A 72,089-nucleotide genomic window follows, 5' to 3' on the forward strand; every position below is an offset into this window, starting at 1 on the left:
AGTCCCGCTTGTGATCCTTCTGAGATTTCCCTGCAGGAGGCTCAAACCACCGGGATGGAATGAAGGAGAGCAGAGGCAAGGGTACTAAGAACTAAAGGAAGGCTTTCGGGGACCTTCCCAGGTAGCCCTTGGAAAAAGAATCCTCGGGGGAGCTGAAGAGCTTGGGCTCGATGTTGCTTTTTTCTCCCTGGGACCTTGAAGCAGGATCCCCACCATCCAAGCTTTGGTTTCTCCATCTATAAAATGCAATGTAATAATTCCTGATGCATACATAATAATCACTCCACATCAGACCTTATTTTCAATGTTAACACCTTGTTTTAGCTATTGCTGCCATGAATATCATAGCTACCCATGCTAGTCATGTGCATTGGGTAGGAGACAAACTTAGATTCCTAATCTTGGTTCCGTGACTCTCTGCTAATACTTAAATTCTCTTAAGTTTCAGTGGGTTCTCCTGATCTCTGGGCTTCCTAGAGCTTGCTCCTGTATGCTGTTGCAGGGCTCAGTTGTTAGAAGGAGCAGATGGGGGTTTAGAGAGGGCAGAGAGGGTGGTACACATGGAAAAGTCTGTCGTTTCACTAAAGTTGGTATGAGAGGGGGAGAAGGCAAGAGAAGGCAGAGCCTGGAAGCCCTGGGCCATAGAAGACGTGCCCTTGGCCACATCAAGACCTACCAAGACCTGTAGCGGTTGGGAAGGTGTAGGTAATGGTCCCGTGCAGGAACATCCACGTGAGGGGCGTGGCTTTCATTTTTTGATCATCGTAGAGCCAGCTGGTTCTGAGAGGCTGCCTGCCAGACATAGATTACTTGTGGTGTGGCGGGGCCCGGGCCCAGTTTGATAAGGCAAACAACCAATGAGCCTTTGGACAAATTCCGAAAGAGCTTCTCGTTGGGAAGATGCCATGGAGTACAGCCCACGCCAATGGTGTGGAATTTTTTCTGTAACGTCCAGTGTACCTCATGTTCAAAATAGTAATTGAAATGTATGCTGTTTATTACACTGACATATGTTTGTAATCAAGGTACAACTCTGGTGGATGAGAAGCAAAAAGCTGTAATTTGCTGCTTACCATCATAGCTGTCGTGCATTCATTTATATTGCTTTATTTATCTTCTTCTCCATACAGAACCTTCCATATTGCAAATTTATTGAATGGTTAATGGCCTAAAAGTATGGGGTTCATTACAGAGCGATGTATTTATTGCAGTGTTAATTAAATAAAAGCATTGTAATCTTTCCAAATTGAACAATTATGTTCATTTAAACATCTTAAACAGAAAAATCTTTTATATACTAATTGAGTTGCATAATGAAAAGCATGTGTAATGGAAATTTAAATCAAAACAAATACTGAAATAATTTGAACAATTTTTTGAAAAAAGAATAGAAAATGCCTACCTCCGTCTTTATTGGAGATCCTCTTAACGGCCAGCTCACTCTCAGAACTCATGACCTCCAAGCGGAGCATATGGCTTCAGAGAACCCATCAGCCAGGCTCCCATACCAGCTGGCCAACCCTTAGACATCAAAGTTCTGGTTGGCTACCAGCCGCAGACCCTGACACTCTGGCTGTTAGCCTAGATCCTGACAGGCTGGCTTGAGGCCTGTAGGCCGAGCTGACAGCCTTTTCTACAGAGTCTGATGAATGGTTTCTGGCAACGGATGGCTCTGCTCTGACTGCCTGTGAGGGCAGTACCCCGTCTGAAAAATGTACACTGTCTCTCCCAGTTTGCCTGGGGTTGGGGCTTCAGAAGTGCCTGGGGATGCTGATTTTTTACACCCAAGAGGGGTCTTTATTTGCTCTGGGAGTTCCCACTCCCTCCCCATCTCTGTCAGGCTTTGAGAGGCTGGCAACAAAAAGGGGGCCATCGTCAGCATTAAAGAGATTAGCTTTGTTGGGGCACTCCAGTAAAGACTTTTTTGCTGCCTATATTTTGTGGCTCTAGCCCATGCTTCACTTATTTAGGGCTAAATCTTAAAGTAACATTAAGATGGTAGGAAGGGGTGTGGAGGGAGAAAAACAGGCACATTTTTCAACTAGATGCTCATTTCCTGGTTCCACAGAAGGATTTATGTGGGATCCTTAGTTTGCCCCGTCTTATTCTCCTGTTTTGAAATGGTCTTTAGTCTAGCTAGACTCTATGAAAGCTATGTCTTGGATACAGGGCAAAATGAGGGAGGGTTGCCTTCTGTTTTCTGACACCTAGAGGTTGCTGGGATTATCAAAGGCTTAAGGATAAACCACCACACTAAAACCTTCAGTTATTAAAAGGTAGCAACAGTAAGTTGCTTTGGAAGCAAATTCCTGCCTGCCTTATCCTTAGGATGAAGACTTAGACACATGAATATCTAATAAAAATCCCCAAATTGACTAAATACATTAATAAAAAGGGCTTATGGTGGCATAAGCCAAAAAAAAAAAAAAAACCAAAAAAAAAAAAAAAACCCCAAACATATATACTCTGATTAGTCAGGTGATTCGGGCACAGTTTTCCTCTGTCTCATTCATGAAAACCTGACGAGTGTCACTCAAGCCAAAGGGATTTAAAGGGATCCCAAAAGAATGGAGAAAAACCTCATAAGGTCAACTCACCTTGTCTGAGATTATAGGGGTGAGGTTGGCTGAGGAGAGGTGAACGTACAACATGGAAAGTATATCTTTAGCTCAGTCAGAATTTGGATAAGAGAGTCTCAAGCCTCTTTTCTCTTTCTCAAGAGACTCCGGTCACTGGCCTTTACTTACCAGAGAAAAAGGAAAAGGCCACTCAAAGGAGAGCCCCTCCAATCCAGATACATTTTCTCCCTTTCACACTCAGTGTTTCCATCTTGAAAATAGGAAGAGTAATTCCTGCTTCGTTTTAGTGTTGTGTGCAGTCTTTGTGTCCAGCGATGTGCCGGGTGTTAGAGATAAGAAGGCAAGAGCCTGCCTACTGGGACTGACAGATGTTGAGAAAATAATAAATAAATAGAGAGAAAATAATTATATGTTAAATCTATGGACAAGGGGTCAGCAAACTTCCACCAAGAACTTTTACTGAACTTTTATCAAGAATTTTTACCAAACTTTTACCAAGAACTAGGTAGTAAGTATTTTTGGCTCACAGGCCCTGTGGTCTCTGTCACAGCTGCCCGGCTCTGTCATTGTGGCATGAAACCAGCCACAGACTCTGTGTAAAGGAATGTGTGGCTAGGTACCAAGAAAACTTTAAGAAAAAAGGTGGCCCACTAGATTGGACACTCAGGCCATCCTTGGATGACTCTGCTCTAGAAGATGACAGGGTTGGAACTACTCAAGAGGGTCTCCACAGAACTGTTCTCCGTGGAGGTTGACTTACCAATGTAGAGCTGAGAGAAGAGTTGGTTATGCAAAACAACATGCCAGGCGGGGAACAGCAAACACAAAGAGGTCAAGGCGGATAAAGAGAGTAAGGTCTGGGAAGTGGTAGAAGGCTGAGCGACAGGTATACCAGAGATGTCAGAGGAAGAGGCGTGTAAAGTCGGCTGAGGAGATATGCAAGGACCCAAGGACAAGGAGCCTTGTAGGTTCTACATCAAAGACAGAGGCCACTTGCTTGTCTACTTAAGTTGGGATATGGGCTGTAAGCATTTCCTTCTAGAATAGGGCTCCCATTTGACTCAAAGAAGCCAATCTGTCCATGGTTGGAATGGGCATCTTCTCTTTCTCTCTCTCTCTCTTTTTGCGAGAGTGATGATGGGGAAGAATATGCCCAGGGCCAACTGACTGAAGCTGATTTCACCATTGGGGTTGCAAAACCCCTGTCAGTGTCTTGGCCTCATTCCCTTTTACGATGGCTGCTATTTCGAGCTGATAATTGAGCACAGCTATTATTACCCAGGATGGGCAAACCTCAGCAGTTCACAAGTTCAGCTCAGATAAGCAGTTTAAGAATTGGTTGCTTAACCTTCCTTCACAAGCCAACATAATACTCCTACCTTCCCATTTTCCCTACTGGCCAAGTCCTGAGCTGCAAATCCTCCAGCCTTTGGGTATGTATGCGGCCATCTGGTTTTACAGTGTAGCTACAGTATGTTTTGCACCACACTACTTACCTGGAGGATTTCTCTAAGACCCTCTCATGGTTGGGTCCTCCTCCTGCCACCTTCACACACAAGCCTCCCTCTGACCTTGCCCTTCTGCAGATAGCTTTATGCTGGTAGGGAAATATTTCTAATCACTGGATCACTGGGAGGAAGTTATCAGAGCAACACAAAAGGTTTGGGACCCTCTATGAACTTTATTCTACGTCCCCCACCCCAACCACCACTGCCCCCAGGCACTCCTGGGATCTCACCTTCCTGCCCTTTATGGGATTTCAGGGGATACTGAAAATGTGCCCTGCAAAAATTTTCCAACCTCATGTGTCCCATGTTCGTGACATGTCTTCTGTTGCCTGGGTATATTTTTTCTGGATTGGGTGAAATTTTGAACAAAGACTCCTGCTTTGATTTCCGGAAATTTTGTGCGTCACTGTAAATCATATGTAATTATGTGTATAAGAACCAAAAAAAGAAATATTTGGGTTGGAACTCTGAAGCTTTGATTTGGCTACTTTAACCAGTTAGATCCAATTGAATGGAGTCATTTTCAATATCCCCCTAAAGGTAGTGAAGTAATAGTAATGGGGCTTTCCCAAGGGGATTGAGTGAGAAGGTCAGGTTCATTACGGAAAGAAACTAATTATCTCTAGTGAATAGATTGGCCCATGACAACACGATGTGAAAACCACATCTTTGACAAAACAGAAGTAGGTGGTGTGTGTGTGAGTCGGTGGGGTATTTTCATTTGAGTCAACCTTTCAACTGTTTGCAAGGAGACACCCCACAAAACAGGCAAGCGATGTTGAGGGACAGCTAGATCCAGGCTGGCCTGTGGGCACGTTTACACGGAAAGTACCTCTCGTCACCTGCAGAAATTGTTTTTTGTGACTCACAAGACTAGTGAACTGCCTGATGTTCTTGCCTGCAGTGGTGGCAGCTGGTGTGTGGAACCAGAGCATGTACAGAACATTACTTCCTGAAGCACCTTCTTAGTTGGAAGTAATGGTTGCTAGCAATGGAAACAGATTTTGGTGCTTTGAAGCCTTGGGGAATTTATTAGGGAGTACCAGGGGAGCACGATGAGAAGCTGGAAAGGTGGACAGATGCCAAGGACTGGTGGAAGTGCCAGAAAGATAGGAGCAAGAAGGAAAGCAAAACCAGGTCAGCCTGATCAAACAGGGTTCTATTCCACTGTGTGACGTTTTGCCCTTGAGTTCTGAGGCCAAGTTTGAAGGTGTCAGGGGAGAACCTTGCCCTGTCTATGATGGATCTGTGAAAGGTGGGTCTGACTCTGGCTCTTTGACTTCCATTATGGATGGTGGAACCAGAATTATACTCCCTCCATGGCACCACAGTGGGGCCATGGGATGAAGTTATTTCCTGATAAGATAGTAGAATAGTTAGGAAATTAGTAAGTTAGGGAGAAACTAGATGGTGAGGAAGTGGGCAGAGAGGAAGACAGAGAAAGTAGGACATTTAGTATAGGCTTTTCTCTTAAGAGAAAAACTCATAGGTAGATGATGTCTTGACTCAACACCTCCCATCTCTCTGTCAAGATAGATCCCTAATTCCAAGTTCCCTAATTCCTTTGTCATTCAGTGGTTTTCTATTCTACCTTTCCTTCCGATAGTGGCAGCTGGGGTTAGGAGATTAGAAAGAGAGACTGGGGGACACAGATAAGAGTGGTTTGGTCTCATTAAAGCTTCAGGAGGTCATATGCTAATATAATCGATGTTTTCACACTTAAATTCATTCTTTTTGCCATGGTTCTCTCTGGTCCATATACATAAATGGAACCATTCATTAATATTTTATTGGCTAAGAAAGACTTATTGAACACTGACTTTGTAAAAGGCCACCCTCTAATGGTCTTGGAAAAGGGGTAGCTAAGGATCCATGAGCTCATCTAGATGGGATATCAGATCTCTAATTACCTATTATACAAGATGGAGTGGAAGAAATGGCAAAAGGATAGAAGTAAAAGGAAGGAGAGATAGTGCCCAGTTGGAGAGAAGCAAGGAAGCCTGCCTTAAAGCTAGGGAGTACCAGACATAAGGTCTAGGCCTTAGGGATGGAGATGCAAGGTCATGGAGGTACACGTGAATGTGTGGGGACATATATACTTTAAGAGAGGGTGAGTCGAAACTTCAAACTGGTAGAGCAAGGCACCCTAGGCACTGACCAGTTGGAACTTCCACCGGCCAGGCCAGCACACCAGTGTGTAATGTATAAGCACCAGCCTTGCCTATGAAGCTATCAGAGGAATCTCTCCTATACATGCTTCATTTAGTCGAATGAAACCATGCCCACCCAAATCAATTCTGGGGCTTGTCCCCTTCAGTTGGGCTATGCCTTAGGTGGGCATGAGTTAGGAAATAAGAATCTGATGTTTCCTTTTTCTGTCTTGGTTCCATAGTACACCTTTTCATGTAAGCATCAGCCTATGATGAGGGTAATTCTGCTACTTAAAAATCTATATTGTTGGAACAACATGGCCCTTAAATTCAAGCCATTAAATTACTTTCTGGGGTGCTTCAAGGAAGGGTCACAAACCACTTTCCTTACTGGTGGATAAACTGGCCACGTTGCCCTCATCGACAGAGCTATCTCTGTGTTCTACTCCATGAACAGTTTGAAGGATGCACAGGGAGAGGTCAACTCTCTGTGAGTTTTGCTTTGCTGACTATAGAAACAAGTCCCCCCTAATGTAAGCTTTACTGTACACAGTATGACACAGGCATGCAGACAGAATAACAATAGGTCATAAGTATGTACACAGGGACAGTCTCCAACTTGTTCCCCAGTGAACTGTAGACATGGGGTGTGAGCTATGCTGGATTTTTGGCTACAGCTCAGTGGAATCACGTGGCATTTCCCTTTCATCTTCTTGCTCTTATCCTTTGGAACTACCCCCTTGACTTCCAAGCAGACCCTCCTCCTTATGTGACTCTGCAACTCCTTGCTAGGCTGGTGCTAGACAAAGAAGAGAGGTTGACTTTCCATGGCTTTCCTTCATAGCCAAGTCCATCACACCTTCTCACTCTCCTCACCCCTACACCTCATAGCTTTCTTCTCAGACTCCATGTCCCATCACCTGAATGGGGTATGCCCAGTCTTCCTGACTACATGTTCACATCAGTAAAAAATAAATAAATAAAAACATTGGTCAATAACCCTCATATATGTATGTTTATTTGTAAATGTGCACGTTTTCTTTCCTCATCGCTAAGTAGAGTCAAGTGGTCAGAACTTGGACCAAGAGCTGAGATTTGAGTCCTGGTTCCAACATTTCCTGGCTTTGATCATAAACAGACTAGAAAAGCCCTCTCTGCACCCAGGTTCCCCAGTGGTAAAAGTTGGAGGGTCATAGCACTTACCTAATAGGATTGTTGTGAGGATGAGCTAACTCAATATGTGTCAAGTGCCTGGCACAAAGTCAGTACTAATCGTTAGCTCTTCTTTTTATTATTTTAAGTCATGGTGGGGTTCATTGTCAATGACAGGGAAATGGGGGAGTTACTCACTCCAGAGGTGTGGGACAGTGTGTTTCTGGTGTTACCATGGCAAGAAGAGATTCACACCCAAAGGAGTCACGGTGAATTGTCTCATGGAGTTTTTGGGATGTGTGGAGGTAAAGGACTAACACTCTTGACCCACTAGGCATTGTGGAGTTATAAACTGGGAACCTAAACAACCCTATTTCCTCTTAGAAAAATAAAAGTATTTTACACTCTGCCCAATCAGCCCCCCAAACAAAACATAGTGCAGCCTTAACTATGGTCTTAGCTGGGGAGGTGAGGCTAGAGACCCAAAGTTAGCAGAGAAAGTAAGACCCTCTGGACTAGTTGGCAATAGTCAGTTCTGGATTCTCAGTCCCCTCCACAGACTCTCTTTGAGGTACACATGACCTGGGCTTGAGGGATAAGATCCTCCAAGGACTGTTATTTGAATCAAGTGAGAGAGACTGTAAATGAAGGTGCAAAGTGCAGAGCTGGGGTGGGACCTGGACTCCATAGCCTTGCTCAGTGTCCAGCACTGGCATCAGTGCCTGGTCCATGGATCCCTACTGGGCAAGCAAGTATCAGAAAAAACAGAGCTAGGGTGGTAATTTAACTCCATAGCCTTGTACTGTGTCTAGCACTGGGCTTTAAATAGTCCATAGATGGGGGTGCCTGGGTCAGTCGGGTAAGCAACCAACTCTTGATTTCAGCTCAGGTCACCATCTCAGGGTCATGGGATTGAGTGTGGAGCCTGCATCAGATTCTCTCTCTCCCTCTCCCTCGGCTCCCCGTCTTGGGCATACGCCTCTCTCTAAAACAAACATATAACGTGGTCTATAGATGTAAGCAATTATTTGTAGGTTTGGGTTGTGGCTCTCAAAAATGGTTAGGATCCATTGTTATGAAGAGCTGTGAAAATTTAAGGTCCGGCTCTCTTTCAAGGCATGCTTTTTTAAAAGACAGGGAATAAAATTGTTAATTTGTTTTTAAGTTGTTAAATAACCTTGGACTATTCTTACCAAACAGTGGGATTTTAATCAAAACTTTAGCTTCAGGGTGCCTGGGTGGCTCAGTGGGTGAAAGCCTCTGCCTTCGACTCAGGTCATGATCCCAGGGTCCTGGGATGGAGCCCCGCATTGGGCTCTCTGCTCAGTGGGGAACCTGCTTCCTCCTTTCTTTCTGCCTGCCTCTCTGGCTACTTGTGATTTCTATCAAATAAATACATAAAATCTTTAAAAAAAAAAAAAAAACCTTTAGCTTCAAAGTAAAACAAGAAGAAGTGTAATGTTCTAGAAATTAAATAGAGCATCATTCCAATATTGTTCAGGCTTTCATCTACCCCTCTCCAATCTGCAAGACAGTGTGTTTTTCTCTCATAAAAAAATGTTATGTGAGTTCCCATGTTGCAATTTCTTGTGGAATTCAGCTTTAAAAGACAAGCATTTATCTTATTGAACTATTAACACCATTTATCTCCAATTTATAAAATGTCTTCCTTTCTCTACCTCCCTTCGGCAGTCATAGCTATCCACCCCCCCCCCCCCCACGAACACACACACATCACAGGCTGAACTGCTGAATAAACTTCTACCAAAAATGTCTGGGAGTCAGAGTATTTTCTCTGAAAGCTTGCCCTGTTGCTTATTGAGCATTTTTTACTATCTGGTTATTATATTTAGCGGTCATTTTAAATGACAGATCACTAGAATTGTAGTAATTGCCTACACAAGAAAAGATCAGAAATCACTAGGAGGATTCAGATTTCATTTGTAGCCATGTAATTGAGTGAAGTCATACAAAAACAGGGACTAACTGTAAGTTCTTGGCCCCTCAGTATGGACACAGCTCTCATCTCCAAATAGAAATTTCTTGCTGCAGAAACCAGTCAACGGTTTGATCGATACTTGGTTCAGAAGCTCAGTTTGGACCTCAAGGGTTGGAGTGCACAGGATCATTTTGATCTATCCCAAAGGCCTCTGGGTCACCCCAGGGACAAGCCATGTCCCCTCCCAGGGACAGGCAGTGTCCTCTCCTGGGAAGCTGACCACCAGGCCTTCCAAGAGCGGCTCTCATTTCCCTTTGTGAAAAAATCTGGCTCGACTGTTTCCCAAATAGTATTCCCTTTCTGAAATGCAAATTCACACTCTCATTTCAAATCCAAGCAAATACTCAGCACGTCGAATCACTTGTTTCAAGGCCAGGCATAGAGTAGCGACCTATCAAGTGATGACATCTTGAGATGTATTGGGTCCTGAAAAGGTGTTTGAAACAAGAATCAAATTAAAAAATGAGTGGTTACATATGTGTAACTGACTCTGTTGCAAGCCATTAAAATGGAATGTGTTGAGGCCGCCATTTGCCTCCGTTCCAGGGACCCTTTTCTCGGCAAGTGCGGAGGGAGGCCGGGCCATTTTCTTGGCTGTTTGGGTAAGGGATTGCCCGTTCTGTTTGAATTGGGGGCAGGACTCAACTTGGGATCCTGGTCCAGGGTTCCCATTTGTGAGAAACATGATCGCAGAGGGAATTATTTCGCTCCTGAAATATTGCTTTTCAAACATGAGCCCTCCCTTTTTTCTTGTTTTTCTTTCTTTCTTCCTTCCTTTCTTCCTTTCTTTTTCTTTCTTTCTTTCTTTCTTTCTTTCTTTCTTTCTTTCTTTCTTTCTTTCTTTCTTCTTCCTCTCCTCTCTCTCTCTCTCTTTCTTTCTCTCCTTCTTTCCTTCTTTCTTTCTTCTTTTTTTTTCTTGAACAAGGTCTGTATCTATTTTATCTAACCCAGCAGTAGTGCTAGCAGCCATCTCTCTTTTAAGGGAGAAACGAGCCATCAGTTTTTCTCAGGCTTGAGCATTCTCCCACCTGTCCTCAATTTAATGCACAAATGAAAGCACATAAATCTTTGTGACATTTTGGCATAAAGCGCCTACTTCAGATGACTCCTTTAGGAAACTCTGAACCCAGGTGTTTGGTTTTTGCATAAACTTTGCAAAATGAGAATTGTAACGCGACTGTGTGTACACACACACACACACACACACACACGCACCTCCCCCCAAAAGGTGGTCGCATATGAAATGTGGGGAGCCAAAGGGATGTGGGCGGGTGTAGGGGAATAACATGTGTGCAACCTTAATATATCTTTTCCTCACCTTAGGTTGGACCCAGACAGTTAAATTATAATTACAGCCCCATCTGGAGGGGGAGAAAGTACAGCACTCGAGCACGCCAAGCCTTAGCTATGGGTACTTTGTCAGGTAAAATAAACACACATCCCATTTTCAGCCTGGGGTCAAACTCAACAAAAGCCATGAAAGACAGGACAGTCATCAAGGACCAGATTGTGAAATGGTCAGAATGACAGCAACAACAGGAAGAGAGAATAAAATGGTTGGTTACTTTTCTCAAGCCAGATGGCTCAGGAAGTCTGCTCCCGGCTTACCTGAAGGGGATATAAATCCTCAACAAGATGCATGGTGGGTCGGTACTGCTGTTGAGTCTGGTGGGTGGAATGGGAAGGAGGACTTGGTTCTTTTTTATTTTATTTTATTTTATTTTATTTTATTTTATTTTCGATTTTATTCATTTATTTGACAGAGATCACAAGTAGGCAGAGACGCAGGCAGAGAGAGAGGAGGAAGCAGGCTCCCCGCCAAGCAGAGATCCCGATGCGGGGCTCCATTCTAGGACCCTGGGATCATGACCTGAGCCGAAGGCAAAGGCTTTAACCCACTGGGCCACCCAGGTGCCCCAGGACTTGGTTCTGAGAAGGCTAATGACCCAGGCTGGGTCATGGTCATCCCTTTGGAGTGCTTGAGCCCGATCATCTCTGGTCACAAAATGGTGAGGCTAGGAAGCACTTGGTGACAGTGTTCCCTGCCCTGGGAAAGAAGGCGGTGTTGAGAAGGAAGGTGAGACACAGAGAAGCAGAGAGGGGAGGGAGACAGACAGGGTCCTGGCTGAATCGGGGTCCCCGGGTGCAGGCATCCTTGGGGCCAACTCATGCCACAGTTTCCATGACGTTCACAAACCAGTACATTCTCTCTTTTTGCCGAATCTAGCTCTGAGTTTCTATCCCCTGCTGTCCAAAGAGCTCAGTCTGATGCATCAATCAAAATGAGATTTACGCAAGGATCACTTTGGTTTGATCTAATAGTGTCAGCGCTCACCGTGACTACTAGCATTTACTGAGGACTTGCTTTGTGCTGAGCCCTATCCTAAGATACATAGTTTCTCATTTAATCCTCGCAACCCCATGCAATAGAAACAATTATTATCTGTGTTTTACAGGTAAGGACATGGAGGCACAGAAAGGCTAAGAGACGTCCCCAAGGTTTCACAACCAATAGGAGGAGGCGAATTTCAGGCCCCAGAGCCCCCCCAGTCTTGCAACCACCCCCTGTTCTCCCCATCTGCAGATCGTCACGGTGGACCCCGCTGTCCCTCACACCAACTTGCTATTCAGATACGTGCTCTTGAGTGAGAGAGGGATGGAATTAATGCCAGAGAGATCGTGCCTAAATCCATACACAATTTTATCTATGCCATCCCCAAAATGGCACAGTTACTGATCTCCTATCAACAGAGACATCAAGGTACTGTACGCTTTTTTCCCCCATGAACTTTTCCCTTTTGTTTCTTTGAAAAACAGTGTCTTGGGGAAGGTGTTGTGTATGAATAGGAAGATAGGAAGGGACAACTTAAAGAAGTTAATGACTCTGGGGTCCCCAGTGGTTCTCTTAGTGGTCCTCAGACTTAAGGACGTGTCAGAAGCTTGTTAGAGCCCGGATGGCTGTGTTTCTGATTTGGTTTCTGATTTAATGGGTTCGAGCTGAGTTGGAGAATTTGTATTTTAATGAGCTCCCACATGATGCTTGTGTGGCTGATGGGATACCATTGCCCTGTGGCCACCACAGCTGACGGGTTCATAAGCACGTATGAAACAGCTGGTCAAGTCAGTAGACTAAATCTGCTAATTTGGTTATTTAAGGACACCGCTGAAAGTTTAGCCTGACTGGTTCACCTCCAACACGGCTACATCAAGGGGAGCCTATTTCAGGGGTACCGAAAGTAATAAGATGGCATATGAAGATCTTCGGAATCTTTATAGGCAAGAAAACATTAAGCTATTATCTTTTCATCTACTAGTTTATTATACAGAAATGACTCGAGGTGGTTTGTTGCTCTATGTTGTCTAAGAAAAATCACAGCTCTTCCTCACTATGATTGGTGACAAGTTTACAAAAGCCTTTCCTATGTGAGTACTTCCCGGTATGTGATTAGGTGCTTGTTTTCAAATGCAACTCATCAGAAACACACATGGGGGAGTGGGGGGGGTGAGCTCACCTTTAGCATCCTTTGCTAGCAGGTATCTGTCATGCAAATGAGTTTGGGTGAGCTGACCTGATGTCATTTTACTCTCTTAATTTGAATTGTTTTCTTTTAAAAGGACCAAAAGACCGGTTCCATCTAGAAAGAGGAATTAGGATTCATTTTGTCCTAGGGACACAAATATATCTTTGGGGTTATCAGGTAAACTATAGGCACTTACTCTTTTTTTTTTTTTAATTTATTTATTTGACACAGAGAGAGAGAGAGAGAGAGAGAGAGAGAGAGAGATCACAAGTAGGCAGAGAGGCAGGCAGAGAGAGAGGGGAAGTAGGCTCCCAGCTGAGCAGAGAGCCCCATATGGGGCTTGATCCCAGGACCATGAGATCATGATCTGAGCCAAAGACAAGCTTAACCCACTGAGCCACCCAGGCACTTTAGGCACCTACTTTTTAAATGCAAAACTCCAGTCTAAAGTGGTTCCTAGAGCCATCAAAGGTGTCTCAAATGTACTTACAAGTTAGTCTAACTGAACAAAAAAAAATACATGAAACCAAGGAAGATGTTAAGAAAAATGTGCTTTTTAAAAGAAATTACTATTATTATTTGTTTATGAGAGAAATTGGTCTGTCCCTTTCTTTTGTAATGGCTTTGTCACGTCTTGGTGTCTGGGTTATGTTGACCTCATAAAATGAGTTTAAAAATGCTCCCTTTCTTGTAACTCTGAAAGGGTTTACACAAACTCGATATTATTTCTTCTTACGTGTTTGGAAGACTTCACCCATGCAAACATCTGAGCTGGGAGTTTTCTTCGTAGGACGGTTTTTAGTTAAAGCTTTGATTTCTTTAGCAGATTTCTTATTTCTTCTTGTGTTAGTTTCAATAAGTTGTTACAAGTGATTTATCCATTTCATTGCAGTTGTTTAATTGACTAACATGATCTTTTAATGTCTGCATAATCTGCAGTAATGTGGCCTTTTAAAATCCTGCTATTGGTAATGTGTGTTTTTTTCCTCTTTTCTTTACTTGAGCAGTTTTGCCAATGGAGCAAAGGCTTGTTTATCAAATTATCTTTTCAAAGGATACTGTTGGCTTTGTTAGTTTCCGTGTATCTTTGTCTGTTTCTTTGTGTTCTGCTCTCCCTTGAATTGTTTCCTTTCTTTTACTTTGAGTTTAAATTGTTAATCTCTTTATTGAGTGGAAGCTTAGACAATCTATTTTCACTGTTCTTTTCCAATATATATTTCTGAGGCTACAAATTTGCTTCTACACACTTCTTGAGCTCTATCCCATACACTTTTGATATGTCATATTTCATTATTCAGTTCAAAATGTTTTCTAATTTTCATTTTAATTGCTTCCTCAACTCCGAGGTTGTACAGAATTGCATTGTTTAATTTCCAAGCATTTGGAGTTTTTCTAGTTATCTTTCCATTTTTTATTTCTGGTTTAATTTCACCAAGGTGGAAAACATACTCCTTTGAAATTTTTGGAGATTTGCTTTTTGCTCCAGCATATGGTCTGTTTTGGTGAATGTTCTATACATCCTTTAAAAAGTATCTGTATTCAGTAGTTACGGACTGTATCATTTCTAGGTATATTCAATTAGTCAAGTCTGTAAGAAACTACTTCTTGAGAAAAAAAAAATGAAGTTATTTCCCAAAGGCTAAGGGGTGAGAAAGCCATATTTGCTGGGTTTTTATTCCAGGAATTTTAACACTGAACCCGTCAGCAACAAATCATGGAGATTTCTCTCCCCTCTGTATGACTGCTCAGTGTCTCTATCTCGACGTGTGAAGAGAATTTCAAATTCATATGTGCTAAGAGGAACTCCTGATTTCCTCTTCAGATCTCTCCTTTCCCTGGCTCCCCATCTCCATAAATGTACCCAGGTGCTCAGGCTGGAAACAACAGACATTGTCCCTGATAACTCTCTTTCCCTCATGCCCTTAGGTCTTTACTGGTAGGTTCTGTTCTCTCTGTTTTAAAAGAAATTTCAAAATCCCTAATAGGATTGCTCCTCATGACCCTCTAGTACTTCTCTGCCCTAAGTCCCTGATGTTTCTTTCTAGGGTACCAGAGCAGTAACTTCCTCATGGGTCACTCTGGGTTTTGTTTTTTCTCTTCTCCCTTCTCCCTTCAGCACTCCTCCAGACCCTGCCACCTTCTGCAACAGGACACACAGAACACAGACTGTGTGTCTCCCGTAGTGAAGAGAGGCATTTTCAAAAAGGAATTCTGATCAAATCCCTCCCTTATGAGAAAACAAAGGAACAAACATATAAAATCCAAAGGTTTCCGCTCCTACTGAGAATCAATTATGAGATCCTTAGCATGACCTATGAGACCCTCAGTGACACGGTCCTGCCTCCCTCTTGAATCTCATTCCCCACCCTTTCCCCTTGCCCAGGGCTTCAGCCTCAACGGCTCTGTTGTACTTGGAAAATGTCTAGTTCGTTCTCTCCTCAGAGCCTTGGCTCTTGCTACTCCCTCTGCCCAGAGTGAGCTTCCTCCAGATTTTTTTTTTTTTTAAGATTTTATTTATTTATTTGACACAGAGAGATAGACAGAGAGAGGGAACAAAAGAAGCTGAGGAAGTGGGAGAGGGAGAAGCAGGTTTCCCTCTGAGCACAGAGCTGGATGCAGGTCTTGATCCCAGGACCCTGGGATCATGACCCAAGTCGAAGGCAGATCCTTAACAACTGAGCCACCCAGGTGCCCAGCTTCCTCCAGATCTTCCCTCATTCCCTTATAGCTCCTGGGCCTTGCCTCCCAAGGCACCAGGTCTGATCCCAATCTACCTCCGCTGGGCTTTCTCTTGTTCTCTCTTCTCCCGGGTATGATTTCTTCATAACACTGATGAATACCTCAAATTGCTTGGAAATTTATTTCTTAATTGTGTTTATCTGTCTTCTGTGCTAGAACATTCTAGGCAGTCAGCAACAGAGAGATCTGGTTTATCACCAAAACCCAGCCATGTAAACCAGGGCCTGGCTCATGGCAAAACTTCAGGAAATACTGCTTGGTGGGATGGACATCGAGATGGACACATTGAGGATGAATGTTTTACTGAAAAAACACTTGTTTTACACCCATTTATATGTGCTTTTTAAGTGCATTCTCCTCTAGGTAGCATGAGGTTGGACTTGTTCTAAGGATGAGCTTGGTGTATAAAAGGTTAAACTTCTTAAAATAACCTGTGGATGTTGATGTTATTAATTCAGGTTGGAATCAGTCTCCGGTTGGTTTGAGTTGGTTTTCTCTGACAATCCAGAAGCTTGACAGTGTCCAGAGGTTACGTGCACAGACATTCATTTCTGAAATACAAGTAGAGAGGATATACCTAAAAGCAGCTGTACGATATACACCTAAGCCACAAGTAGACTGCATGGTGGGCGTCGTGTGGATGGATTAGGATTCAGAGATTGTAATTTGGGGCAGGGTAAAGGAAATGTTCCTCAGGTGCTATTTCTGGGATTTTAAGGGCAGTATTCTTGCTTTCTGATTTTCTGTATAATTTTGTGGGCATTGCTATCCGTCCACCACTACTAGCAGGATGGGCTAGGTCCTTATAAACAGGGCCACGACCCAAAAAACCAAGCGTGGCTGTGCCCATTTTCCAAGTGTGCAGATTGGCTCATGAAACAATGGGGGAAGGCATGGCTGGAAATTTACAGGATCACGGCTTTGCCTGTCATCTCTCTGCCCCGCCCAGTGTTGATGCTCTTCTCATTGAGACACCTAGTGTCTCTCTTTTTTATGTTGAGTATGAAAAATAACTCCAAAAATAATACTTAGGAGTTAAGGGTGGTAGAGACTTCCTGCAAATATATACTTGGGTCTCATGGAGTAACTTGTCCATCGCTTTTCATTATGACTAGGCAGGCACAGATCTGAGAATTTTCCTTACTTGTGTGTCCTCACGCCCTTCCCTTTTCTGGGTACCTCACTAAATTTCTGCCAGCCTGGTGGAAGAAACAAGATGTTTCCAATTATTTTCAGCACTCAAGCACGGTTGCACAATGGACGGTTCTCATCTGATTGTCATTGTGTGATGCTGCCTCAGACCAAAAAGCCCTCTGGGATCTTGTCAGATGTCCATGGCCCCTATTATCACATACCACATGCCTTTACTAAGTTCCAGAATTTGTTCAAATGCTCCCTTCCCAGAGAAGCCTTCCCTATCACCGGCACCTTTTCCTCATCTTACTGTGTTTTTCTTCATAGCTCCTGTCGCTAACTGGCTTTCTGTTATACTCTTCAAAAAAGACTATCTTTGTCTTCTACAAGAAAGAAATAATTTCCGTGAGGGCAGGGACTTGATCTCATCCCCGCTGTCTTCTCAGGGCCCAGGACAGAACCTGGCACACAGAAATGCCCTGAGAGACTATTTGTCAAATGAATGAATGATGCCTCCACCCTCTAAATACAAAGCTATGCCGAGCTCCATATGGAGACGGGGATGGATCATCTCTGGCTTTGGGGCATTGCGTAACTATGTGGAATCACTTCATGGGATGCTTTCGTTCTGTGGTTGGTCATTGACATGAATCAGTCAAGCTGGGGATCAGGTTTCCTAATCTGACCTGATAGATAAAATAACCCCATTCTTTTTTTTTTTTAATTTTCTAGAAATTTTAAAATTATTTTTTATTTTATTACATGATGTTAGTCATCATACAGTCCATCAGTAGTTTCTGATATAGTGTTCCATGATTCATTCTTTGCATATAATACTCAGTGCTCCATACAGACTGTACCCCCCTTAATATCCATTACTGGGCTCACCCATCCCCTCATACCCCTCCCCTCTAAAACTCTCAGTTTGCTTCCCAGAGTCCATAGTCTCTCATGGTTCATTTCCCCCTCTTCACTTCCCACTTCCTTTTCCTAATGTCCTCCATGCTATTCCTTATGTTCCACAAATACAAATTTCTTTGTTTGACTTATTTCCCTTAGCATAATCTCTTCCAGTTCTATCCATGTTGATGCAAATATTGGGTATTCATCCTTTCTGATGGCTGAGAAATATTCCATTGTATATATAAACCACATCTTTTTTATCCATTCTTCTGTTGAAGGGCATCTTGGCTCCTTCTACAGTTTGACTCTTGTGGACATTGCTGCTATGAACATCAGGGCGTATATGGCCCTTCTTTTCACTACATCTGTATCTTTGAGGTAAATACCCAGTAGGCAATTGCTGGATCATGGTAACTCTATTTAAACCACCAAGACTAAAACAGGAGGAAATTGACAACCTGAGGCTGCCTGAGTGGCTCAGTCATTAAGCAGCTGTCTTCAGCTCAGGTCATGATCCCAGAGTTCTGGGATTGAGCCCTGCATTGGGCTCCCTGCTCAGCGAGAAGCCTGCTTCTTCCTCTCCAACTCCCCCTACTTGTGTTCCCTCTCTTGCCGTTTCTCTCTCTGTCAAATAAATAAATATAATCTTAAAGAAAGAAAGAAAGAAAGAAAGAAAGAAATTGACAACCTGAATAGAACAAATAACCTCATTCTAAAAACCCATGTTCTTAGCAATGTCAGAGGCTGATGATTCTCAAACTTTGCTTCTACCAGCTGGTGTTCAATACAGGTGGGAATACCTAAGAAATTACCACCCCTAAATATTTTGTTGGTTGTCTTCTCACAATGCAGAGGAGAAGATGCAGAGAAATGATATTGCTAAATAGGCTTTTCTTAATTAGTAAACATTGTCCTCTCCCACAAGTTCCTCTTAAAATCTACGGAGCTATCTATCTCACCTACCAGTTCAATAGTAACAAATAAAATTTCTGAACAAACTCTGAGAGGAGTAGGTACCTACACACATTTTGACCATATGGTATTTCTGAGGATGGTTGTTCAGGCTCTGGGCAGTCAGAAATAAATGAGATCAGGTCCCTGCCCTCATAGAGATCCTTTCAATCTTCTTGGAGAGAGAGTCAATTTTTTAAAAAAAGTTTAATATTTAGGGTTTAGTTGTTAAATTGCATATCCATAATGTAGCCATAGTTTAAGCTAGAAAGATTGTTCCTAGGTCATGTGCTAGACAAAATGGTATCGGTGTTTCCTGAGGTTCTCTAGAGAGATCATAACTTCCAGATGTTCTTTTCCTGAGCATTTTGGGGGGAGCACCGTGTTAGAAAAGGGGTCACTTCATCCCTACACCCTGGTGTTCTAAGTCAGTTGGTTGGGATTCATGAGCTTGACCCCACTGTGGGTACTTTCGCTACAAATTCCACGAAGCCCCTGTTGCATATATGTCTTTACTCCGCCTGCAATAAAAAGCTTCATCTACAGAGATTTCATCTGAACACAAACAATCCCAGCCTTTAGAAGGCTCTCCAGCAAAGCTTTGGGAATGCGTGTGTATTTGGAGGTAATCATCTCCAGGCAACCCTGGTCGGTCCTAGAACTTGTCATTGCTGTCATCTTCCTGAGAAATTCTCCATCCTTTTGAATGCTCATAAATGGGCATTTTCATGCAGAGTACATCATTTTGAATTGGATTTCAGTGACTCTTCCAGTGGCCGCCTGCCAACCTGACAACGTCCGTCCTTGTGAAATGAACCTCAGTGAATCTGTTTGGAAGCATGTTGCCTTTGGTTTTAGCAACAGACGAGGCTGAGTCCAGAAAATATTTTGTGATATTTATTTTTGTAGCATGAATGAACAAAACATTCAAGAAAGTGCTGATGGGTCTTTAATTCTCAAAGTCCAGCTTAGAAAATAGAAATTCAGATTCTCTCTGTTACCTCCAGCCCCACCCCATTCTTCTTCTTCTTTTTCTTCTTTTTTCTTTCCAATGGGGGCTGATCCTGCTGGCTTTGGCAGAAGTAGGGATGTGTTGAAATGCTCTAAATTACAGTTAATGTGATATGATTCTGTTTATCCTTGTCCAACACTGTTGAACCTACCAATTTTTCCCTTCTTGGCGTCCCGTGAATTAAGGCAACCAGAGAATAGCCAGTTGGAAGACTGGGCCATTTTCTTTTTCAGTCAGAGTAAAAGACAAGCACAACTGATGAATGCTGGCCCTTAAAAAAAGGATTTTTTGCTTTGACAAGCCGTGCAGAAAAAGCCCTATTTACTTCTGAAGGGAAAGGATTATGTTCTGGGATGTAAGGAACTGAAAGCACGATTTAATTTCCAAGAGGGGATTCACACCAATAAAGTTTAAATGGAAAACGTTGATGGCTTCACGACTGTGAACTGAATACTAAAGAGACAGCTGCTGTTTTTGAATTTCTCACTCAGAACTAGAAGGATCACTCTGAGCAAATAGTCACTGATGGCTTCTCATTGCCTTATGCTTGACTCATTAAGGAGCATTGTACTGTCAAGGACAAGCATTTTGGACATAAGTGACTCAGGCACTGGCTGTCATGGTGCTAAATGGCCAGTGTGACAAACTTGTTCTACTGCCAGCCACTGGGTTTGTTGGTGATACGTGGAGTTTATCAGATTTTTATTAAAAGTCAGAGACTTAATAGAGTTTTGTTTTCACGTACATCGAGGTTTTGAGAAGGGGCTGTACTTAACGCTGTAGAATTCTTTTCAGAGAAGGCAAAAAAAAAAAAAAAATCCACTTACGTGGTTGAAACTAATAATCATAAATAACTGGGAGGAAAAGGTCCAAACAGAGTTTTCAGATGTGATTTGCTTTGATTTGCTTTGAATGTCTCACAGTTCAATTTAGGTTTGATTAAATGAACAGGAGTGAATGGCAATAGCTTTATAGAACAGTAGAAAACCAGGAAAAATTCATTCTATCCTAAAATTCATTCTATCTTAAAAATGTGTAAGAGAAAATGTGACGTGAGTTTAAGAAAAGAGGTCAAGGGATGAGCGTTTTAGGGTTTTCTTAAACAGAGACATACACTGTCTTATGTGTAGAGAGAGAAAAGTTCCCTCCTCAAACTCCCCTTTTCTCCACACAACTTTTCTGTGATGGGTCTGATAACTCAAAATCTTTGCATTTGGCTGGTGCCTTGTGTGTTCACATATATTCCATTAACAAGCAGAGAATTTTAAAATTTGCCAAATATTGTTCAAGTACTTTGCAGGTATCAACACAGCAAAATCCTCACGACTAACCCATGAGTTGGGTGCTTGTAGTTTCATCTTTCCCCATGGGAAAATAGAAGCATCTGGAGGTTAAACAACTTCATTCATCTATTTAACCTCTCACAGACTCACCACACGCTTAGGGAGCCCTTCCTAAGCATAGATGCTGAACCAGGGGCTGGAGACACAAGAGGACTATGACTCAGTCCCCACCTTCTAGGCATTTTGGAATGGAAGAAAAGAACAGGCATTGAAACAGGAACTCGGGCTAGAAAATGGTAAGACAACAGCTCAACGCACAGCCAACACTGAGTGTTTTTTGCATATGTGGCTCTGTGTTTCGGCTGTGCCACATGTTATTTCCCGGGGTATTCATTCTGTCAACAGATACCCATTGAGTGTCAATCTGAAGCGAGGCACAGTGCCTGTGATTATGAGATTTGATTCTAGTCAGGGAGATGAACATTCATCAAAAAATACCACAAAATATCAATGAGATGGGATAGCGGTGGTAAGTGCTGTGAAGAAAGTGACACAGAGCTAGAAGAGTGCACCCATGCGGGGAGTGGGGTGAGGTTTGACTTCTTGGAGAAGTCGAAGGAAGCTTCTCTGGTGATGTAACCATCTGAAGGGTGACGAGAACGAAGCGGGTGAGATGGGGAGAGTATTCCTGCAGAAGGGAGCAGGAGGAGATGCAGAGAGCTGCATGAGATCACTGAAAGCAAGTCAGGAGAAGGTGGAATGTGATGAGCCAAGGGAGGTCGCCCCAGAAGGCCCTTGCGAGCTGTGTGAAGTGATTGGAATGTGTAGCACCTGGAGGGGCACAGTGCCATTGGCTACATTGTAGAGAATGCATTATCCTAGAACGCATTATAATGGGAGATTAAATACCAATGTAGATACTGTTGAAAAGAAGTACTGGAATGGTGGCTGTGGAAATAAATGTACAGAAGGGCAAAGATCTGAGAGATACTTTAAAGGTCAAGCTGACAGGATTGCATATGGTGGATGTGGGAATGGTTCCAGGGTGACCCATTTTACAGATGGGAAAACAATGGACAGAGAGAAGTTGGTTAGCTCTCCCGAGGATATGGAGCTGTCAAAAGAATCCATTCTTCACTAGAGCCCTCTTGCTGCCAAGGGAGCACTTTTCTTCTCTGTTCTATGAGACCAAAGAAATGGGAATGAGGAATCTTCACTGGGGAAGCTGAACAAAATTCTAAGAAGAAAAGACTATTTGATCTGGGTTTTGCAGAAAGGGCAAAGGAGAGACAATGGGGCATTTGGGACAGAGGAAATTGTGTAAAAGCACGCAAGACAGGGGACTTTGAGGAGTAAAGGAAACTATATCTTGGTTTTGGTGGTAGGTATGAGAGTTCATACATTCATCACAGCTCACCAAACTGCACTTAAAATGGGTCTACTGTAATGAGTGTTCTTGGTACCCCGACCTTGGTCTCTAAGACCTTTGCCCACTCAAAGAAACCAGGGTTGTTCAAAGACATGGCTACTTCTGAGGCTGGAGCAGGTTTGTGCAAGATGAGCCTGGACCATTTTGTAGTGCTGGAAAGTAAAGGAACAACAACAACGAAGAAAAAGGCAGGCATATTGCAAGGGGATCATTGCCAACTTGAAGGGGTTCCATTGGCCAAATCTGGGAAAATTTGGGCACTAAAATAATTAAGGGCAGTAATGAATTATAAACCATTGAGAAAAACAGGAAACTGTGGGTCTGTACTACAAATAAATAAATAAACGGGGGAGGAGAGGAGATCTTATCTACAAAAGAAGGCTGAATGGGGGCTGGTGGGAGTTGGGAAACCATTACTTTGCATCCACTGTAATAAAGTTTTGTTCATTCAAGAGCCATCAAAGGACACCACTAAATCTACAGGGATATTTTGATGAGGAGCAGGATATTTGAACGATCTCAAAGAATCTTCCCAAGAATTGCTTATGTGTTAGTCACAAGGGACAAAGCAGTGACCATGCAGTGAAGACACCAGATTTGGGTGATTGGCACGAACATCCACAGTGAGGCAGATGTAACTGTGGGTCTCCAGATGTAATATTCATATCCCCAGTTCCAGTTGTTGAATTGAAATAGGATTAAAGCAAAGGATATCAAGATGTAAGTCTCAGAGGAAGGGGAAAACAATAGCCAATGAATTTATTAAAAAAAGATGCTCACCCTGACTAATAATCAGGAAAATGCAATCAAAGCAATGTAATACTGATTTTCTCGGACTGCTATTATTTAAACAATCAATGCTTTGTCAAGGGCATGCAGAGAAGTAGAGATGTTCATTCTGTTTGCTAAGTCTTTTTAGAAGCTAATTTAGTGCATTTGTCTGTGCTGGATATCTTTACCCTTGGAGCAACCTCAGGTCTAGGACTTGATCCTAGAATACGCCACTAATTATATGCAGAACATTTGTTCTAGTATTGTTTGTGATAGAAGGCAATTAAAAACCGTGCCAATTATCTATCTCCGGATATAAAATTTAGTGGCTCAAAACAGCACACATTCAGTATCTCACTTTCTGTGGATCTGGAGTCCAGGCATCGCTTAGCTGGCCCTCCGCTCAGGGGTCTCTCACAGGCTGCAATTAAGGTATTGGCCGGTACTGGAGACTTATCTGTGACTCCAGTAAGGAAGGATCCGCTTCCAAACTCACATGGTTGTTGGCAGGGTTCTGTTACTTGAGGGCTGGTGGCCAGAGGCTGCCCTTAGTTCCTTGCCATGCAGGCCTCTCTGTGAGCCAGCAAAAGAAAGAGTCTGCTAGCAAGAGTCAGCTGACAATCTCTTCTAATCACAGACGGGACATCGCTTCTCCTTTGCTTTATTCTATTGACTAGAGGCAAATCGATAGACCAGCCCACCGTCAAAGCAAGACAATTACAGAGGCATGAATACCAGATCACTGGGGACCATTTCAGAGTGCTTCCACTGTGAGGACCCAAATGTCCAACAAGGAAGACAAGGTCTGATAATTCATGGTGGGGCCACACCATGGGAAACTCTTCGATAGTTAGTGAGAACGATGTCGTTACATGTGTGCACAGACTCGGAGAGATTTCCCCAACCTATTGTTGAGGGAATAAAGCAAACAAAGTTATTTTGCAAACAAATGTAACACCATTTGTATAGAAAGAAAATATTTTTCCAAAATGAAACGTGGTTATGTGCACCTAGACATGCCTCCAAATACAAAGGGAAGAGCTTGAGAGGAGACCAACCAACCCATCCATGGCGGTTACCACTGAAAAGAGACGTGGGTTCGGAGTGGAGGTAGGGCACAATGAGCAAGTTTCTCATTTTATTCGTCACACTTATTTACTGTTTGAGGTTTTTCTCTTCTTTTACAGTGGCACTGGATTTGGGTGTTGTCTATTTGTTTCTAAAAAAGAATTTGCACTGGGGAACCGGGGCTGGTGTCCTAGAGGATTAACTTTTGAAAAAGTCCTGGGCATACCTGTGGCCCAACAGTGCCTTTTCATGGCACACATTCGAAAGGTTTATTCGGTTTTCCATCACAGCTTTTTCTCAGATGTTGGCGACTCTGCTCAGAACAAGGAGGCTAGTAAGGGCTCTGTCGTCCTAGGCCCAGGAGCTGCTCTGGATGCTCACAAGTCAGGGTGCGGTGAGCTGGCAGCTGGGTCCCATCGAGCTCTCTCTTCTTTCCCAGACACAAAGGAAGAACCGCAGTAGCCACCCAGAGAGTAGCCTGGTGCTGTGGGGCACTGCTGGGACGCCACAGGAAGGGATGTGGGACAAAGAGTCCCTTCTGTGGTTTGTCTTTTTGTCAGTTCCTTGACCCACGTTATCATCAGAAGAGGAGCCCAGGCTCCCGTGGTGGAGGCTGGCTGGTGACCTTGGGCCAGCTGCCTCCTTCCTTTGTACCCCGGTGACCTCATCTGTGAAATGCTGGTGGAGATCAGCCTGCCATCCTATATTTGCTGTGGGGGTGAAAGGGGCCGATGCCGCCGAGGCCCTTGGCTTGGTGCCCAGAATATGTTCGGCATCCCAGGAAGGTTGGCAGTTGCCTTTGCTGCCGTTGTTTGTTGTTGTCAACAAAACGTGGCTATTTGGGATGCCTGGGTGGCTCAGTTGGTTAGACGACTGCCTTCGGCTCAGGTCATGATCCTGGAGTCCCAGGATCGAGTCCCGCATCGGACTCCCAGCTCCATGGGGAGTCTGCTTCTCTCTCTGACCTTCTCCTCGTTCATGCTCTCTCTCACTGTCTCTCTCTCGAGTAAATAAATAAAATCTTAAAAAAAAAAAAAAAACACGTGGCCATTTACTAAAAACGTACCAGGTTCCTGTTCCCGGCTCAGAGCAAAGTGCTCTCCGGGCCTTATCCTCATGGGTCCTCCCCAGCTTTCCAGAACAGAAGCCACTTTAATCTCCCCATTTTATAGACACAAACCTGAGGCTCAGGGAGGTGAAGGTAGCTCCCCACGTTTACAAACTGGGAAGCACTGATGCTAAGATTTGAACTCGGATTCGTGGGTCTTGGAAGCATCCCTTCACAGCGGTCCTCCAATGCTTCCCGAGACCCACGTTATTTCGCTCTCAGCCTGTGAGGAAAGTCCAGAGAATGCGCCAGAGCACTTAGGAGAGGGCTAGACAGGAATCTCTGCCGTGAAGATACGAGAGATACGTGAGGAGAAATGGATGAGTGAACACTTGGTGTGGGAAGCGTTTCACCACGTCTTCAGAAACTAATCAGGGAGATCAAAAAGTGAAAAAGATCAATTGAATTTGATTTGTACATTGAACATGCTTAATGTATGTGTATCTGATATCTTTGTCCTCAATAGAGAACACCCATTCTTGTCATGCAGATGGAATATTTACCAAAATTAATCATGATGTCTCCTTTTGTCTGTTGATGGAGAGGCAAGACCACAAAACCATAAGACTTCAGGGAGAATAACCATAAGACTTCAGGGAGAAAGTTCAAAATGAACTTTCTCAAGTGCCTCCTGCACCCCATGTGAGCTTCTAGACGTGTTTACACATACACGTTTCTTTTCATTTTAATGAATAATGAAAACACCATCTTCATTTTATTACCATCTACGACCAAGGGTGGGACAATAATCTACCAAAGGCGTACCATTTGCAGATCTCAGTGCTGAGAAGGAAATCATTGGAGCCATCTTTTTTTCCATGTTCCGTGCCTGCTCAAGAGTCAGCGGTACAGGGAGAGTTTTATGGGAAAAAATGCCTGGTAATAATAAGTTTTCCAGACACCCTTACTTTCCTCAAACATTTCTGAAATAAAGCTTCAGATGAAGGATGCAGGCTGCTCATTAAGAAGACAATGGAGAGTGTTGACAAGGATGTGCAGAGACCGAAGCCTTTTTACATTGCTGGTAGAAATGTAAAAGGTTGCCGCCATTTTGGAAAACAGGTTGGCAGTTCCCAAAAATGTTCAACATGAAGTTAGCCTGTGACCCAGAAACTCCACTCCTAGGTGTCTACACACGTCCATGTAAAAAAATGTGCCCACGAATGTTTCCAGCAGCCTTATTCAGACAAGCCATAAAGGAAACAACCCAATTGTCCATCATCACCTGATGAATGGGTAAAAAAAAGGAGACATATTCATATAAAAGATTAAAAAGAGGTGCTGGTACATGTTACCAAATGGATGAACTTGAGATGAGAAGAAGCCCGTCACAAAAGATCAAGTATTACACAGGGATGCTTACATGGGACGTCCAGAACAGGCAAATCCATGGAGTTGAAAGTAGAGTAACTTGTTGCCGAGGGTTCTGGGGTGAGCAGATGGGCATGACGGCCAATGCATTCTGTCCTTGGGGTTTCTTTGTGGGGAAATGGGAAGCTTCAAAAATCAGCTGATGATAATGTTTGGACAACCGTGTATGCACCAAATCTACTGAATTGTTCTCTTAAAAAAGGCAGCAAAAGGTATGCAAATGATATGCAATAAAACTGTTAATAACAACATGGAAAAGAACCCTAGCCTGACTTGCCAAGATGCCTTGCCTTCTGAAAACTGAATGAGTAGCATTTACAGTTTCTCGGGTGAAGAGGTGCATACCCCGGGGAGACATCAGCAAAGACCTGAGAATGGGCATTGGAGCCTGAAAGGGTGAGAGCCTCAAATGTGCCTTAAAGTAAGAAATAGATGTGGGATATGCAGGAAGGATATTCTAGGTGAAAGGAATGTTGTGAGGGCGCCTGGATGGGTCAGTCAGTGAAGCGTCTTCCTTCGGCTCAGGTCATGATCCCGGGGTCCTGGGATCGAGCCCCGCGTTGGACTCCCTGCTCAGCGGGGAGTCTGCTTCCCCCTCTCCTTCTGCCCCTCCCCTGCTTGTGCTCTCTCCCTCTCTCAAATAAATAAATAAAAATAAAATCTGTTTTTTAAAAAGGAAAGGAACGGTGTGAGCCAAGTTCCAGACGTGAAAAGGCAAGAACAGAAAACATTGACCTATGTCCTTTGAATTAAACAAAAGAAACACACAACAGTTTTTAACCATACCTACCAAGACAGAAATAACTGGCTGTTGGGTAACTTTTGTATTGGAAGTCAAAGACCAAAAAAAAAAAAAAAAAAAAAAAAAGCAAAAACTTAATTGAAGTTCACAACATAAGGTGTGTTGGTAGGCAACCTTTATTCTCCTAAGCAAAATGGACAGTGTCCTCCCTCAAGAAATTAAATATGGATCTGGAATTGCCACCTGCCAGCAGCTCTCTATGAAGCATCAACACTGAAAACAGTTTAAGCTAGTGGGTCTGTTTCCGGTAATCATCCGGCCTCCGTCCTTGGCTGGAAGGCCGACGCAGGCTGGTCACAAGCAAGCCGAAATCAGACTGGTGACATGTCTCGGAGCGTTTCTTAGAACAGACACTTGCCCTCTCCAAGAGCCTTCACGGGCAGGTAGCCCGAGCAATGACTGTCTTCCAGCTTTCCGTGGAGATGATTCATTCCAAGCTCAGGGCAAACCAGGAACCCTTTCATAGAAAGATCCATTAAATAGCTTCGAGATCCCCTTTCCTCCATGGACAAGTTTCCGCAAGCTTAATATATCCTACATGTTCTTCTACTTTTGATTCTCTGCTCAGAAATGCTGTGGGTCTCCATGTTGATCCCCTCAAGGCAGCAGTGAGGAACAGAACAGTCCTAGTTCTCACGAAAGTCCTGGCTTCATGAAAGACTGTAATCAAGCTCCTTGTGGAAGGATGAGTCCTGCTGTCTCTCAAGACTGAATCCAGAGACAGAACACTGGGATGGCCAGCAGTGAAGAGGAGGTCAGTAGGGAACTGAAGAGATAAAGAGTGAGGATGACCTTCTACCCTGCCATCCGTGAAGCCTCATGTAGGTCCAAGGGCGCGTGGATGCTCCAGGCGGGCAGGCAAAGGTGGACTGAGGGCGGCGGAAGAGTCGACCAGGGCTGAGCACACGCACTATGGCTTCTTGCAATCAGACTTTGGGGGAGCAGAGGTTTGGCTTCCTCTTCCCAGCAGAGCAAGGCTCAGGATCCGCATTCTGAAGGCTGGCAGCAGGCGAGTGTTTCAGGAAGACGGTCTGGTGCAGACTAGGGAAGAGAAAGCCAGAGGTCAGGCGGCTATGCCCTGCTTTGAGCATCAGCAAAAAGGGGGCCACCCTGTCAGTGCCCCCTCTCCACAGAAGAAGCAGACAGACCACATTTTTATGTTTCTCTAGGATTTTGACATCAGAAAATGATATTGAAATTTTGGCATAATATGGGCTTAGGGACTGAGTTTGTTTTGTATGATGTGTCTGTGTGTATGGGGGGGGGGATGTGACCATAAGCGAGAAGAGGGCATGTGTGAGTGATGCACAGGGCTGGCGTGTGTATGCACGTGTGTGTGCGCATGTGTGGATGGATGGGTGTGGCTATGAGGATGTACATGGGTGTGTGTGTGTGTGTGTGTGTGTGTGTGTGTGTGTAGGGGTCAACAGAATGCCTCATCTTTTTTAATTGCTTGGGGTTCCTGAAAGTCATTCCTGATCCGGCCTGAGATTCTGCCCCTGGTGCTTATCTGTGACCAGCATCACACTGCCGGACGATCAGTGATAGATTCCACTTCCGAGGGCCCAACCAAGCCAGGTGCTTTTCACACATCGTTTCTGGACATCCTTACAAGCCACCAGATGACATAGGCCATAAAATCCCAATGCATGGCCCAAAGAACATGAGATCCGTGGTCCCACTCAGCTGTGGGGCTGGAATTCACACCCGTGTTGCCAAACACTATAGCCCGGCTCTCTCGAGGGCACCAGGACGGGCTGACAAAAGGGTTTACTGAGTTCTTTGATAGGAGAGATGTGAGGAGGACTACCGGCGGGGAAGGCCGGATGGGGGGATATTGCACTGGGAGATGGGGGGTGGGGTGGGGATGAAACAGCTTTGTTTCATTTCTTCCATCCTTGGGCCATTTGATCAGGGAGTGAGTTCCTCCACAGTAGCTGAACTGCCCAGGGCACATGATAAGGAAAGTCCTCTTCAGTCTGGCCAATGAGAGAAATAGGGTTTTCTCTGACTCACACAGACAGGTTCCTCGGGGCTATCTGGGGATGGAGCCTCCAGGCAGGCTGATTTGAAATGCTTCCAAACGGATATCATGCTTCAAAGAGTGGGCCTCTGTGGGGTAGAAGCAGAACCTGAGTGCGGCCAGGGGACAAGGGGGCTGGAATTCAGGCAGCCCTCCCCTCCCCCAGGCCTGGGAGGGTTTGTTTAACCCCTCAGGGGTGCTGTGTGCCTTCCTTGTCGAGGTGGTTTGTGGCTTAGTGGAGCGATATTTATAGAGTGCTCTGTGATTCTTGGGTGAACATTCGTTTTATAAATGAATGATCAAATTTATTAGCAATGAGTAACTAACCCGTCTACATTTATTTTGTTGATAATACAAATTTACAAGGTTTTAATTGCCAGTTTTAAAACCCCAAAAACCCATACATAAATACATGGGCCATAAAATATCTTCTCTCTGTGCCCTTGACTTCTGTAGTTACATTAGGGCTCACGAGGAGGGTCTTGAAGGAGGTTTCAGAAGTGATCGCCAAACTTGCCTAAAAGGACGAAGGGCCAGAAACAGTCTCATTTAAACCTGGCTGGTGGTAGCTTCATGGGTTTTCACCCAACTGCCCCTTCTGATAATAATTCTGAATAATTGTCTTTGTAATGTTTATGAATGTTAATAATGATCTCCCTTTGGATCTCTGGTTATCTCACCGAATAAGTTATGACATCGCTACCCTGAGTGTGGTCCTGGGACAGCAGCATATGCACGTATCACCTGGGAGCTTGGTAGAAATACAGGATCTCAGGCGCTGTCCCAGACTCAGTGGGTCTGAACTCACCTCATAGCAAGATCTCCAGATGACTTATGTGCACATCACAATTTGCTGTCTTGCATTCCGAGTAGTTCTAGCCTCTCCCATTTCACAGTGAAAGACACTGAGCTTCAGAGAAGTTCATTCCCACAGGCAAGCTTTGAATCCAGTCTGTTTTAGTCGACTCAGCCATAAGCCAGATGCTGCAGGTGTAAGGTGTCCGCACGAGAATCCAGCAGTGTGGACTTGTGAGGACAGTGATGACAGTCCTGGGCCCCCAAAGTAGTGACTTCACTGGGATCTGGTCCACGGGTTGTATACTCAGCTGTTTGAACCCTCATCCTTTTAGACCAGGCATGGGGATGCTTGTGATTTCCAATCTCTGCACAGTGTGCCTCAGAGGGACCATGGGATATCTTGGGGTTGTGACCGAGGGTGGTCTCAAGCAACATTTCCCTTCAATGGCAGAAAGGAGGGTTATGATGGTTGATGTATTGCTTAAAAAAAAAAAAAAATCACCTATTTTAGAACAGTGATATGAATCCGAGAAAGTCAGAGGAAGTCCGAGGCCAAAGTGAGGTGGTAAATGGATCACATTAATTAATAGCAATTTAGCAAATATTTTTAAGTGTTTACTCTATGTCAGGCAGTGTCCTGAATGCTGAAAATAAAGTAAGGGTACAATGAGGAAGGAAGTTAAACAAGTAAGCTTATTTGTACCTTCCCGATATCTCCCCATCAGACCCAAAGGGAAGTCAAATCAGTCCTCTGCCTTAAATACAGAACAGATCAATGCACTTGTCAATTAGAGGAGAATTCATGAAAATTATCCAAAGTACCTGAACTCGCGTTGGTGGTATAGTGGTGAGCATAGCTGCCTTCCAAAGTACCTGAACTCACTATTTCCCTCTGTTATGGGGGCCTTCACTTAATCGCCCCTCACTCTGAAATGCATCTAATTTATCTAAGACAAGAGGTCTCCATTTATTCAGACTGAGCACTTTTGATGTCGTATTTTTTTTTTCAAGATTTTATTTATTTATGAGAGGGAGAGAGAGCATGAATGCTTGGGGGTGGGAGAGCAGAGGGAGAGAGACAAGCAGACTCCAAGCTCAGGATGGAGACCCATGCAGGGCTTATTCTCAAGACCCCAAGATCATGACCTGAGCTGAAACCAAGAGTCAGACGCTTAACCTACTGAGCCGCCCAGGTGCCCCAGTCAAGGTCATATTCTAAGTATGAAGAGATATTGGAGCCCATGGCCTGGGATATTGGGCACCCCCCCCCCAAGGTATTCTTCTAATACAGTCCTCAGCAACCCACAGACTCAGTCTGCCTACCTGTCACGTGGGTAGGTAAATATCCTCTTTATTGATACAAAAAGATATGTGACTTGGGGAACTGGAAAACATGTGGATAGTTTAGGAAATAAAATGGCCTCTATTCCTGCACAGACTTCTCCTTTCTGAACCCTCTGGTAGAAGAGCTTTAAAACAACCTTTTCCTTCTGTACTTCAGTGAAATCACTCAGGATGCCTTCTGAGACCAAGGCCTTCTAAATTTATGACCTGTCATCTGGAACTTTCCCCTACGGGCAAAGTTCCTCTGCAAAGATCGCCCTCACTGAGTGCCATTTTCAAAGACTTCCATGGAGGCTGTGGGAGGAGAGTCTCACTTTTCCAATGGAACCACAAACAATGGGACTTACGAGGGCCAAACCTCATCCAAAGCTCTGAAAACTACCCCTGGAGGCTCTCTGAGGAGGGGGTTGGACAGACAAAGACCCTTCACAATTGTTCTTTGTTTCTAATTTTATTAGAAATTATCTTAGGATTATTGAATGAATAGACATTTAGGGATTTAATTTCATCTTTCTGGGTGTCCCCTTATTAGATTCTGGGAGACTAAACCAAACCCAGGCCACCCAATAAACAAAAGTTGGAGGTCTGGGTCACTACCTGGCTCTGTCCTTTCACAGATTCAAAACATAATTATAGAGCAGCCACTAGTGTCAGTTGCTAGATTTGAAAAGTTTCAAGTTCCAGGATGCTCTTTGCCCTCAAGGTATCTTGGGTAAGGCAGTTAATGGCAGATATCAAGCGCAGATGTTGAGCATGGACAGTGTCCCATGGTTCAGACTTGGAGATCTGGTCTACTCTTATGTTTGGGATGTCCATTCTTCATGTACGTGGATTTCCTGGGAAAGGTAGATGCCAAAAAGGGTGTCTATGAATATGGTTTAGAATTTATTACCACACAAAGCGAAGGGATATTTGGTGTGTGTGTGTGTGTGTGTGTGTGTGTGTGTGGTCTTGTTTTTCTCTAGCACTGACAAGGCAAACACTGTCCCCACTCTCAGGAGAACTTATTTCACATTAGTTTAGAGAAATGGCATAAAAACAAAAATAAAATAACATTGTGAAACATGATAATTCCTAGGAAATTACTATAATACTGTTTTCATGGATGTTTCCTTTTTTTACCTAAAGTTGAAACTTCCATGTATATGAAACTCCACAGAAGTCCAAGTCTTCAGAGAAAGAGGAAAGTTAGAGAACAGAACATCAGGTTGACAGAAAAGGGGGTGGAGAGAGTAATACAGGAAGACCTCTCAAAGGAGGTAGCGGTTTGGTTGTGATCTGGAGAATCAGATTGATGGAGAAGTAAGGGAACATTAAAAGCTGTTGAAGTAGTTGAGACCAAAAATGGCGCAGGTCCATGATGATAAAGCTAACTGAACAGAAGGGTACAATGAGGAAGGAAGTTAAACAAGTAAGCTTATTTGTACCTTCCCGATATCTCCCCACCAGACCCAAAGGCATTAGAGTGCGTAGGATTGGTTGATTGAGTAGACATTGGTGGATTTTTAAGGATGCTACCAGGTTTTCAGTTGGGGTCTTGAGTGGATCAGTTCACTAAGATTAGCTAAGATTGTGGGAAGACCTATTTCAGAGAGAGGCAAAGTACAGAGGGTACATCATCCTGAACTCATGACTACGCAGAATGCAGAATGGCTTACTGGAAAGTAGAAAGGAACTAAAACTGATTGCGTGCTACCTTGTGCCAGGAACAGTGACGTTCTGGGGTGGAGAAAATTAAATAGTGTTTACGACTTCATTTGTCATAACTGATACTACTCAAGGCATGATGTTTATTTATTCATTTTTTTAAGATTTTATTTATTTATTTGACAGAGCGAGAGATCACAAGTAGGCAGAAAGGCAGGCAGAGAGAGAGGGGGAAGCAGGCTCCCCACTGAGCAGAGAGCCCAAAGTGGGGCTTGATCCCAGGACCCTGAGATCATGACCTGAGCAGAAGGCAGAAGCTTTATTTAATCCACTGACCTACACAGGTGTCCCAGGGCATGATGTTTAAAATAAACAAATAAATATAAACCAATGACACGGGAATTGGAACCAGTACCGGCATTTACGTGTGGCCTATTTAGTGAAAGTGTAGGAATGATTTAGAGCAGGGGTCAGGAAGCTACAGCCCATGGGCCAAATCTGCATTTTTGTAAATCACAGCCAAGTGAAACATAACTGCTCCCATTCACTGTGTTGGTCTCATTGTGATGGCTTTTGTGTGGCTGAGACACTTCTGTGGAGCTGCAGCGGAGGTGCTTAGAGCCTAAAATCTTCACTGCTGGCCCTTTACAGGAAAAAAAAATTGCTGACCCCTCATTTAGAACACTCTTTTTCGTCTTGACTTCTCATCATGGACTCACTCCTGAAGGCCTTTTAAAAAATGAGAATTGTAGGGAAGGGTAGGTTGCCAACTGGCTAGAAATATCCATTTCTTAGAGTCATTGGATCAGGTCTCACGTTCAGAGATGTCCTCTGGATGTGAGGTTAGGGATGTCTGGAGTGTGGCATAAAGGTTTGAGAATAGTACAAGAAAAGACTTATCCGCAGAGTTTCTTACTGTCACCTTCACAGACGGAACAATGGAGCAGAGGAGTTGTTAAAGACTGGATGTTTGTGCCCCTCCTCAAATTCATATGTTGAAATCCTAATTCCCAATGATGGTTTGGAGGTGGGGCCTTTCGGAGGTTAATAAGGCTTTATGAATGGGGGGGTTAGTGTCCTTAAAAAAGAGACTCCCGTGAGCTCCCTCATCTCTGTGCCAAGTGATGGCAAAGCAAGAAGACCACCCGGTGAACCAGAAAGTGTGTTCTCATCAGACAGCAAATCTGCCAGCATCTTGATCTTGGATTCTCAGCCTCCAGAACTGTGAGAAATAAATGTTTGTTTCTTAAGCTACCCAGTCTCTGGTATTTTGTGACAGCAGCCCAGGCAGACTAAGACTGGGATGTATTGTTCAGGGCTAGCTAGGTAGAGGGCGACAACCCTCATATCTTGGTGTTTGACCTTTCTTTCTCATGTCCCAGTCCCACGTGAAGGGTCCCACATGACTGTGCTCCACGCAGTCATTCAGGGACCCAGGGGCCTTCATGTGTGGCTCTACCACTTTCCAGGGCCTCGGAGACCTCCACTTGAGCCTTGGCCTGTAGCCAGTAGGAGAAAGGGAAGAACACACGAGGAACAGAGCAGGGGACGTTAGGGGCCATTCCTAGCAGTAATGTACATCCCTTCTGCCCGCATTCTGTGGGGAATTAGCCGTGTGTCTTCATGTGAAATTGGGAAATGCAGTTTAGAAGCACGCCATAGATGAAGGAAATAGAGATGTTGGTGAAAAAACAATCAGATTCTGCCTCAGTGATCTGGAGGGATCAGATGAAGTGTTTTTGGTTTACAAGACTCTTACATGCTAAGGAGTCTCCTTTCTTCTTCCTTCCTTCTTTTTCCCTTGCTTCTTCTTTCTATTTCACTCCCTCCCTTCCTCCTTTCTTTCTTCCTTTACTCCTTCCCCTTCTCTACCTCCTTCTGTTCCTTGTTCATAGTCTTATATATGTTCATAGTCTTATATAAGTCTGGTCCTTGGTTATGAAGACTATTAAAAAAAACGCTAAGAACTAGTCCCTGTCCTGTGATCTGAGTTCCTAAGTTCATCTAAATTTATATAGAAAAAAATAGAAACAAGTAAATGCAAGGATCCTAACCCCACCACAGCATTAGTGATGGAAAGCGGAGCTCGGACACCAGGCTGGAAGGGCAGAATGGATTGAGAACATTTGGCTTATGCATGTGTGAGTTTAAAGTGGTATTTAATTAAAAAGTTGCAAGCTCATGAAACAAAGGGTTTTGTTTGGCTCTCCCTTGTATAATCCCAGTTTCTAGGAAACAATAACTTGTGATTTATAGGGTTCCTTTCCACAGAAGTATGGAAGTTATATGTAGCTCATGTTTAAATAAGAAAACAAAATTCCCTGATGGTAACTCATTATCTGTCTGGCTAACAAAGGACAAAGGACAAATCCTGGAATATCTTTCTTTGCCATTTTGTATTTATGACACATCCTGTTGGTAAAACATTCTCAAGGCAAGTTCTGAAGTTTATTATTTTTTGTCTTCTCATTCTTCACGACTGCATCATTTTTTAGAAATGCCAGGCCAGATGGAAGCTTTCTTCCTTTTGGGTCAGGGGTGGAAAAGAGCCAGTGTGAAACCGTGGGTAATGAATCCTACAGCGTGCGACCCACTTTTAAGAGGAGGATGGCCTCTCCTCTTCATAATTTATGGGCTTTGCATGGCCTTATTGGAGTTTATTCTAAGGAATGTTCTAGTTGGGGGTATAGATTGTTGTAGAGGTCCTCAGAGTTCCTCTGAAAGTCCCTTCTTATCTCTTTGAGGACATTGCACCATTTGAAATTATTTTAGTAACATTGGTCATTGTGTATTGTCTGTCTGTCTCCTATAATGCACTTATGAACCCTGAGAGGGCAGGAACCCGTTAAGGCTTATCCACTGTTGCCTCCCTGGTACCTGAAACAGGGCCTGGCCCATCCTGGGGGTCTGCAATATGAGGGGTGAGGGAGAAGGAGCAAATGAGTTAATGAGCGCATAGTGGCAGGGATAGTTGACAGACACTCTAGGTCCCCACACTGCTGCATCTAGAGGCGATGAGAGATATACCCCAAGATTTTGTGCCTTTCCTGACCTGAGAGCAGTCATTGATTGGGGTTTATATAAACCCTATTGATTGGGGTTTATGGATTTGTCTTCCTTAATCACTCTGGAAAATTCCCACCGGAATATTAATGACAAAATCGGGTTCCATTGATTGAAACACTAATGAGGGGAAGCATCAGTAAATTCTTAATTCGTCCCTTAGGGGAAAAGTGCAGTGAATGTCTGTTTAGAAGCCTTAGTTACTACAATCCAACCCTAGCCTGAGGACATTTGGTCTGTTTCTTGGAGTGCTGTGGGGAAGGAAATGTTTTTAGGAAAATATTTGTTCTTCCAGATTTCCCTAATGAGAATCTCTTCTTAATGGGAACCAAGTCAATAAGATGTCTGAGAATGAACAGTTCACTACCCTCCCAGCCACGGATATGAGTCCACCCAGGCCCTGATTAAGTCCCTGGGAAGGATTCAGATGAAGAATGAAAAATCTTCCCTGTTCTCCTGAATTGGTAGGGCTCTACTTGGGCTTCCCATGGTCATTCCTAGAGGCAGCGAGATATGGGTTACCAGTAGTGTAAGAATAATAGACCCAACACATACCAGCCATCAGAACTTGGGCAGGAGGCTTAACCTTTGGTGTCAGTTTTTCTCACCCAGAAAATGAGGATGATGGGAGCGTGAGCCTCATAGGTTGAGAGAGAATGGAGTAAGACAGTGCTCTGTGAAGGGTTTGGCATAGCATCAGGCACAAAGTAGAGGCTCTGCCCATGCTATTTGCTCTCGCTAGGGTTATTGTTATTCTAGCTCCTTGAGGAATGCCAGGGAGGGCTGAATTTTTAATAGCATGTTATAGAAGAAGCTGAAGTATCCCAGTGTAGATTGAGCTAGATGAAGTAGGGTATCTGCAAGTCACGGAGTGTGTCTTCTTGATTATCTGCCCCACTTTAGACAGGACTTCAGTCAAAATTATGCAATTTAAAAATTCCTCTTCCTAGCAAGTCTGAACATTCACGGCCTATTACATCTATTATACCTAATGGCATCACCGTAAATCTCAGCAATTATGGTGTCATCATGGTCTAGGAGGACAATACTCGGCTGCATGGAAACTCATGCCGCATGTCCAAAGCACAGCGCAGACATTACTAATCGATCAGGGACTCTGTCTGCCAAGCCTAGACCCAGCCATGCATGAGAGCACATCACTCCAGAGTCTCTCTGCTTAATGAGATCATGACACATATTTCCTCCTAACTAAAGGAGGGCGTGCGAAGCTCAGGTTCCTGGTTCTGGTTGAACCACTAACCAGCTGTATGGCATTTAACTTTGTTTTTCTTCATTATAAAGCTTATATTTTATTAAAGCTCAAATAAAACTCTCTCCAAGCTCTTCATGTGTATGCTGGGAGATTGACATGAGGGAAGATCCGATGTTAACTCCCATGGAAGTACCCTTAAAGTTCTAGAGAGAATTGGTTCAGAAGGTCGTGTCATGACTTACGGTCCATCTGCTCCTCAGAGCCCCCAAGATGGTTGTGACTACGGGATGGGGGTTGGAGTGGGTGTGGGGGCAGGTCTCTTGTTCTCTACCCAAATTTGTCTTAAAACTTGTGCGCACTCTCTTCCATGGGGTACGCTCACTCAGCAGAGGATCTTTGCAAGGCTTTTTTCTAGATTAACAGCATCCTTCCACAGCACACACCCTCTAGACGGTCTTTGTCAATGAACTAAGTTTGGGCAGAAGAAGGTGGGTTTGCACACTGGCCATCCCGTTTGACAAATCCGTCTAGCTATTTTACCACTGAGGTATTTTTTTTTTTCTCCCCATATCCTCCCCTTCTTCTTTTTCCTTCTTTTTCTTTCTTAAAACTCACCACGATACCTCTCAGAGGTCCCTGATCCCTTCACATAATCTTGGTGACTCCTGCCCCCCCCACCTCTTTTTTGGCCACAACAGCCAAAGTCAGAATCTTTCCATTGGAAATTCAGCCCGACTTAAGACTTGTCCCAGATCTTGCTTTATTGGTAGCTGGAGGCACCGTAGTGGTGATAGACCCTTTCCTCAGAACAATGTCGATAACACTTATTATAATTATGCCTAGCTGGACTGGTACATGCAGGTATGTGCCCACATGTTGCCTCCGAATACTCTACCCATTCTCTCATTCTTCATTAATAAGGGTCCTGATTTTTAGTTGGCTTATTACCACCTGGTTAAAAAAAACTGCTTCCTCTAGCTTACCTTGTATGTGTAGGAGCCAAGTAACTAAACTGGGATTTAGACAGAAGTACTGTGTGGGATTAGTGGGATGTCTCCGAAAAAGGGAGAGAAGAAGGTGTCCTATTCCTTCCTTTAATCTGCTGTCAGGAATGCTAATGAGATGGTTTGACCTCCAGCAGCCATCTTGTACCATGAAGAGAAGGGCTCATCCCTTATCTTCGGAAAAGCAATAATGTGACAAAGTGTCTGAGGACTCTGCCAAGTTGTCTAGATGCTCTAGCTTCCAACTCTTATCTATTTGAAAATAAAACTTCTAGCTTGTTTAAGCTCCTTTTATTCAGGCTAAACTATTACATCAAAATGCAATTCATTATTTTTAAAACTTGCCTCCTCAAACTTCTCTCACGTTTTACTCCAAAGCACCTAAGAGATGTGCCCACCCCCGCCCCACACACACTCATTTTTAAAACATTTTTTTTTTTTTATATTTGACAGACAGAGATTACAAGTAGGCAGAGAGGTAGGCAGAGAGAGAGAGAGAGAGAGGAGGAAGCAAGCTCCCTGCGGAGCAGAGAGCCCGATGTGGGGCTCGATCCCAGGACCCTGAGATCATGACCTGAGCCGAAGGCAGAGGCTTAACCCACTGAGTCACCCAGGCGCCCCACACTCATTTTTAATTCAAAAGTTGAATGGGGGAAGCTGTATTCTAACAGATAAGCTGAATGGTAGAACCGAGATGCTCGAGGGCCAAGGAACATGGGGGCCACTGACAATCTTCTGCCCTGCTAAACCTCTGACCCAGGCCAAGAAGATTCAAATGGGTCCCGGAAGATAGTAGCATGTGGGGCATTCCAACTCTAACATCAACCTTATAAAGAAGACGAAGGAATGAATGAATGTGGTACTGAGGAAGGCAGCGAACCCCGTTATTCCCACGATGGGCTCCTGGGGAAACCGCAGACAGTTTTGTGGTTCAGATGACAGACGTCACCCAAAAGTTGAGGAGTTCACATCCACTGAAGTGCACATTTAAGAACAATCAAAACATAAAACAGATGTCAATATCAAAATACCGAGTGTGTAGTCCCCAAATTGAAGTCAAACATTAAAAACAAATTGAACTACAAGCATGCATTTTTTTTTTCCTTTTTCAAGTATTTGACTGCTTTTCCAAAGGGGCAGAGGTTACAGAAATCGAAGGAAATTGTTCCTTTTTGCAGCGGACTTGCCTCCACCCGGAGCCACACGGGACTTAGCCATAGGCTCCTTCACCTTGCCTGGAGAAAGTCTGATCATGTGAGTCCTCAAAGGTCTTTAGTCAGTTGGTTTTTGCATTCATCTTTGGATGAGAGAGACTGAAAAGACTTCTAGATTTGCTTAATCCAGACACAAAATCTTGTGTGAGAGTCATTGTATGTTCCTAGTGGGCAGGCCTAGTGCTCTCATTTTAAATTTGATAAACAGCGATAATATATTGATCATAATGGGAAATGCCCAGCGAAGTCTCAATAAATGCAAATTCTACCCTTATTTTCCAACACTACTCGAATGCCAAGTCCACCGTTACTCTCAACCGCAAGTGATTTCTGTACCTCTCAGAAAATAAATCTTGTTCCTGATTAAAATAATTGGATATGTGCATTATAGAACTATCAAACAAGGGGCCCCTGGATGGCTCCATCAGTTGAAATTCTAACTTCTGATTTCGGCTCAGGTCATGATCTCATGGGGCGTGGGATCGAGCTCCGTGTGGGGCTCCAAGGCTCAGCACGGATTCTGCTGGCTAGTCTCTACGTCTGAACCTCCACCCACCCATGCTCTCTCTCTCTCAAATAAATAAGTAAATCTTAAAAACAAACAAACAAACAAAAAACTATCAAACAATACAGAGACATGAAGAAGAAACTAGAAAATTACTCCAAATCCTCCTAGATAACTACTGTTCATATATGGTGACAATTTCCCTCAGACACGTGTTCTGTGATAGTGGGGCTTAGGCTTTTATTCCAGTGTCTATGAGGGCAGGAACTTTCTCTGTCTTATTTATTGCTACCCCCCTACCCCACGATGCCTGGATGGATGTCTGGCACATAGCAGGGATTCAAAGTATTTTTTCCCTGAATTTATAATTTCACATTTTCATGATTTTTTTTTTTTTTGCTTCACATATTGTAGACATCTTTCCAAGTTAATAAATGCCAATCTATGACATAATTTTTAAAAGGCACCTGCTTTAGTGGATACTAAATATTACATTTTCCTGTTTGTGCTACACGTGGACATGTATGTGTTTGATGATCTTAAAACATATCCCTGTGAGTGAAAGTATTTAGTCAAAGGCCGGGGCATATGACGCCAAAACTCTGCTGCATATTACCAGACTTCCCTCCAGAAGATTTGTATGCATGTTAGCCCTCACCAAGTTCAAAAACAGGCTTATTGTCCCCCATCCTATCCCCCAACCTGGAGAACGCCATATCCTGGCCAATCTCATGGCTACAAAGGTTACCTTAATATTAGTTTGATTTGCACTGTGATTATTTGTGAGCATGAGTGTCTTTTCATGTCCTTATTGGTTCTTAATAGTTTCTTTGTGTTTCTTTTCTAGTTCCCAGTCTTAGCTCTGAGTATTGAGAGGTCTGTCCCTTTTTTGGTTGCTGATTAAACTATCCACTGGTTAATCTGTTTCACTGGACTTTCAAAGGATCACTTCTTGCATTTTTCTACTTTACCAATTCTCTATTTGTACCTTTATGAATCTCTTCTTGTGCTTCCCTAATTATCTCTATTTTTGAGGAAACCCTCATCTTGCTGTTTCTACACTTTTGTTTTCACAAATGTGCACAAGGAGGGATCTTTACCTGATTAGCTTTTGCCTTTTCCTACAGAATTTCGGGTGAAACGTTCCCATTCTGTTTTCCATATGTTTTGCATTTGTGGTTTTGATGTTCTCTTTAACATTAGAGATGCTATGGAGGTTTTTTCTTTTATTTTTCATTTGTTGGGCAGGGGGTTTGTTGTTGGTAATATTTGTCCTTCCATGTATTTTGTGTTTTGTTGTGGGTGATTGAAGAGTGCAGCCTGTACTGTTTTTACTTTCTGGAATTTTTTTTAAAGTAATTTGGAACACTTTTGTACATGCTGCCTGAGTTTCTAATAAATATTCTTGGTTGTGGGACATAAAGCAGATCTTTATGTAACAGATCACACCATTGAAATCTACTCCTGCTTGTTAATTTGTTTCCTATTTGCCCTGGTGGGGACTAAAGATGTGTATTAAGTTGCCCACCCTCTTAAATTTCTAGAGGCTTCTCTTTGTATCTCCAGCAACCCTTACTCTGAGTAGTCTGATGTACTGGCAGTGATTTCTTTGATTTCTGTATTTTGATAGATGGTTTGTCTCTTCATCACCTCTCTGAATTAGAAAAGTAGGCAGTGGATGATTTTCTTATACATGTGCAAATGAGGAAACCGAGAGCGAGAAATTTTGAGTAACTGGTTCAAGTGCAAGGTAGCACAGCAAATGAATAGACAAGCCCGGTGTGTCTGCCTCTAAGCCCATGGCCTTGACCTACCACTATCATTATTTCCTGGTGTCTCATTCTCTGAGACTTCTGCCTGGTCTCTTTTAATTTCTTAAGCGCCTTGCCTATTCTGCACAGATACCTATAGAATTCTCTCGATCACTGTAGTACGAGAATTTTACTGAATTTTTTTTCTCAGCATTGTTTGATGTGTATCAATTTTGCCAGGATAGGTCAATCCTTTCAGTGCATACAGGCAGTTCTTCCTCAAGTGAATATTTGTTTTATTCTAATAAAAAAATCACCAATTACTCATTTTTTGGATACACAAGTATATATCCTATATTGAATTAGTATAATGTTACTTAATATACAGAATATGTGTGTGTATATATGTTGTCTTTCCCTCTATAGCTGCTATTCTTCCTTTTAACATTTTGCATTTATTTGCCATTATTTGCTATGTTTCATGTGTTTTCTTTTTTCTTTTCTTTTTTTTTTTTACAAGATTTTATTTATTTAACAGACAGAGATCACAAGTAGGCAGAGAGGCAGGCAGAGAGAGGAGGAAGCAGACTCCCCGCTGAGCAGAGAGCCGGATGTAGGGCTCGATCCCAGGACCCTGGGATCATGACCTGAGCCAAAGGCAGAGGCTTTAACCCACTGAGCCACCCAGGTGCCCCTCATGTGTTTTCTGAGCCCCGTTTTCTGTGGGAGTGATTCTGCTGCTTGCTTTGAATGTGGGTTTATGTCCTATAAAAGCACTTTCCCCTCTTTCTTTCCTAAGTTTTGCTAAGCCCCTATTCATTATATCAGTGTATTTACTTGACCCCTGAAATGGGTCAACTCTTCTCCTACAACATGAGATGGGGGCGAGATGTTGATATTCTGTCCATTTCTCGAGCAAGGCAGCCCCCCTGCCATTGTTAACTTTGCCTCAGTCTCGTCAACTGCTGGTTTGGTTGAAATGCCTGCACAAGACACCACCTCACTCGAGAGGGCGGGGCTTCCATCCCAAGGACTGGGTATCATTCAGATTTCAGTTGTTGTCATCTGTGGTATGAGCTGGCTGGTTTGGTGTGGTGACAGGCATTTTCCTTCTTTTAATCAGACTGTTGGCTGTTGGGGCTTCGGTGGAAGCATTTGCTGCTGCAGTTTTGTTACTTACTTGCTTCTGCCATGTGACAGGCTAGCAAACTTAGCTAGCTGGTACTAAGTTTATCTGCCCCTCCAAGGCCAGCCCTGTGCAGTGGGGTGAAGAAAGGTGGCGCTTGTAGGCACGTTGAGTAACTTAGTCTCAGGGGGTCTTACCTAGTGCCCAGTCCCTATCCTTTTTCAGGCTGAGACCCTGGTGGATATTTTTGAGAATTGCTTGTTCTTTTCATTCCTTCCAGAAGGAAACTCTGATTGATTTCCAGAATCTTCTTTGCATGTGCTGCCAATGGTTTCATACCTAAATGATATTTCTGGATATTTAAACTGTCGCATTGGGACCATTTCTGCTATTAGCGTCAATAATAATTTCTTTGTTATTTTTATTTCTTTAAATTCTTTTTGTTTGGCCTTCAGAGTGAAATTGTGTAATTCCTAGGCTTCTTGCACCTTTGCACCCCTCTTTTCCAGAATTTTCCTCCCCTCCTGTGTACCATTGAACTATTTCAGCTTTTTAGGATATTTATTTTTATCTGCCTTCTGTTTTAATCATGTATATATTTGACCCGTGTTGGTCAAACTGTCAATGATTAAGGACAGGTTGTTTTTATTGTTGTTGTTGTTATTGTTTTAAAGATTTTATTTATTTATTTGACAGAGATCACAGGCAGAGAGGCAGAGAGAGGGGAGGGGCAAGCAGGCTCCCCGTAGAGAGCTCAATGGGGGGGGGGGGTAGAGTGGAGGGGGTGCGGGGGGGGGAGTGTGGGGGGGGGAGAGATTGATTCCAGGACCCTGAGATCATGACCTGAGCTGAAGACAGAGGCTTAACCCACTGAGCCACCCAGGTGTCCCCCAGCTTGTTTTTTAGTTAACAATCCCTGAAGACCCTTACCTTTGTGAAATGCAGCAAATACGGAATTTGTAGCAATGAAAAAAAAAAAAAGACATAAAATGAAAATCTGAATTTTTATTAGATTCAACAAACATAACATTACCTGCTATACATTTTTCTCAATGCTTGCTCTCCTTTTCCCTTTCTTATGCATCACAAAGGGTCACCAACAACTCACAGGAGCCCTGCTGTGAGGGCCTTCATGGAAAGCCCTTCAGGAGCACGGTCAAGGTCTTGTTAACCCACATGTCCTCGTTAGTGCCCACTGAGCATGATGCCCCTAGTATAGCATCTGTTGAAAAATAACCATTGACTATGTAAGACAATAATACAAGTAGCAAGTGTCTCCCGAGGTCAAAACTCTCAAGTTCATTCCTGACCTTCACAACTTCCTTTTGCATTGGAAAGATGCAGGTGCTCTTCTTTGGATTTATGGCCAAGGCCCAGCAAAGAACGGGTCTACACCCAGGAGGCCTTTATATTCATGCTGTTTTATTCGAGCCACGGTCTTTTCCCTCGGATGCCGTTTCATGTCTCTGTGGGGAGTACAGAGCGTGGTGTGAAAGACGAAGCAGGATATTAGCCGGTCCAGGGCCTGGGCCAGGTGTGAGCATTCTGTCTTCTGTCCGTCACTTTATTTATCATCCTTCTCTTGAGGACTCTGTGAAGAGCCTCCGATTCCCGGTCACACAGACAGACTCTGTGCTTGAAGAGCGTGTTAGAATGAAACGCTTATTGCGCGTAATACTGTCCCCAAACGAAGAAAGAATGATCAAGCCTGTGTACTCCGGAATATACTGGAAGGCGTGGCTGAGGAACTCACCCCCGTGAGGATGGCAGCTGAGCGGCAAGTCAGCCGTCACTGGTGGGGAAATCACAAGGACTAGGATGAGCAGAAGGATCAGCGGGCGCCCGGCTCTAGAACCTAGGTTCTGTGCAGCACAGAGAACCGAACTACCCCGGAGGCATGCAGGGATCCTCAAGGGCCTGCCCTTGACCGCCGGAGAAGATCACCAGGAGAATTCCTGATAAGGTAAGGGCACAGCAGACTTGCACGTAAAGAGCTGGGGTGATGCAGCGTGAGACGGTAATCTCCGGGACAAAGGGCTGTGGTTCTGACACACCGCATCAGCCTAAATTGTAGGTGTGCGCTTGAAGTGTGTTGTCTGTGGACCTCTCTTGACTGGTTAGATCCTTCCTTTGCTATGCCCCATGGCAATCTCAGTTTGCATGGAGTTTTCTCATTTGCCTCATGATTATAGATTCCTTGTCTGTGAAGTTGTCTAATGCTAACTTTTGGTCTGACGTGTCGCTCGTGTACGTGAAATGCATGGACACGAGCCTCTGACAGACTGTAGGCATTCAATCAATGGTTTGCACTTGCTTCTGGCTTCCTGGACCTGATATCTGGAGAAAGGCTGTCAGCTCTGATAACCTCAAAGCCTCGTGTTGTGTTCCTGTTAACACAGAGATGAGAAAGGAAAGCCCTGAACAGGCAGACGAGTGACTGAGCCCAAGGATAATAAGTGACCACATTATCCAGAAACAGCACAGAAGAGCTGATTGTTGGCAGCTTAGAAATATTGTTAGTGTTTTTCTTTCCTTTGAGGCAGGAAAGGGACTTGACTTCATAAGCAGCTTCAGACGGATCTTTCCAGAACTTTATAATGTGGCATATTGTTTGATAAAAATCTGTTGGTTTAATGAAGGACCCGGAAGAAGCAATTCTCATGTATGTCAACATGAAAATGTCTTCCCCCAGGAAGACATTGGGTCCATTGAGTTCAATGAGTTGGGATAGTTTAGAATGACTTGGTGAGCAGGCACTGGGCTTAGGGAAAAATATAAGCAACTTGAAGCCTTGAACAAATATCTAGATGGGGTGTCATCAGGGTCACTCAGACTGTATTTTGAGTGAGGTTTCAGCACTAGGTTTCGTTTTCCAGATGGACATGAGAGTTACCCCTCTCTAGCCCAGTGGTTCTTAGCTGAGCACATTTTTGCTCCCTGTGAAAGGTTTGGTGATGTCTGAAGACAAACTTGACTGTCATTGCCGGGAGGAGGAGGGTGCTGCCATTGGCATGTCGTGGGTAGAAGCTGGGGATGTTGCCAAACATCCTACAATGCACAGAACAGCCCCATGACAAAGCTTTATCAAGCAGTTTAAGAGAGCCGGCTCTAGAGAGATTTTCTGATATAAGGGACAACTCTAGGGAAGTTATTCCTAAAGACTTCTCTCTGTAAGAGAATTTGACAATTATCAGCTCAAAGACCCTTTGTACTCAATCCCCTACGTGGTTAGATGGCCCCTGGATCTTTGAAATACATCTCTGGGGCTGTGCTCACAGATATGCAGGCCTTAGATCGTAAGCTCCTCCTCCACATACAAAGCAGGTATAGGCCAAGTTCTTTACACCCTCTGCCCTGGTGCTTCTAACTGTTACGCTGTTGCCAAGCCTTGCTGGCAAGGCTGTGTCTTTCCAACATAAAGCACTTGAGATTGATGCAATCATGGGGACTGTCATTTCATTGGTCCTTACTTTGGGAGCACGGAGGGCTGCAGGTAGGGATAAGAGGAGCAGGGCACCTTCACTAACTGGTGGTGCCCATAGTCTCCCCCTTTGCTGCCTTTTGACACGTTAGTACCACACAGGGAGGGATTCTAGTGCACGACAGCTCCAGGCCACTCTAGTGCACAACACTTTCCAAGAGAGTTCTTGGCCTAGCAGACCAGGTGGACAAGGGCCCTTGGGGCTAGAAGGAGATTTTCTTAAGGTGACTTTGCTCTCCACAACCGCCTTTGCTTCAGGTCTGCCCTGACTAAACCACTTCCCAACACGGCTTGCCAAAGAAGGCTTTTTAACATTCACTTGTGGCCATCCCGAACAACGACAGAGATGTCACCAAGACAAATTTCATCAGGTCCGCTCGGGTGTCAGCTGCGTAGAACTTGGATGATGCGAGGTTCTCCCCAGGAGGAGTATCCTCTTCCATTTATACCCTGGGTCTGTGAGAGGTGGAGAACCTTCTAGAAGTCCAGTTCGGCAAACACTGGGATGGGACTTCCTCACAGACTCAACCTAGCAGGCAGAAGAAAGCATGGCAGAATGTGGATTGCACACAAGGGGAGCTCGACTCAGCCTGGGGTGGCAAGGCAGGGTGGAAAGAGTTGCCTGCAAAGAAACTGAGTGTGAGACTTGTGGGATGAGAAGAGGGAAGACTCCGCTGGTCATGAAGGACAAGAACCATTCAGATGAGGAGGCATTTTGCCATTCACAGTAAAGAGTGAAAAGCCTCCATTTGCTCTTTCTTCCCTTGATCCTGAGTGCTAGTCCTTCCCCCACCCCCTCCTCTTTTGCTTTACCTTCTCATCTTCTTTCCTTTGGTTTCCTCTTCTTGGAATTATAAGAAGTGTCTGCCCTGGGCAGGCCCCATGCCTCCTCCTTCCTAATTCTCAGGCATGCAGTGCTGTGGACTTAAACCCTGGATTTTCAAGGTTATGGCACCTGTAAAACAACGAACTCACAAAGCAGTGAAATAATGGTCAATGAAACAGAACAGCTACTCCATTCGGGACTTTATAATCAAGCAGAGGGGAAGGACACGTCCATTACAATGATTATCAACATTACAGCGCAAAATGCCTACCATGGACCAGGCCCTAGAGGAGACATTGAATGGCCATTATCTCTCATTGTGACACCACTCTTCAAGATGGGCTTATTTCTGTTTTAACAATGAGGGGGTAGGAAAAAACCCAAGACACATGGGCCTGAAGTAATCTGAAATGCAATATTTGATTGGTAATAGAAATCCTTTTTTAAGATAAAAAATTTAATATATGTATTTGAAGCTTTGAGGGATATTGTTATAAAGTAAGAGAAAGTTTTGGTAATAGTTTGATAAAATTTTGGATAAGACATAATTACAGCCCCATAAATCACATATTTTACATGTGAATGCTTGGTATATCTCACCCATCTCATTGCTTCAAAAACTATATTATAGTTCATGAGGGGAAAGGAGATAAGAGATAAGAAAGAGTCATAAAGTGAAAGCTCCAAAAGCTGCAGGAGCTGTCACAGATCAATGAATTTCTAACTGTGGGATTTTCCAGTATAACCTTATTGGGTCTCCTAGCCAGTGTTTGCCCTTGACATTGGACTTGAAGGAGGTGGAAACGTCTTTGTTTTAATCTATATTTCTTTTAAATAAGGAAGCTAGGCTCAGAAAGTTATATAACATCCCCCAAATGACACAGTTAATAATAATTAATAAGAGGAATAATTCATAAAAATAGGAACAGCTGATAGACACTACACAAGATGTTTCCCTAAAGATACAAACATAGTGATCTGAAGGGGCACGTGCACCCAAATGTTTATAGCAGCAATGTCTACAATAGCCAAACTATGGAAAGAACCTAGATGTCCATCAACAGATGAATGGATAAAGAAGATGTGGTATATATACACAATGGAATACTATGAAGCCATCAAAAGAAATGAAATCTTGCCATTTGCGACGACGTGGATGGAACTAGAGGGTATCATGCTTAGCGAAATAAGTCAAGCGGAGAAAGACAACTATCACATGATCTCCCTGATATGAGGAAGTGGAGATGCAACATGGGGGGTTAAGGGGGTAGGAGAAGAATCAATGAAACAAGATGTGATTGGGAGGGAGACAAACCATAAATGACTCTTTTTTTTAAAATTTTTTATTTTTTATAAACATATATTTTTATCCCCAGGGGTACAGGTCTGTGAATCACCAGGTTTACACACTTCACAGCACTCACCAAAGCCCATACCCTCCCCAATGTCCATAATCCCACCCCCTTCTCCCAACCCCCCTCCCCCCAGCAACCCTCAGTTTGTTTTGTGAGATTAAGAGTCACTTATGGTTTGTCTCCCTCCCAACTCCATCTTGTTTCATTGATTCTTCTTCTACCCACTTAAGCCCCCATGTTGCATCACCACTTCCTCATATCAGGGAGATCATATGATAGTTGTCTTTCTCTGCTTGACTTATTTCGCTAAGCATGATACGCTCTAGTTCCATCCATGTTGTCGCAAATGGCAAGATTTCATTTCTTTTGATGGCTGCATAGTATTCCATGGTGTATATATAACACATCTTCTTGATCCATTCATCTGTTGATGGACATCTAGGTTCTTTCCATAGTTTGGCTATTGTGGGCATTGCTGCTATAAACATTCAGGTGCACGTGCCCCTTCGGATCACTACGTTTGTATCTTTAGGGTAAATACCCAGTAGTGCAATTGCTGGGTCATAGGGCAGTACTATTTTCAACATTTTCAGGAACCTCCATGCTGTTTTCCAGAGTGGCTGCACCAGCTTGCATTCCCACCAACAGTGTAGGAGGGTTCCCCTTTCTCCGCATCCTCGCCAGCATCTGTCATTTCCTGACTTGTTGATTTTAGCCATTCTGACTGGTGTGAGGTGATATCTCATTGTGGTTTTGATTTGTATTTCTCTGATGCCGAGTGATATGGAGCACTTTTTCATGTGTCTGTTGGCCATCTGGATGTCTTCTTTGCAGAAATGTCTGTTCATGTCCTCTGCCCATTTCTTGATTGGATTATTTGTTCTTTGGGTGTTGAGTTTGCTAAGTTATTTATAGATTCTGGACATTAGTCCTTTATCTGATATGTCGTTTGCAAATATCTTCTCCCATTCTGTCAGTTGTCTTTTGATTTTGTTAACTGTTTCCTTTGCTGTGCAAAAGCTTTTGATCTTGATGAAATCCCAATAGTTCATTTTTGCCCTTGCTTCCCTTGCCTTTGGCGTTGTTCCTAGGAAGATGTTGCTGCGGCTGAGGTCGAAGAGGTTGCTGCCTGTGTTCTCCTCAAGGATTTTGATGGATTCCTTTCGCACATTGAGGTCCTTCATCCATTTTGGGTCTATTTTCGTGTGTGGTGTAAGGAAATGGTCCAATTTCATTTTTCTGCATGTGGCTGTCCAATTTTCCCAGCACCATTTATTGAAGAGGCTGTCTTTTTTCCATTGGACAGTCTTTCCTGCTTTGTCGAAGATTAGTTGACTGTAGAGTTGAGGGTCTATTTCTGGGATCTCTATTCTGTTCCATTGATCTATGTGTCTGTTTTTGTGCCAGTACCATGCTGTCTTGATGATGACAGCTTTGTAATAGAGCTTGAAGTCCGGAATTGTGATGCCACCAACGTTGGCTTTCTTTTTCAATATCCCTTTGGCTATTCGAGGTCTTTTCTGGTTCCATATAAATTTTAGAATTATTTGTTCCATTTCTTTGAAAAAGATGGATGGTACTTTGATAGGAATTGCATTAAATGTGTAGATTGCTTTAGGTAGCATAGACATTTTCACAATATTTATTCTTCCAATCCAGGAGCATGGAACATTTTTCCATTTCTTTGTGTCTTCCTCAATTTCTTTCATGAGTACTTTATAGTTTTCTGAGTATAGATTCTGTGCCTCTTTGGTTAGGTTTATTCCTAGGTATCTTATGGTTTTGGGTGCAATTGTAAATGGGATTGACTCCTTAATTTCTCTTTCTTCTGTCTTGCTGTTGGTGTAGAGAAATGCAACTGATTTCTGTGCATTGATTTTATATCCTGACACTTTACTGAATTCCTGTATAAGTTCTAGCAGTTTTGGAGTGGAGTCTTTTGGGTTTTCCACATATAGTATCATATCATCTGCGAAGAGTGATAATTTGACTTCTTCTTTGCCAATTTGGATGCCTTTAATTTCCTTTTGTTGTCTGATTGCTGAGGCTAGGACCTCTAGTACCATGTTGAATAGCAGTGGTGATAATGGACATCCCTGCTGTGTTCCTGACCTTAGCAGAAAAGCTTTCAGTTTTTCTCCATTGAGAATGATATTTGCGGTGGGTTTTTCATAGATGGCTTTGATGATATTGAGGTATGTGCCCTCTATCCCTACACTTTGAAGAGTTTTGATCAGGAAGGGATGCTGTACTTTGTCAAATGCTTTTTCAGCATCTATTGAGAGTATCATATGGTTCTTGTTCTTTCTTTTATTGATGTGTTGTATCACATTGACTGATTTGCGGATGTTGAACCAACCTTGCAGCCCTGGAATAAATCCCACTTGGTCGTGGTGAATAATCCTTTTAATGTACGGTTGAATCCTATTGACTAGTATTTTGTTGAGTATTTTCGCATCTGTGTTCATCAAGGATATTGGTCTATAGCTCTCTTTTTTGATGGGATCCTTGCATAAGTGACTCTTAATGTCACAAAACAAACTGAGGGTTCCTGGGAGGAGGGGGGTTGGGAAAAGGGGGGTGGGGTTATGGACACTGGGGAAGGTATGTGCTATGGTGAGTGCTGTGAAGTGTGTAAACCTGGCGATTCACATACCTGTACCCCAGGGGATAAAAATATATTATATGTTTATAAAAAATAAAAAATTAAAAAAAAAACAAAGATGACCTTTTGCTTTGTCATAAAGACTAGCTATAAATGGACATAAAGATGCTTAGCACAGTGCCTGACATAGAGTCAGTTCTCAATAAGTGTAGGTATTATTATTGAAGTTTGCCTATTTATGGCTTGCCCAAGCCAAGAAAAATGTGTCTTCTCTCCATGCACTGGATTCTTCCTTTTTTTTTTTTGCCCAGAAAGGTAAAAGTCATTCAAAGTTATATTGAGCTGTGGATTTAAGGCTGCCCAAGCAAATTCAAATACATTCCTGTATTTTATAAAAGCAATTATTCCTGTCATTAATACTGATGTCTGGATGTGTACATCCCTCCTTCATGTCCTTTCCACCCCCCCAGGTTTGTGCTGTTTTCTGAATATTAGCTTACAAAAATATTTTATTGCTGTTGTTTGTTTTCATGACGTGGAATCCTTCTTTTTTTTCAAATACAGTCATATGCAGAGGGCTAACATATAGAATAGACCAACGCTAATCTTCTCTCTTTGACATGGTGTGGGTGTTTGCTCTTATGCCCTCCCCATTTTGATATATTTCCTTCTGCATTCCAGGGAAACCCTGAGGGGTTTCCAAAGGAACCTTAGGATTTCACTGAATGTGTTTTAAGAACCACTCATACAGTAGAAACCAGGCCTTGAAAAGATCATCTTGAATCTGAAGTGCTAATATTTGAGAAAGTGAAGTATTTGATACAGAAAAAAAAAAAAAAAAAAAAGAACCGTACGAATGTGATAACAGTATTCCTTCTGGGCTTCCCAGGAGGTCTGTGGAGACAGTCCTGGCATAACAGGGGGTGGGGGAAGGGAGTGGGAAAGGGTGGGCTCCCTGAGGTCCTCCCAGTCCATCCAACATGGATGAGATCGAGTTCCCTGCCCTGGATCAGGCTGTCCAGAACTCCAAGCATCTATGTGGAGCTGGAGCATATAATTCAGTCATCCATGCATCTCCAAATATTTTGATATTTTGGTAATGCGTCATCACCCCAGTGGTCCAGACATCCAACCCACCTTACCAACTACAGAGCACAGTTTCCATCTCTGATATAACTCCCCCCTCCCCCCTGCCAAAGTGCTCTCCACAAGCTTCTCCCCAATTTCTGGGGCCAGAATTCACGTCTTTTGTGTGTTTGTTCATTTCTGCCAGCCCCCCATTCCTCTATCTCCCTCACATTTGCATCTTGCCCGGGGCAGTGCTTTGCAGAAAACAGACAGGGAGATACTCCCTGAATCCAGCTGAGTGGATGCTGTGTGGATTAAGTCCTTGGTCAGCTACCTGCGTTTTTCATTTGGCATTGCTTAATTAGCACTCCCTACAAAGTCAAACCTAGGATGGATCATTTCCAAAGAAAAGCCAAAGCTTTTCTTTCTCTCTCTCTCTCTCTCTCTTTTTTTTTTTTTTTTTTTTTGGTTAAGATTTTATTTATTTATTTGGCGCAGAGATATTTATTTATTTGGCACAGGGAGAGTGAGCATGAGCAGGGGGAGCTGCAGAAAGAGAGGGAGAAGAAGATTCCCCGCTGAGCAAGGAGCCCGATGTGGGCCTCGATCTCAGGACCCTGGAATCATGACCTGAGCGGAAGGCGGATGCTTAACCGACTGAGCCACCCAGGCACCCCAAGCTTTTCATTTCTAATTCTCTTCCCTTTGGATGTCCAATGGAGACGAGGCAAGATATAATCATCCAAGTTACTTCTTCAACATTCCGGTTTCATTCAGCTTGATCCTGAACGTCAGCTAGAAGCTGTGAAATTCCTTTTTTGAGTGAGACCATTTCCATCTTGGTTTTCAGTAAATAAAACGAACTTTTGACCATCTGTTTGTTCCTTGAACGTTAAGCCAGCTAGTTGGGGTGACTCTTATCTGTTCATGGTTTGGCAGATCTTCTTAAGCCTGATACTTCCCATACAAAGACTTGCTTTTGGAGATTTCAGCACCTCTTGCCTGAGTGATTGCAGAACAGAGGGAGAACTGTTGTTTGAATCAAAGACAGCGCTCAGAGAAACTATTTCAGTGGGCTAAATTATATACACAGACATTTATTGGGAAATTTATTGCATACAACGCCAAGTATTAAGACAATTGCAAAAATAAATACCATATCCTAATGAGGGAGACAGAATCCCTGTCCTCGAGTAGCTAATCAAGTACAAGGCAAGAAATGCTGGCACGTGATTAACTAGAAGCATTCTTTCGTTGTTTATATCCAGTTTTGCGTTAGGAATTTATGGCATCTTACCAAAAAAAAAAAAAAAAAACATACCAGGCTTGGGGGAGGGGGCAGAAAAAACCCAAAAACATGAAAAAGAAAGATCAGGAAAGCAGAAAACAAAGTCAGTTAGAGCCAAAATTGAGGCCAGTTCATGAAATATACCCCCAGAAAACTATAGGAAAGCCAGATCCTTCTCTGACATGTCCACAAAGATATCCCCAGTGAATGACATGTAGTAGACATACAGTAAAAAAAGAGATGCAAAAACTTCTGTTTTAGGTCTTTGTAGCATCTCTCTTAACGTCAACAGAACCACATTTGGAAGATTCAAAATTTGATGCCACCTACGCTGGACTGGACTTTATTCAAAAACTGGAAGCCGGAGAACCTACTGCCATATCTTTCAACCTGGGATGAATGTGTTTTGTTGGAAGAAAGTTGTATTGTACTAGTCTAGTGGCTATGACCTTTCTAAAGCATTTCTCTTGAATTGCATCATTCTTAACATTTTATCTTGATAGGGTTTTTCGCCCCTTGTTTCTAATTTCCATCTTTCCAACTGAAGGCACATAGAGAACAGGAAATTCTTCACAAAGATGCTCTCTATCTCTGTATATTTCCCTGTTTCCTGAGCATATAGTACAACACGTTGGGTGTAGTGAGTACCTAATAATGACTTCTAAAATTTTTATGTTATTGGACATCAACAAGTGCTATGTCAGTGTGAGAGGGGGCTCTTGTACAAACACAGAGGATGTGTGGCAAAACTCGAGTTACATATTAACAGCCAGTAGAGTTTAGAAAGCCAGTGTGTGCATGTGTCTTATCACTCCATCAAAGTTCATTCTTTGGCAACATGATTCTAGACTTTTCTGATACCAGATTTGCAGTAGGGGTAGAAGAAATTAAGACATGAGGGTCAGGAGGGAAGGGGATATGATTTGAGAGGCAAGCCCTAAGGGCTCCAGGATGTGGGATGCAGCTTTTGAAGAAGAGTATGGATTGAAGAGAGAAAGAAACTTTCTACTATCCAAAAAATAAGTAAAAAAGAATAGAAGAAGAGAAGAAGCAGGGTCATTTTTATTTTATTTATTTATTTATTTTTAAAGATTTTATTTATTTATTTGACAGAGAGAAATCACAAGTAGTCAGAGAGGCAGGCAGAGAGAGAGGGAAGCAGGCTCCCTGCCGAGCAGAGAGCCCGACGCGGGACTCAATCCCAGGACCCTGAGATCATGACCTGAGCCGAAGGCAGCGGCTTAACCCACTGAGCCACCCAGGCGCCCAGCAGGGTCATTTTTAAAGGAATAGCATGGATTATAAATTAGATCTTTAAAAAACATTCCTGAAGGGAGACAAGCAAAATTAGATGTATGTTTTTGAAATTGTTATTAATTTTGCCTCCTGTAGCATGTTTGTTTGTTTATTTACTTATTTTTAAAATATTTTATTTATTTATTTGACACAGAGAGAGATCACAAATAGGCAGAGAGGCAGACAGAGGGAGAGGGAAGCAGACTCCCCACTGAGCAGAGAGCCTGATTTGGGGCTTGATCCTAGGACCCTGAGATCATGACCTGAGCCGAAGGCAGAGGCTTAGCCCACTGAGTCATCAAGGCACCCCCTGTAGCATGTTTATTTAAACAAGTAATCAGACTAGAACTACAACCCAGGGGACAACTTGGGTCACAAAAAAGTGACATATTTTTACTTCAATACTTATATTCTTGGTTACACCAATCATAAGTACTCAGAGAATTAGGAAATCATGTGGCCAGGCAGGAGTAGGACAGAGCAAAAGTCTTCATGCACTATTCTAATGTTTTTGAAAAAGTAACATGAAAGCCTAAAAGTAATAAATTTCATTAGTCAATTAATTCAAAGAGCAATGAGATAGTATTTTCATCTAGAAAATCAACAAATGTTTTGATAAGTATCCATATGTATGAAATGAATTCTGAGTTTTTGTTTTATTTTTTTTTAAATATTTTATTTATTTATTTGACAGAGAGAGATTACATGTAGGCAGAGAGACAGGCAGAGAGAGAGGAGGAAGCAGGCTCCCTGCTGAGCAGAGAGCCCGATGTGGGACTCGATCCCAGGACTCTGGGATCATAACCTGAGCCGAAGGCAGCTGCTTAACCCACTGAGCCACCCAGGCGCCCCGAATTCTGAGTTTTTAATGCCCAAACCCCAAACATTCAAAACCCATTATGTTTAAAAACCTGGGGAGATTATAAATTGAATCAGAGCTTCTAGAAAATAATATGGCAATGTATATCAAGAGCATTAAAGATATTTTTACCTCTTGGTGGAATAATTATTCTAAAGCAGTAATTGAAAATGGAGTCAGAATATGGAATATTATATCCCCAGATTTTAATGAATATGTAAAGAAAGTAGATACTCATGTATATAAAATTACCTCAATTTCTTAAAAAAAAATCTATGTACTTATACACCTACATAGACAAAGGGCGGCTGTAAGTAAATTCTCCAAATGTCAGATTTTATTGGACATTTGGAATTATGGGCGAGAGTTTTCGTTTTGTTGTTTTTTGTGCTCTTAAAATCTATATGGATGAGTATGGCTTTAATAATGTGACAAAAATAAACATTTTTGGGGAAAAATAACTATTTCATAACCTAAGCCCGTCTCATTCACTTTGCCTAACAAAGGATTCTGTTAAAATTTCTACCAAAGAAACTTGACATGCAGACCTATCAAATAGATTTGTCACTGTCTCTTCAAAGAAGGAAACTCTGTTTCAAATTCATCTTTAGCCCAAAGCAGCTAATTTGATTTTATCAGTCATCAGCAAAGCCCTTACATTAAATAATTTATGCATTTTTTTTAGCCCCATCCCTACAGGGCAAGATTCAAAATTTAATGGAAACCATCACACCATTAGCCCGCTACAGCTCATCTAATATCCTGGCTTTGAGGAGCCTGAAGCCTGAAGTATTGAGCAGTCACCTCGAACATGTTCATTTGATCTGACAGCACCAGCAGGGAATGCAGAGGTAGAAACGAGGCAAAGAAATCACAGCGTGCACGTGTCTGCCCTGGGACAGGAGACCATGAGAAGAGACGCAAGGATGCCGGTGGCAAAAGCAGGTGCGAAGATGATCCTCCAATAGATGCCCGTGGATGGGATATTTTCACAAAAAGTTAACTAAATTGTCCGCCCCAGAGTACCTCTCCTCGCTGCACGACGTTCCCAGCTCAGCCCCGTTCTCCTGGGCGCCTGCTGTGTATCTGCTTCTTGTTACCAGTCCAGCTCCTCTCCAGCCTTATCTCAAATCATACCTGTGCTCGTTTTCTGCGTCTCCTCATTTCCCTTTCTGGCTGTTGCTGGCGTGAGAACTGAATTGAATTTGTTCATCATTAAAGGTCTTTTCATCGCTCGTTTCCTTGGGAAGTTCTGACACTTGTTTATTCCCCTGACAAGTCCGTCTTGACCGTGGGTCGGACGTGGCTTGTCAGACGCTTTGAAAACCAATCTGCTGGCCGCCAGGGAATCTCGATGAAGGGTGTTCGCGGCTTTTGTTTCAGGACCCAGTTTTGGAGACAGGTAGCGAGAGGAGGAGCCACGTTATTTTTAGAAATATCATCTCTGTTTCGCGCGTGCTGGCGAGAGGGATAGGAGGGATGCCTTTAGAAGGACTAAAGTAGTATTCAGGTCTGTGCTCTTTGTTAAGATTGATTTGTGAGATGCTGGGATAAAATACAGATGCTAGAATAAAACCTTCCTACAGGAAGGGCAGAGAGGAAAGTTCTGTTAGACTCCTTAAGGAACCAGCTCTCTGTTTCATCTCCAGTCTGCTTTTCCCCCCTTTCACCAAGGCGTATGAAATTAAAGAAGGTGAGGGTGCAAACTTCCATGTGGAAGCTGAGTACATTCTGGGGGTGTAATGCACAGTACTGTGATTATAGTTAGCCATAATGTATTATATACTTGAAACTTGGAAAGAGAGTAGATCTGAAAGGTGCTCCACACTGAAAAGAACTGGTAATTAGGTGACAGGATCAAGGGCTTAACTAAGAGGTTGGTGGTAATCATTTTGCATTGTTTAAGAGTACCAGCCCAACACACTGTGTATCTTAAGCTTACACAGTGTTATATGTCAAGGATATCTCAATAAAGCTGGAAAAAATTTTAAGCTGGAAAAGGTGAAATCCAATGTTCCATAGCTTTCATCTGGCAAGGAGAAGCAGAGATGGCAGGCGACACTCTCATGATACTAGTCATGCTCTATGCAGAGTAATTCGAATAAAAAAACACGCCCCACGTGCAGAGATTAAAAAAAAAAAAAACCAACAACAACAACAACAACAACAAAAAAAACACAGAACCTTTTTTTGTTATAGAAACTCCTAAATTTCAGGCATCTTTCAGGTGTTTCTCAAATCGACTGTCCATTCAGACTTCACTTCGGCTTGGCACTGATGAAATAGGGCACGCCCCCAAATCCAGCTGTGGTCCAGCCGTGGAAGTTCAGCAACACGGGGGCTGTGCTCACCACCGCTCTCTCCAGCTTCATCCGGGGAGACCGGCCCAGGGGCTTATGTTGTTAGCCTATACCACGTCTCATTCATTCATTTATTCATTTGCTTGTTTGTTTAGGATAGCATGAAGGGATGAGAGAGATCGCTTTATTCATGATCTTTATTTTTTACCATTTTACCCATGCCATAACCATGCCTGGCTTTGAGCCAGGTGAAGCTATGATTCAGGCTTCCCGGGGAACTAACCTTCTTGTCAGTCTTACCTAAGCCTATCCGGGAAGGTGGCTATTACCACCCCGTGAGTAGCACTCCCCTGGTTACATCTTAGCACAGAATCTTTCTCTAGCTTTAGAGTGGTCCCCACCCCCCCACCCCCCCACCCCCACCCCCGTCAATGGCAGCTTGTTAATAACAGTTATTCTCAGGGGCTGCCCAGGGAGCTGGACTCCCAACGGCCTTCCCAGGTGATTCTGATGCAGGCATTCTCTTTCATTCACTCCAGTGTCGGCTTGGTGGTTGGGAAAGCGGTTTTATTTATTTATTTTTAAAGATTTTATTTATTTGACAGACAGATCACAAGTAAGCCGAGAAGCAGGCAGAAAGAGAGGAGGAAGGAGGCTCCTTGTGGGGGCTTCTTGAGCCCCAGGTAGGGCTCGATCCCAGGAGCCTGGGATCATGACCTGAGCCAAAGACAGAGGCTTAACTCACTGAGCCACCCAGGTGCCTCTCGAAAGCAGTTTAAAATGAAAGAACAGGAGGCTGATTTTCCACTATTCTTGGGTTTTATCCTGAGAGCATTTCTCACACTTGTGTCTTTGCTGCCTTTGTTGCCGTGGTTCAGCTCCTCTCTCAGGGGCATCGGTCTGCTATCACTGGGCTCCTTATAGCCCCCAGGAAGAACGCATTCTCTCTCCTCCCACCTGACCGTGGGTAATTCTTAACTTCGTGCCCTGCTCTTCCTTCCTCCTATCACTGTAGCACCTGCAAAAACTCAGATGTGAGGACCCTGAGTTCAAAACCCACTTCTACTCTCAAGCTCTCGAGGTGGGCAAGTTACAGAAGCTCCTTCAGCCTCCCTGTCTGTGAAATGGAGAGTAACAACCCTGCTTACCTCGTAGGGATATGGCAAAAGAGAGAAGAGTTAGTGCGTGCCGACATTCACTACATGGAGAAAACTTCAGCACAATGACAGCACATGTCAATGTCAGCACAATGACAGCACATGTCAATGTCAGCACAATGACAGCTCAATATGCTTGCGAATCATTCGCAGTGTTCTTGCATTTAATGGTATTTAATTCAGTAGGTGTGTATTCAGCTTATACTAGGCTTATTACTGCTTTTGAATCAACCATTAGGGCAATTTTTCCTTTTCTTCCCAGACAGAAGTGTTTTTAGTCCACATTAGCGTTTCCTCTTTGCCTTAATGTCTCCCTTTCGGATCACTGTGAGTTCTTCCCATCTTCTCTTACAGCTTTTCTTTCAAGCAAGGTTCCTAGTATTCCCCCCCCCCCCCCCCCGCTTTTTATTTTCCTTCCCATTCAGCACAGCCCGATTCTTGCCACAGGTGCTGGAAAGAGCGCAGCAACCCTTAGTCATCCAGCAACTGCGACAGGGACAAGGTGCACCCTTTCCTTTTAATTAAAAGGCACTCAGCGAGGACCTTCTTCTAATAGGGAGGCAAATCAGCCACATTTCTGGGGGAGAAACAGTTTAACTTACATTTTACTTGCATTTTCTCTCCTCCCCAGGTTCCTACATGTTGCCTACCACTTTATTTGTTGTTATCTTGTGCTTAGGTAATTCCCCTCCCCACTTCCCCACTTTTACCCTTCTGTATTGATTTAAATTAAGCTGGGTTGGTATTTCTTTGAAAAGAAAACGCCAAGCTTGCTGGGTTGGAAGGTTTTTCCAAGGCCTCTCTGCTCTAGTAAAATCCTATATACGTAGGTCTTGTGAACCAACATTATTTTTGCTGTACAAACACCACGTACGTGCGCTAAGCCATGAGTCCTCTGTGTAGGATCCTTTCACACATGCAGAAGCAGCTGACATGTCAGCACCTTCACGGAGCGAACACAAAAGACTCCTGGTTCAGAAAGGTCAGGGCTGCTTTACTGGGGCTGGTGCATGACTTACCTTGACCTGCATCCCCAGCGTGAGCGGTATGATGGTGGGTATTCCAATTTTATTATTTCTTCTACATAGTCTGCAAAGACGTGCCTCAAGACTGGAATGCCTTCAACGGTACGAGTGTTCGTTTTCCGTCGGTATGTCATGATATTACCACAAACTCAATGGCTTCAAAGGACACGCATTTGTTATCTCACAGTTTTTCTGTTACGAGTTTAGGCGTGGCTTGGCTGGATCCCCTCTTAGAGCCTCGCCAGACTTCAAAGTTTTGGCTGGGGCTGTGGTTTCATCTGGGTGAGAACTTGCTTCTAAACTCGCTTACCTTGTTGGCAAAATTCAGTTCCTTGCTATTGTTGGACCGAGGGCTTCTTGCTGGCTGTCAGCCAAGGATGTCATCAGCTCCTAGAAGCTGCCCACGGTTCATTGCCACATGGGCTTCCCCAATATGGCCTCTTAACTGCTCAAAGCGAGGGAGAGGGAAGGTGTGGAGAGGGGCAAGGGGGTGGGGAGAGAGGCAGAGAGGAAGAGAGAGAACAAATGAGCTTGATGGTAACAGAGCAGGAAGGACATCTCAGGGACCCCAAACAGGGTCATTTTCTCAAGTATCAGCCCAAGAGCAATTTCGAGGATTTAACACATACTATCCAATGTGTGTATCTTTACAGATTAAAATACAATAATATCTAGTTTACAGGGCTTTTGTGATAACTAAATTAATCAAGGGGCAGAAAGTCCTCTGTAAATTATGTAGATCATCTTAAGGAGACATGTTATTTCCATGTTTATAAACTCAAGGGAATAAAATGATCCTATTTTTTCAAGACTTCTATATAAAAGAAGGACTATTTTAAATTTCATAAGAATATAGCAATTCGGGGCACCTGGGTGGCTCAGTGGGTTAAGCCTCTGCCTTCGGCTCAGGTCATGATCTCAGGGTTCTGGGATTGAGCCCCACATCGGGCTCTCTGCTCAGTGGGGAGTCTGCTTCCCCCCCACCCTTCTCTGCCTGCCTCTCTGCCTACTTGTGATCTCTCTCTGTTAAATAAATAAATAAAATCTTTAAAAAAAAAAAAAGAACAATGCAATTCAACTTATCCTTTTTGATGACCATCTCCAATCCTTCCCCTTCTGCAGAGGTAAACATTGTGGTCCATGAGTTGTATGTTTTTATTTACCTTTCAGAATTTTGTGAATTTATTTACAGAATACTGTAAATGTACTTAAAGAAACATTTCTAAAGGTCACATTAAAAAGTAAACTAGGTCGATATTTTTCCATGTTTTTTATTATTGAAGATGGAGTTAATTAAATTAACTTTTAGACTAAACTTTGTTTTATGCTAGGTCAGCATATTTTATCTACCAGTAAAATACCGATTTAAGAATCCCTGCGAACTTCTGGGAGTCTGTCATAAGGAAATAGGTGAAGAGGGTCAAAAGGTATAAACTTTCATTTATAAAATAAATAAGTCCTGGGATATAAGGCACAGCATAGTAACTGATAGTTAATAATACTGTGTTGTGTATTTAGAAGTTGCAATAGACTAATCTTAAAAGTCCTCCACACAAGGAAAAAAACTTGTTTTTTATAACAATGTGTGGTGATTGATGTTAACTGGAATTATTGTGGTGAACATTTCACAATATATATAAAAATATCAAATTATTCTGTTGCATATCTGAAACTAATATAGTGTCATATGTCAATTACACCTCAATCAAAAAAAAAAGGATATTTAGAAAGTTAAAAAAATACCTATTTAAGAATCCTTGTTAATTTTTAGGCATGCATCCTGAGGAAGTAATTCCTAAAACAGCAATTGTATATGTATAAAGCTATCTATCACAACACTGTACATAATGATGAAAGATTGGAATAATGCAAACACCTAACAAAGAAATTAATTGTTAAATGATCATATATCATATCTGCATACCCATGTTCATGGCAGCATTTTTCACAATACCCAAGATACGGAAATACTGAAACAACCTAAATGTCCTTTAGTTGATGAATGGATAAAGAAATATATGTATATATCATATATATTCTAGCTATTATATGTGTTGTATATAATTATATGTATGATATATCATATATGTAATAGAATATTATTCAGCCATAAAAAGGAGGAGATGCTGTCATTTGTGATAACGTGAATGAATCTGGAGGGCATTATGCCAGTGAAATAAATCAGAAGGAGAAAGGCAAATCTGATAAGGTATTACTTTTATGTAGACCCTTAAAAAAAATCAATTCATAGAAACAGAGAATAGAAGGATAGTTGTCAGGGGTTGGGAAGAGGGGTTTGTGAAGTGATGTTGATCAAAATGCACAAATTTTCAGTTATAAGAAGAATAAGTTCTGAGGATTTAATGTATAGTATGGTGACTACAGTTAATAACTCAAGTATCATATACTGGGAAGTTGATTGTAGAACTTATGCATTCTCACCAAAAAACAAAGTTACCCACGTTAACTATGTGAGTGGTGGGGTTAACTATGTGGTGTATTAATTACCTCGATCTTGGTAATCACTCTACAACATATGTATATATCAAATCATTACCCGGTACACTTTAACATATACAGTTATGTTTGTCAACTGCTCCTCATTAACTTTTTTTTTTTAAATCACATAACAACACAACTGAGGCATGCTGAAGCTCCCTGCACGGGTATTTACAAAATTGGTTTTGTTCTCATTATTGCTTTGAAAACTGTCTCCTCTCAGTTCTATCATCAACAGGTCTTTAGGATTTTTTGCCTAAAAAATTGCATTTTTTAGGATTGGTTTGATGTGCTTTTGCTCGAACAGAAATACTACAGTGACAGTATTTTCTTTTTAAGGATTTTTTATTTTTTATTTATTGAGAGCACGCATGTGCATGCACAAGTGGGGGAGGGGCAAAGGGAGAGGGAGAAGCAGACTCCCTGCTGAGCAGGGCTCCATCCCAGGACCCTGGGATCATGACCTGAGCTGAAGGCGGAGGCTTAACACACTGAGCCACCCAGATGCCCCTGTACTGACTGTCCTTGGGTGTGCTTTCCCGTGCTCATTGGTAAAATTTTCCATATGGTAAATACTGTACAGTAAATACTGTGATAAAAAGTAGAATGTCTACACCATAGGAAATGCATATTTTCAAAGTTCATGCAGAAAGTGTATATCTTCAGTCTGGGGAAAACAAGAAGTATCCAACATAACTGCGTAATTTTGTTCGGTGCTGAATCACAATACATGCTCACGACTTCATTTTTGACAGCCTCTCCCAGCCCGTTTCTGCCTCGCTTCTTTGGAGGAAAAAGCAGGCAGAGCTGGTCCATAATCCTAGCTCCACTGCCCCCAACCTGCAAGACTCTCTGCAAGACCCTGTCCGGGCTCACTTTCCAGGTGTGTAGAATGAGAATAAGACCTACAGCCGAGGGCTACTGGACAATTTGATGAGATATATCTAGCACAGTGCCTGGCACACAAAAGATACTCAAAAATTTAGCTTTCTACCCTTAATTACCAATTCTATGCCTTTAGAGATTATGGGATTAGCACGTGCGGTCAGAGGTGCAATTTATTTATTTATTTATTTATTTATTTATTTGACAGATGGAGATCACAAGTAGGCAGAGAGAGAGGAGGAAGCAGACCCCTGCTGAGCAGAAAGCCCGATGTGGTGCTCGATCCCAGGACTCCGGGATCATGACCTTAGCCGAAAGCAGAGGCTTTAACCCACTGAGCCACCCAGGCGCCCCCAGAGGTGCAATTTAAATCCAGAGCATAACTGTAACTGGGAACTACGTGATCCTGACCAGACCGGAGTCCGCATGTCAAAATCGGGACATTCCTTTCAGGTCATTTAGGACCTACTCCAAACCCCAATCTAAGAAATAAAGCCTGGTCAAGTTCCTTTACAGTGGACATGCCACTTTGCATTTCCTAGCATCTTCCTATCCCCTGGGGGTTTGAGACTGTTGTCTTTATACCCTGATGGAGCTCCGTGTATCTTAGATCCAGGGGCCCATGGTAAGGGAGAACGGCTTCTATTCCATAATGGCTTTTCCTGTCTCATTATCCAATCTATTCCTATGAAGCTTCATGGCATAAAGTGACAATTAACTATATGATTTGTGCTTATTTGATTGTATCACAACTCAGGTGACAATTATTTCTTGAGCACATGGTATTTCGCGCTTGGCTTTGTACAGTTAAGTTCTTCTTTTTTTTTTAAAGATTTTTAATTTTTTATTTGGTAGACAGAGATCACAAGTAGGCAAAGAGGCAGGCGGGGGTGGGGGGGGAAGCAGGCCCCCCGCTGAGCAGAGAGCCAGATGCGGGGCTCCATCCCAGGACCCTGGGACCATGACCTGAGCCGAAGGCAGAGGCTTTAACCCACTGAGCCACCCAGGCGCCCCTGTACAGGTAAGTTCTTCTTATGTCCCCTTCCCATCCCTTTCTTCCTGCCTTCCCCTCTTTGTGATATTGAATGGCCTGTAGCCCCTGCTTTGGCTCTAGCTCCCAGGCCCATGTCCCTGGCTGGGGACAAGGTGCAGAGAGTATGGTGGCCGTTTGCCTGTTTACTGCTCATGTCTCTACATCTTTCCCTTGACCTTGTCACTCCCCAGTGTTCGTATGGAGTCTGGAAAAGAGACCAGTTTCTTGCGTGACAAGTGCCATGACTGATTCTTCCTTATCCCCACCCTGAGGGGTCCCCTCTGACATACACAGGCCAAACTGGGGCGGTTTCTGTAGGAGTTTTAGGCAAGATCGCAGATCAGAGTACATGGTGACGACTAGTGCATAGTGAAGATCTAGAATCCATACTCTGTATTCCAGATTGTCTGCTTGTCTATGTTCCTTGGCATAACAAGCCCAGTGGGATAACCTTACTACTTCTGTCAAGGGTTTTAGAAAGCAGTTGAAAAGGAGAGGAGAAGTGAATTGGGGGAAATTGGAGGGGGAGACGAACCATGAGCTACTGTGAACTCTGAGAAACAAACTGAGGGTTTTGGAGGAGGGGGGGAGGGGGATGGGTGAGCCTGGTGGTGGCTGTTATGGAGGGCACGTATTGCATGGAGCACTGGGTGTGGTGCATAAACAATGAATCTTGGAACACTGAAAAAAATAAAATTAAATTAAAAAAGAAAAAGAAAAAGAACTCGGTAAATGGAACTGAGTCCCAACTCACCATAAACTGACAGACCTGGTCTATGTGATTTGTCACTTGGGAAAGATTTATTGAGTATCTACTATACATCAGGTAACTTCGTGTGGGGTTGGGAGACCCTCCTCGGTGGGTCATGATTCTGCAGTCATGCCTATTTCTGCTGCAGTGATAAAGATCTGTGTACTAGTTTATAAAATGGTACCAGTCCTCTTTTATTGAACATTGAGATCATCCTGAACACTATGACAAGTACTTTGCCTGTTTAACATACGTTATGTCTTTGGAGCCTCAATTAAACTCCCTGAGGTGGGTGCTTTCGAGGTCTCCAGGCGAAGAACCTGGTGCAGAGAGATGGTTTGCAACTGCCCCTGGACACATAGGTAAGAAGTGTTAACACCAGGGCTGAGCTCCCAGGAAATCTGCCTTCAGTCTGTGCCTGGAATGACTGCCTGACTCCCTGCCTCAAATCACTGGCATTCCGGGATCTTCTTTCTCTTCAACACTGAAATGAGAAGGAGCCTACTTAATCTTAGGGCTTGTCATCTTTCTTCAGGTTCTGCCTAGGAAACCCATGTCTCCCACGGTCCCGATTGGGCTGTTTCATGTGACAACCTGCTTTGCCCAATATCTGTCTTGTCCCACCTGCTGCCTGCCAGCCCCCACATGTGGGTCCAGTGCCATCTTCATTCCAAAGACAGACCATTGATTGAACAAGATTACTAAAGCCTTTGGAAAACAGAAGGGGATTAAATGCCCACAGCAGAATCCCTCTGAGACTTCCCACCGCACCTCCCTTGTTGACCTCCTGCAAGCCACCGTGCTGAAGGGGCCACCTTTCTTCACCTGTTGGGAGACCTCCAGAAGGCACCTCAGCCCTGAGCCCCCATCCCTCTAAAACCTAGGTCACACAAACCAACCGCAAGATCTTCCCCTAAAAGGAAGCGTGATCTATATTTCTGTCTCCATCCCTAAGGAAGGTTTTATTCTATTACGCAGAGCCCTGTGATGTGCAAACATCCATCTCAGAAAAGAGTCTGAGTTTCTTTGCAGAACCGAAATGCCCTTTCAACAACCATCCGTGCTCTCTGTTGGCAAGTGCCCCACAAACGAAGATAAATTTGAGACTATCTCTGGACTCACAAGGATCCAGCTGGAAGCTTTAAAAAAAAAATCCACACCCCCCCCCCCCAATTTCTAGCCATAAAGCTTGAAAAAATAGGAGAGCTCAGTTTCATTCAGAATGCCCAGTTTTATATTCCTAAGGTATTTCTCAGTTGTGAAAAACATTTCCCAGCTATTATCTCCTTGTACCTAGGAGATCTGGTTGTCATGCTTGGGGAGAACATTCCCAATCTTCTCATGTCCCCACACTAGATTGATACTAAGTTCATTGGAAGGTGGGAGCCTGACTGTGTTTGCCTGTTTTTCTAGGTTTTTGCTGGGTCCTTTTGCCATCTTGGAGTTATGCCTCCTCCACACTTCCTCTTAGCTAAGGCAGGATGTGTGACTGGATTTTGGTTAACTCATGGGGAATCTCATTCTTCACGAAAACCATGACGGTTCTGTATATAGGATTTCCAGGAACTGACGAACATTCTTCTGCTAATAAACTTCTTGACCACAACTGGTTCTGTGCAGGTGTGCATTTTTAAACAATGAACTGGCAGTTCAAAATGGGCTTAACCCAAATCCCACACAGAGAAGCATAGTTTTACACACCGAGATCATTCTGTTGTTTGTCCTCTCTGCATTGTGTGAAGCCAAAAGGCTTTGAGAACCTTAAGCCTGGGTGTTTCCATAGATCACCCTCACACAAAGGGACTGCACTTAAAAATCACTCTGGTTCCTCTTCATCCTTTACCTGGCTTTCAGGGTAAAAGGGGTTAGGGGGCAAAAGGAAAAAAAAAAAAAAGAAACCGAAACCATTATTGATTCATTGATATGTTTCAAGGCATCTAGGCAGAAAGGCTTGGCTTGTCTCTTTCTCATGTGTGGGACAGAATTAAATCTGAAGCCTGTCTTTAATCTGATCAAACAGCACCTGTGAGCCTATCCATTCGTGAGGAAAACCGTGTTCTATTGAGATAGGCTCCAAGAGGGTGCATAAATTCTCTCAGGTCAAAAGTACTAGAAAATATGTTACAAAGATCCCAGTTTTGCCCCTTTGTCCTTGGGTCTAGCCCAAAAGGAAACAAGAAAACAAACCAACAAACCAACAGCAACAGCAGGAAAAAACCCACCAAGTTCCCTTGCTAGCCTCTGCTCCGTTTATCTGTGGGATGGTTTGGGCAAGTTTTGCCTGGTTATTCACATACAGGCTACTGTATTTATTATCTTCCTTTTGAATCCAGTTTTCATGCACTTGGCTCTCTCCAAGGAGCCTGTTACTCTGTCTAAGAGGCTTTGGGAGTCCCAGGTCCCAGGCGGTGTGTTTTCCAATCTTTGCTTCTCTTCTCATGGCATAGGAAGGACAGCTGGTCTTCGGGAACCAGCCTCCTAACAGAAAAATGTCCCAGAGAGAGAGAAAGAGAGAAAATGAATGAAAATGATTCTTTCCATCCAATAGCATAACATCTTGGTTTAATGTTACCCACGTAGGGAAACAGGAAAGAAATTAATGGATGAATTTATTATCACAGTTATTATCAGGTAACCACAAGCCCAGGTCTGGTTTCATGACCAGTGCTAAATCTGTACTTGGCAGGGTTTCATCACCAATGGGAAATCTGACAAGCAGGCAGAGAAACCAATAGGATTTTAAAATGTTTTTTGAATTATCCTTTTGATAGTCAAGAGGATATGTGTCTGTAAAACATAGCAAGCCTTATCTCCTGTGCAAACTTGTGCTCAAGACTTATTTCCCATACACGTGGTAAATTAGCAAAGCATGCTCTAAATTTGCTGACCTTTTATGAAGATAAATTCTCCAGAAGGATAAGAACGAGCCCTCCTTTTAAAATCCATTCCTGGGTTTCTCCTGGCCTGGAATGCAAACGAGGCGCCTCTCACGTGTATGTGTAATTGGACGCGAGGGCCTCTAATCAAGGAAACCCATCAAAGAAGGAAGTCTTATATCTCTATGGAGAGAGCCTTGAATTAGCATACCGCTTTACTATTTCTATACTGTTAGAGAAGGAAAACACATTTTCCCCAATTTTGTTCATTTTCATTATGTATGTACATATACATGCATATACATATACGTATACGTATACATATGTACTTCCCCGTAAAGTCTGGCTGAAAGATCTCCTTACACATTAAGTGAATCCAGCGGGGAATTAGTCTGGCTGGAATGCTTGCTGGGGTTTTGATAATGAAACCACGGCTGGGGCTGCATTTTGTGAGTTTCGTGTTGAGTCTTCAACCTTACAGCAAGCTAAGTCACCTCAAGAAATAACCCCAGTGCTAGTACAGCTTAAAACCAAAGGGCCCCCCAAAGGACTCAGAACTTGAAATTTGCAGGATAGATGTGCCTTGGTTGTTTGTTTTGAGTTTCCTGTTGATTCTCTGATGTAGATGCCACAGGAATGGTTTTGCATGTTTTCCAAGGGAGGAAACTATCTGAAAGCGTGCAAATTTCTTGCTCCAGATCAGCTCTGCCCGTGGTGACCGGATCCCAGTTAGACACTTCAATTCTCGTCACTGATGTTGCAAATACACAGAGGAAGTGGGTGCTGCCACCCAGCAAGAAGGAACAACCATCTGTCTCATTATTTTGCTGTCCACTGCTTTCGGTCCGGAATGGGTGCTCAGGAAACAGTTGCCAGCTAGGCGGGAGCACTAGCAGATTGCAAAGGGGAGAGAAGAGCGGGCGTGACCCAAGCGCCCTGCACCCTGGGTCACCCTCCATCTGCAACCGTTGGCGTGTGGCCGGCTTCAGGCAAGCACGGCCAGGCTGGTGTGTTGTGGACTTTGTCATAAGACACAGACCACTCCTAGGCTTTCTTCTGCGGCGTCCAACTCACAGGCTTCAGGCGTCTGCTCACTCTTGTACTGAACGTGAACCGACAGCGACATGGCCCAAGCTGGAGGCTGTAATACTCATTAGAAGTACTTCTGATACTGAATGTGTTTGCATCCAGCCAAACAAAAGTGCTAAAACACATTTGCGCCTAAGTGACTGTAGGTCCATCAGTTGAATATCAACAGGAAGCATCAGATGGGGATTAACGAATTACGAGCTCCAAACTCCAGATTAAGATCACTGGATTACATGAGACTTCGCGATGGGAGAGACAATGGCTATGCCCTATTCTTATTTCTCGCTCAGCAATACACAACATAGGATGCCATTTCTCGAAAGGGATGCAGGTCAGACACTCCAGAAGCAGAACCGTGTGCAGTAGAGATATTATATTTTGCTGGAACTTTCACTATTAATATATTTCATGTGGCAGGATGGAAGTTTGAAGCTCTTTACCGGACACTGGTTCCATTTTCATTAGTAGTATATTGCTAAACCCATTACCTAAGGGTAATGCTATTAGGTAATGAACCATAGGGTAAAGGTGGGTTGTACAAATAAAGAAAGGTATCCTGGGATGAACTATTCTTACATTTAAATATGAGCTGAAACAATCCATTCCTTTTTTTAAACCTCTAGACCATAGTCATTTTTTTTTTAAAGTGAAGGGTAACAAAGATTATTTTATACAAGCATGTCCTTGCTCAGTAGTCTAAAGCTTTTGCTGTACGACCCATGCACGCTCGTGCCCCAAATTCCAGGCATGAGCTAAGAATATATTATGTTATAACTCACATACGAACCTCTCTCTTGCCCACCATTAGAATTTTAAGTCCCAGGCTAAGACTAGGTCTCTAGCTGAGTACAGATTTCAGTGGGATTTGGAAAAATCCTTTAAATAGATTTTTATTGGTTTTTAAGAACAGGGTTATTTTGTGTTAATAATGGGCATACATTAGGCTTTAGATAATTGCTTTATGTAACTTAGAGTTTTGGCTTTCAGCTAAATAAACACTCTATGTGTTCACAGGTGTATTGTCCTCAAGGGCACTCGGCTTTTAAGGGTGATGGCTGTTGCCAAGGTGTTGCTGATACAGTTCTGCGTATAATTTATTGGAAACAGGTGCTGGCTCATGATGAAGATAGACAGGAAACTAAAGCAGACAACATGTTTAACCACCATTAAAAAAGTTCAGGTTCAGAGAGACAATGTGTCTGAGATGTTTGGGGGATGTTGCCAGCATCCCAGCACGAGTTTAAAAACTCCCGCAGATCAGCATAAGGAAGAAATTGTACATGAATTTCAAGCAGCCCAGCCTAATGAGTGCCTGATGCGATCCTGCCAGATTTAATTGATTACATGAAAATTTTTTAGTTTGTGTAAGGCTAGCAAAAAATTATAAAATACTTTCCTAAGCTAATTGTTAAAAATTGCTTTCAAATGAGGTAATAACTGTTAGTTTTCAATTATCTGGACAGTGGATTAAGCTACGATGTGTTTTCTTTACGCTCCAAAGTATTTGCTTTGGGTTCGTCTGTGGATTCTTCAGTGCTGGGAAGAGCCCAGGATTAGCGTCCGCAGGGCATGGGTGCTGGTTAGGGTAATGAGGCAAGAGACAGGAGCTGGCTAGATGAGGTCTGGATGTTCTCACCCTCTCCCTTTGGGTGTAACTGTGCTGCGGGGCTGGTTGGCGGGCTTGGGCATGGCTCTGGTGTTCTGTGTCTCCTAGCCCCACAGAGGAGCGGAAATGGCCTGGAGTCTCCTCACTCCAGGCATGAGCCTTTAGAACCAGGCTTTGCCTCTGTTCGACCTCTTCCTTCCTAGTAAACAGTGAGGAGACATACCAGCTCCTGCTCTGGGAGACTGTCCCCCCTGTGAAGCGGCGTGTGTATATTTCCGCAACTAATCTCTAGTCTATCGGCATGCCACATAATACACATGTGCAATAAATATGCATTCTAAATACAGCTGAAAAAGAAGTTGTTAAGAGTGCGTGCACAGTGTTTCAACCTCAAAAATCTAAATATCTTGGCCATTTATTTACATGTTTAAAAAAAAAATACCCACAGGCATTAGACCACATTATGGACTAATGGCCTGCCAAATTTCGTTTTGGGGGAAAGGATCTGCATTTGAGTTACAACACACGAGTGTAAAAAAAAAAAAAAAAGCAACTGAAGCAACAAGATTTGGTTAAAAACATTTTTGGACCCCCAGGCTCATCACCTATGTGCCAAAAATGTTGACAGAACTTTATACCAACACCGGCGGGCACAAGCAGTTTAATATCTGCTTTCTGTGAAAAATCATTGACAATTTAATGCTTGCATTAATTTGAAAGAATTTTGTGCAGTAGGTAGAAACTTTTTACATTACCATTCCTAATCTCTACCAGGCTTCTTACTCCCTTCTCAGGGGGAAAGTGAGTGACAGGGCTGGAAAGAGCCAAATCTGCCGAGGGGTCTTGTGCAAATCTGCTTTTATCACCCTTCCAACAGCCCCATCCCCGCCTGAAATGCAGGAATTTGGTTCGCATGGCGCTC

This window comes from Mustela nivalis, assembly GCF_964662115.1.
Source record: "Mustela nivalis genome assembly, chromosome: 1".
NCBI lineage: Eukaryota > Metazoa > Chordata > Mammalia > Carnivora > Mustelidae > Mustela > Mustela nivalis.